Source organism: Rutilus rutilus (assembly GCF_951802725.1).
Source record: "Rutilus rutilus genome assembly, chromosome: 4".
NCBI lineage: Eukaryota > Metazoa > Chordata > Actinopteri > Cypriniformes > Leuciscidae > Rutilus > Rutilus rutilus.
The window spans coordinates 42443080-42504027 of NC_140212.1; the positions used below are offsets into that span (position 1 = coordinate 42443080).

The window sequence follows — 60948 nt, forward strand, 5'->3', positions numbered from 1 at the left end:
TTGGCCCTTAATCTGAGAAATGCCCATATATATTGTGGTGAGATCTGGTATTTATCTCATTTTCCTGATTAACCCCTATTATCAATGTGGCTAGGTAGTCTTTTGCTGTCAGGTCAGAATAGGAATTATTTCCTCACTAGCTTGTTTATATTTTATACCAGTAAATCTAGCTGTAGTCCCTACACTCTCGTGAAACAATAATAATCATTACCAATTAGACATATGGATCATATTCATGCTTACCTTCCAGCAAAATCGTTCCTGGAACCCTTGTTTTCTTTGGTCATGCAGGGATTAATATAATGCTCTGTCTATTGCTAATGGAACTGTCTTTGTAAGCTGAAGTGAAACTTAACAATGTTTGTCTTTAGAAATAAAAATGTATTTAAACAAAAGATAAAAATACTGAATACACAAAGATTAATGTTTGTAGCAAATCATCAAAAGTTACAGGTTATAAAACTTCAGCTTATTCAATCTCAACAGGGCAGTCCTGTATGAGTGAATATTACACAGGCTATTTACCTTGTAAGCAGTTCAAGCAATAGATGTAAAAAGTTAACTTGTTCTCCTCCGAGGTTTCTCAAGTTACAATAATACAGCAGAGCAATTCAAACAAAAAGATTTCAGTTAGAAAACTGAACTAGCAGAGAACTAAATTCTCCTTAGGGATGCAAAACGACATCAAAATCAAAAATGCAGCAAACCAACAGTCAAAAAGCAGTAATATTTATACGGAACTGGGTTACATTGTTCCTATGCAATTTCTTGGGTTTGTTCCAGAGGAAATAAGTCTTATGACATTAACCTTCTATTGCCTCAGGTTTTAGGTGACATCATTGTTTCCCATATATGGTTATTCTTGCGTCCTTTCCGTCCTCTGCACTTTGGGCTTCTATGTAAGTGTGTGCCTGCGTAAGTGTCTGGAAGTGTGTTTGTAGGTCCAAAATACCTATTAAAATTCACATATCCGCAGAGGTGTCAAAAGTATTCACATTCATTACTCAGGTAGAAGTATAGATACTAGGGTTTAAAAAGACTTCTGTAGAAGTTGAAGTATAAACTCAAGCTTTTTACTCAAGTAAAAGTATAAAAGTACTTGTTTCAAAACTACTTAAAGTATAAAAGTAAAAGTAATGTTAGGAAACTCTCTCTCTCTCTCTCTCTCTCTCTCTCTTTCCTTCGGAGGAGTTTTGGCGCTGCACACAACCAAATGTGACTACAGCCTCTCACAAGTTAGAAAGACACCACAACGCCAATCAGTTTAGCGATGTGTATTCAGGAGGCGGGACTCAGATCTAAACCGTTTGTGTAATTGGCCAATTATAATTTTTTTTTTACGATGACAAGCCGGAATGAAAACAAGCTATTTTTAAAATGTAAGGAGTAGAAAGTACAGATAATTGCGTGAAAATGTAAGGAGTAGAAGTAAAAAGTCGTCAGAAAAATAATTACTCCAGTAAAGTATAGATACCCCAAATTTCTACTTAAGTAAGGTAACGAAGTATTTGTACTTCGTTACTTGACACCTCTGCATATCCTGCTACATTATATATATATATTTTTATTTAAAATTTTTTACAGAACTGCTTTTGAAATTACGATTGGAATTATTATAGGCTATAAAGTGATTGTATAATATTTGTTCCTTAGTGTAAAATGGAAATGCATGGTAATTTTATTTTATTTTATAAATATAAGCAAAAAACTTTGGTGTAACAGAGTTTTAGAACTTGACAAATCTCTCTGCATCAATAATAGGCTATAAAATGAATTAATAGGCTAATATAAAAATTACAATAGCCTAGTCCAAGTTGGTTCGGGATTTGAACCCGTGTCATCTAAATGATCGAAACATAAGTTCTACTACTCGGCCATGACTTTACTCATAGCGAAATGCCCAAAGTTCCAATGTGCGTTCGCTCACACGAGCGAGAAGCGCTCTTCATTCGTCTCATTCCTCAATAGAATAGTACAAATAATCAACTTCATTGCACATAATTTACTTTTGTTTGTTATTTTTGGTATACATTTTTTTGTGTGTTTTTTTTAGGCCTAAAATAGGTTAGAGCTCAGTCTGACATTACTGTGAATTATTAGGAGCACACTTGATCTATTAACTAAGCAGACACATATATCTGATCATATTATGCTCCTTCCAACTCCGAACACACTTCCTATCATGTATGCCTTCGCTCGCTTTAGGATCCAGGGTTAACTATTTTTGGTATGAAAAGGCCTACTGAAGCTCTATGTAAATGCTGGAAACCAAAGTAAACCTGCCAACTCCAAATGCAACAGTCCTAAAAAACAGTTTCCTCTTTGTTTCCCACTTTGATAAGATCGCTCTTTTCCCAGCTCAATAATGCTAATGCGGTAAAAAAAAATTTGACTTCATTTTTCATACTGACATTTAATTACAGATATGTTTAGGCATGTAAACATTTGACTTTGACAATATTGAGATATAGACACTACAAACCCCAGTGAAGGCCATGCCGTTTCTGCAGAAGAACACGTGCGTTCCTTACACCCAACAGTAAACGGTCCGATTACTTCATTTCCGGAAGCTTTTTGACCAACAGATTTTTATTTTATTTGATCAAACCTACTCCTATATTCTATTCTAATTTATTCTAATATATAATGTGCATCTATAATACTGTACATCGTGTTATGTTACCTTGTAGTTGCATTACAAAAAATAAACTCAACGCTACTGTCAGTATTTGAAATCTTCCTTTCTTCTGACTACCGTAACCCATTTCTCTATATTTTTTGTTTGAAAACGCAGTAGCTGATTTTTCCCATTTGATATTGCAAAAAGGACGCACAAATTATGTGTTTTTTCTTTTTAAATTGATGCCAGTGTATCAAAATAAGAACAGAACAAAATATAAAATGTTCATATTTAAATAAAACGGTTACATTTTGGGGGGGAAAAGCCTTCATATTCTGTCAAGTTTCTGTCAAGTTCCTTTCTTATGTGTACTTAAATATTTTCTGGGAAAATATGTCTTATTGTTTGGAGACAAAGATTCCTTTAAAGATTCACGTTACCACAATTTTAAAATCTCTGCATTGGCTACCTGTGCATTTTAGAATGTTCTCATTTAAAATTCTGCTATATATTTTTAAATCTTTTTTGTCTGAGCTACTCAATCCCACATGAAATCTGAGGTCTGGTGATAAGAGACTGTAATCTGTCCCCAGATCGCGACTAAAGAATAGAGGAGACTGAGCCTAACCCGGCCAATGCTGTGGAACAGCCTTCCGGCGTATATCAGATCGGCCCGGCCTTAACTAGTTTTTAAAATCCATCTCTTAAAACCTGTTTCTTTTCCTTGGCTTTCGATTCACTGTGAGCTTCTGTCATAAATTTGTGTTTTGCCCTGTTTCTTCGCTTTTTTTTTTCTTTTCTTTTTTTCCTCAGCACTTTGGTCAGCTGTGCTTGCTGTTTTTAAATGTACTATATAAATAAAACAAACTTGAAACTTGAAAAAAAAAAATCTCATTAATGTAATGTTGATTCTGGTCAAATTTTTCATTCATAGATGCACATTTATGATGACGCAACATTTTTTTATTTTACTCAAGAGACTTTAATTGTAACTGTTTTCCATCATTGGAATATATGAAAATAAAAAACATCCATAAATTGTTTGGAATAATATTTTGATCTTGGTGTTCAATAAAAATAAAATATAAAAATCTCCGGAGTCTCTCCACGTGGACTGGTTACTGGGTACCGTAGAAGTTTAATGTGCTGTACCGTACCTAATAATGGCAGGTAGTACAGAACCACTTCAGACTGAATGGGTAAGTAATTATGAAAACGAAATATACATTGTACAGTTATCATGCTTCTATACCAGTGACAGAAATGAATTTCCATTATGGGGTTATGTTTGAAATATGCCTTTATCACAATTCGCGTGACATCACATCCTTAATAATAACCTTCTAAACGTACTGTGAGGGTCTGTTGGGAACGTTTGGCCGAATCTCCTGTCAGAGAGATCTTCAACTCCCACCTCCGGCAGAGCTTCGACCAGATCCCGAGGGAGTCTGGAGATATTGAGTCCGAGTGGACCATGTTCTCCACCTCCATTGTCAACGCGGCCACTCGGAGCTGTGGCCGTAAGGTCTCCGGTGCCTGTCGAGGCGGCAATCCCCGAACCTAAATCGGTTCCTTTAAATCCTATTTAAACTTATTATTATTAAGTTGGCTTGAGAAAGCCAACATATTGAAATCCTATTTAAACTTATTAAGTTGGCTTGAGAGAGCCAACATATTGAAATCCTATTTAAACTTATTATTATTATTATTATTATTATTATTATTCCGAGACTAAAATTTCTATATGAAACTCGTCCTAGAGCTTTAACTCTACATACTCCAAACTCGGCTCAGACACTCAAACTGTTCTGACTCGCGTTGCTTTATCTTTTCAGACTGATCGGACTTACGGTTTTCCTACAAATGACGATCAAAACTCGGAAAAACTCCCATTGACTTACAATGGGGAGTTCTAAAAAAATTCAAACTCACCAACCGACAAAAATTTAAATCTAAATCCCTTGAAAACTAATTCAAACTGCCATTCTATATATATTAGCCAATGAAACTCATTTAAACTAATAAACTCTAATCTCATACACTTATAAACTAATTAACTTAAATTTAATAGCTAATTAACTAATAAACTCATGAATTCATAGACTTATGAACTCTTAAACTCATAAATTAATAAACTCTGAACTCTAAACTCATTTAAACTTATAAACTCTAAACTCAAAAACTCGTACACTTATAAACTCTAAACTCATAAACTCTGAGTGTGTGTGTGTTTGTGTCTGAGTGAGTGTGTGAGCGAGGTAGTCTGAGTGTGTGTGTGTGTGTGTGTGTGTTTGTGTGTATCTATCTAACTTATTTATATATCTATCATAAACTTCAAACTACTTTAAACTACTTTAAACTTCAAACCACTTTAAACTTCTTTAGTTTAATGCTTCCAGCTCCCAAGCAACTCCATAGCAACCAAACTTGAGTACCCTAGCAACCGTTTTGCAAGACCTATATCTCTGTATCAGAACATCGTATAGAGATGAGTTTTGGCTCTTTTGACTCATGCTAGCAAACAGCACTTCCAACATGTTACACATGCTAGCAGTGAATAGCTACATGCTAATAGCAATTAGTTAAGTGTTGAATCATGCCAAGATCATGCTAAGAACTCTATAAAAACTCCATAGTAACCATCTGTGACAACTACCAACCAGCTAGTAACACCATATCAACCGCCCTGAATACCATAGCAACCACCCAGAACACCCTAGCAACCGCCTAGCAACCACCCAGAACACCCTAGCAACCACCCAAAATACCTTAGAACACCCTAGCAACACCATAGCAACCACTCAGAACACCCTAGCAACCACCCAAAATACCTTAGAACACCCTAGCAACACCATAGCAACCACTCAGAACACCCTAGCAACTGCCTAACAACCACCCAGAACACCCTAGCAACCACCCAAAATACCTTAGAACACCCTAGCAACACCATAGCAACCACCCAGAACACCCTAGCAACCACCCAAAATACCTTAGAACACCATAGCAACACCATAGCAACCACTAAGAACACCCTAGCAACCACCCAAGATACCTTAGGACACCCTAGCAACACCATAGCAACCACTCAGAACACCCTAGCAACTGCCTAACAACCACCCAGAACACCCTAGCAACCACCCAAAATACCTTAGAACACCCTAGCAACACCATAGCAACCACTCAGAACACCGTAGCAACTGCCTAACAACCACCCAGAACACCCTAGCAACCACTCAAAATACCTTAGAACACCCTAGCAACACCATAGCAACCACTCAGAACACCCTAGCAACCACCCAAAATACCTTAGAACACCCTAGCAACACCATAGCAACCACTCAGAACACCCTAGCAACTGCCTAACAACCACCCAGAACACCCTAGCAACCACCCAAAATACCTTAGAACACCCTAGCAACACCATAGCAACCACCCAGAACACCCTAGCAACCACCCAAAATACCTTAGAACACCATAGCAACACCATAGCAACCACTCAGAACACCCTAGCAACCACCCAAAATACCTTAGGACACCCTAGCAACACCATAGCAACCACTCAGAACACCCTAGCAACTGCCTAACAACCACCCAGAACACCCTAGCAACCACCCAAAATACCTTAGAACACCCTAGCAACACCATAGCAACCACTCAGAAAACCGTAGCAACTGCCTAACAACCACCCAGAACACCCTAGCAACCACCCAAAATACCTTAGGACACCCTAGCAACTCCATAGCAACCACTCAGAACACCGTAGCAACTGCCTAACAACCACCCAGAACACTCTAGCAACCACCCAAAATACCCTAGCAACCGCCTAGCAACCACCCAGAACACCCTAGCAACCACCCAAAATACCCTAGCAACCACCTAGCAACCACCCAAAAGACCCTAGCAACCACCCAAAATATCTTAGCAACCACCCAAAACACCCTAGCAACCACCCATAACACCCTAGCAACTGCCTAGCAACCACCCAGAACACCCTAGTAACCACCCAAAATACCCTAGCAACCGCCTAGCAACCACCCAAAAGACCCTAGCAACCACCCAAAAGACCCTAGCAACCGCCTAGCAACCACCCAAAAGACCCTAGCAACCACCAAAAATATCCTAGCAACCACCCAGAACACCCTAGCAACCACCTAGCAACCCCCTAGCAACCACACAAAAGACCCTAGCAACCGCCTAGCAACCACCCAAAACACCCTAGCAACCGCCTAGCAACCACCCAGAATACCTTAGCAACCACGTAGCAACACCATAGCGACCACCCATAACATCCTAACAACCGCCTAGCAAAAAACTTTCCGGTCCAAACTTTCTCAAGCCAACTTAAAGTTTGTCTCGACGAACTTTCGCATCTAGTTATTATTATTCTTCTGACCCTAAAAAAATCTATATCAAACTCGTCCTAGAGCTTTAACCCTACATACTCCAAACTCGGCTCAGACACTCAAACTGATCTGACTCGGTATGCTATATCTTTTCAGACTGATCGGACTTACGGTTTTCCTAAAAATGACGATCAAAACTCGAAAAAACTCATTCAAAAACTCCATTGACTTACATTGGGGAGTTCTAAAAAATTCAAACCGACAAAAATTTAAATCTAAACACCTTGAAGACTAAACCAAACTGCCGTTCTATATACTATATGAGCCATTGAGACTCATTTAAACTAATAAACTCTAAACTATAAACACTTATAAACTAATTAACTTATAAACTCATGAATTCATAAACTTATGAACTCTTAAACTCATAAATTAATAAACTCTGAACTCTTAATCTCATTTAAACTTATAAACTCTAAACTGATTTAAACTTATAAACTCAAAACTCAAGAACTCATACACTTATAAACTCATCAATTTATACACTTATAAACTCTAAACTCAGACACACACACTGAGTTTATGAGTGAGTGTGTGAGCGAGTTAGTGGGTGTGTGTGTGTGTGTGTGTTTGTGTGTTTGTTTGTGTGTGTGTGTGTGTGTGTGTGTGTCTATCTAACTTATTTATCTATCTGTCAAACTTCAAACTACTGTAAACTACTGTAAACTTCAAACCACTATAAACTTGTTAAGTTTAAATCTTCCAGCTCCCAAGCAACTCCATAGCAACCAAACTCGAGTACCCTAGCAACCGTTTTGTAAGACCTATATATCTGTATCAGAACATCGTATAGAGATGAGGTTTGGCTCTTTTGACTCATGCTAGCAAACATCACTTCCAACAAACTACACATGCTAGCAGTGAATAGCTACATGCTAATAGTGATTAGTTAAGTGTTAAATCATGCCAAGATCATGCTAAGAACTCTATAAAAACTCCATAGTAACCATCTCTGACAACTACCAGCCACCTAGTAACACCATATCAACCACCCTGAATACCTTAGCAACCGCCTAGCAACACCTAGCAACCACCCATAACACCCTAGCAACCACCTAGCAACCACCCAAAAGACCCTAGCAACCACCTAGCAACCACCCAAAATATCCTAGCAACCACCCAAAAGACCCTAGCAACCACTAAAAATATCCTAGCAACCACCCAAAATACCCTAGCAACCGCCTAGCAACCACCCAAAAGACCCTAGCAACCACCGAAAATATCCTAGCAACCACCCAAAAGACCCTAGCAACTACCCAAAATATCCTAGCAACCGCCTAGCAACTACCCAAAAGACCCTAGCAACCACCCAGAACACCCTACCAACCGCCTAGCAACCACCCAGAACACCCTAGCAACCACCCAAAAGACCCTAGCAACCACCCAAAATATCCTAGCAACCACCCAAAAGACCTAGCAACCGCCTAGCAACCACCCAAAAGACCCTAGCAACCGCCTAGCAACCACCCAAAAGACCCTAGCAACCACCCAAAATACCCTAGCAACCACCCAAAACACCCTAACAACCGCCTAGCAACCACCCAAAACACCCTAGCAACCACCCAAAATATCCTAGCAACCACCCAAAACACCCTAGCAATCGCCTACCAACCACCCAAAAGACCCTAGCAACCACCCAAAATATCCTAGCAACCACCCAAAACACCCTAGCAACCGCCTAGCAACCACCCAAAAGACCCTAGCAACCACCCAAAACATCCTAGCAACCACCCAAAACACCCTAGCAACCGCCTAGCAACCACCCAAAAGACCCTAGCAACCGCCTAGCAACCACCCAAAAGACCCTAGCAACCACCTAAAATATCCTAGCAACCACCCAAAAGACCCTAGCAACCGCCTAGCAACCACCCAAAAGACCCTAGCAACCACCTAAAATACCCTAGCAACCGCCTAGCAACCACCCAAAAGACCCTAGCAACCACCCAAAAAATCCTAGCAACCGCCTAGCAACCACCCAAAAGACCCTAGCAACCATCAGAAATATCCTAGCAACCACCCAGAAAACCCTAGCAACTGCCTAGCAACCACCTAAAATATCCTAGCAACCACCCAAAAGACCCTAGCAACCGCCTAGCAACCACCCAAAAGATCCTAGCAACCACCTAAAATACCCTAGCAACCGCCTAGCAACCACCCAAAAGACCCTAGCAACCACCCAAAAAATCCTAGCAACCGCCTAGCAACCACCCAAAAGACCCTAGCAACCATCAGAAATATCCTAGCAACCGCCTAGCAACCACCCAAAACAGCCTAGCAACCACCCAGAAAACCCTAGCAACTGCCTAGCAACCACCCAAAAGACCTTAGCAACCACCCAGGACACCCTAGCAACCACCTAGCAACCACCCAAAATATCCTAGCAACCACCTAAAATACCCTAGCAACCGCCTAGCAACCACCCAAAAGACCCTAGCAACCACCCAAAATATCCTAGCAACCGCCTAGCAACCACCTAGAACACCCTAGTAACCACCCAAAATACCCTAGCAACACCCTAGCAACCACCCAAAACATCCTAGTAACCACTCATAACACCCTAGCAACCGCCTAGCAACCACCCAGAACACCCTAGCAACCGCCCAAAATACCCTAGCAACACCATAGCATCCACCCATAACATCCTAGCAACCACCTAGCAAAAAAGTTTCTGCTCCAAACTTTCTCAAGCCAACTTAAAGTTTGTCTCGACGAACTTTCGCATCTAGTTAAGTTGGCTTGAGAAAGCCAACATATTGAAATCCTATTTAAACTTATTATTATTATTCTTCTGACCCTAAAAAAATCTATATCAAACTCCTCCTAGAGCTTTAACTCTACATACTCCAAACTCGGCTCAGACACTCAAACTGATCTGACTCGGTATGCTATATCTTTTCAGACTGATCGGACTTACGGTTTTCCTAAAAATGACGATCAAAACTCGAAAAAACTCATTCAAAAACTCCATTGACTTACATTGGGGAGTTCTAAAAAATTCAAACCGACAAAAATTTAAATCTAAACACCTTGAAGACTAAACCAAACTGCCGTTCTATATACTATATGAGCCATTGAGACTCATTTAAACTAATAAACTATAAACTATAAACACTTATAAACTAATTAACTTATAAACTTATGAATTCATAAACTTATGAACTCTTAAACTCATAAATTAATCAACTCTGAACTCTTAATCTCATTTAAACTTATAAACTCTAAACTGATTTAAACTTATAAACTCAAAACTCAAGAACTCATACACTTATAAACTCATCAATGTATACACTTATAAACTCTAAACTCAGACACACACACTGAGTTTATGAGTGAGTGTGTGAGCGAGTTAGTGGGTGTGTGTGTGTGTGTGTGTGTGTGTGTGTGTGTGTTTGTGTGTGTCTATCTAACTTATTTATCTATCTGTCAAACTTCAAACTACTGTAAACTACTGTAAACTTCAAACCACTATAAACTTGTTAAGTTTAAATCTTCCAGCTCCCAAGCAACTCCATAGCAACCAAACTCGAGTACCCTAGCAACCGTTTTGTAAGACCTATATCTCTGTATCAGAACATCGTATAGAGATGAGGTTTGGCTCTTTTGACTCATGCTAGCAAACATCACTTCCAACATACTACACATGCTAGCAGTGAATAGCTACATGCTAATAGTGATTAGTTAAGTGTTAAATCATGCCAAGATCATGCTAAGAACTCTATAAAAACTCCATAGTAACCATCTGTGACAACTACCAGCCACCTAGTAACACCATATCAACCACCCTGAATACCTTAGCAACTGCCTAGCAACACCTAGCAACCACCCATAACACCCTAGCAACCACCTAGCAACCACCCAAAAGACCCTAGCAACCACCTAGCAACCACCCAAAATATCCTAGCAACCACCCAAAACACCCTAGCAACCGCCTAGCAACCACCCAAAAGACCCTAGCAACCACCAAAAATATCCTAGCAACCACCCAAAATACCCTAGCAACCGCCTAGCAACCACCCAAAAGACCCCTAGCAACCACCCAAAAGACCCTAGCAACTACCCAAAATATCCTAGCAACCGCCTAGCAACTACCCAAAAGACCCTAGCAACCACCCAGAACACCCTACCAACCGCCTAGCAACCACCCAGAACACCCTAGCAACCACCCTAAATACCCTAGCAACCACCCAAAAGACCCTAGCAACCACCCAAAATATCCTAGCAACCACCCAAAAGACCTAGCAACCGCCTAGCAACCACCCAAAACACCCTAGCAACCACCCAAAACACCCTAGCAACCGCCTAGCAACCACCCAAAAGACCCTAGCAACCACCCAAAAGATCCTAGCAACCACCCAAAACACCCTAGCAACCGCCTAGCAACCACCCAAAAGACCCTAGCAACCACTCAAAATATCCTAGCAACCACCCAAAACACCCTAGCAACCGCCTAGCAACCACCCAAAAGACCCTAGCAACCACCCAAAACACCCTAGCAACCGCCTAGCAACCACCCAAAAGACCCTAGCAACCGCCTAGCAACCACCCAATAGACCCTAGCAACCACCTAAAATATCCTAGCAACCGCCTAGCAACCACCCAAAAGACCCTAGCAACCGCCTAGCAACCACCTAAAATATCCTAGCAACCACCCAAAAGACCCTAGCAACCACCTAGCAACCACCCAAAAGACCCTAGCAACCACCTAAAATATCCTATCAACCGCCTAGCAACCACCCAAAAGACCCTAGCAACCACCCAAAATATCCTAGCAACCGCCTAGCAACCACCCAAAAGACCCTAGCAACCATCAGAAATATCCTAGCAACCGCCTAGCAACCACCCAAAACAGCCTAGCAACCACCCAGAAAACCCTAGCAACTGCCTAGCAACCACCCAAAAGACCTTAGCAACCACCCAGGACACCCTAGCAACCACCTAGCAACCACCCAGAACACCCTAGCAACCGCCCAAAATACCCTAGCAACACCATAGCAACCACCCATAACATCCTAGCAACCGCCTAGCAAAAAACGTTCTGCTCCAAACTTTCTCAAGCCAACTTAAAGTTTGTCTCGACGAACTTTCGCATCTAGTTATTATTATTATTCTTCTTACTAAAAAATCTGACTCAAACTCCTCCTAGAGCTTTAACTCTACATACTCCAAAATCGGCTCAGACACTCAAACAGATCTGACTCGGTGTGCTCTATCTTTTCAGACTGATCGGACTTACGGTTTTCCTACAAATGACGATCAAAACTCGGAAAAACTCCCATTGACTTAACATTGGGCATTCTAAAAAAATTCAAACTCACCAACCGACAAAAATTTAAATCTAAATCCCTTGAAAACTAATTCAAACTGCCATTCTATATATATTAGCCAATGAAACTCATTTAAACTAATAAACTCTAATCTCATACACTTATAAACTAATTAACTTAAATTTAATAACTAATTAACTAATAAACTCATGAATTCATAGACTTATGAACTCTTAAACTCATAAATTAATAAATTCTGAACTCTAAACTCATTTAAACTTATAAACTCTAAACTCAAAAACTTGTACACTTATAAACTCTAAACTCATAAACTCTGAGTGTGTGTGTGTGTGTGTCTGAGTGAGTGTGTGAGCGAGGTAGTCTGTGTGTGTGTGTGTGTGTGTGTGTGTGTGTGTGTGTGTGTGTGTGTGTGTGTGTGTGTGTGTGTGTGTTTGTTTGTATCTATCTAACTTATTTATATATCTATCATAAACTTCAAACTACTTTAAACTACTTTAAACTTCAAACCAATTTAAACTTCTTAAGTTTAAAGCTCCCAGCTCCCAAGCAACTCCATAGCAACCAAACTTGAGTACCCTAGCAACCGTTTTGCAAGACCTATATCTCTGTATCAGAACATCGTATAGAGATGAGGTTTGGCTCTTTTGACTCATGCTAGCAAACAGCACTTCCAACATGCTACATATGCTAGCAGTGAATAGCTACATGCTAATAGCGATTAGTTAAGTGTTAAATCATGCCAAGATCATGCTAAGAACTCTATAAAAACTCCATAGTAACCATCTGTGATAACTACCAACCACCTAGTAACACCATATCAACCGCCCTGAATACCATAGCAACCCCCCAGAACACCCTAGCAACCGCCTAGCAACCACCCAAAAGACCCTAGCAACCACCCAGAACACCGTAGCAACCACCCAAAAGACCCTAGCAACCGCCTAGCAACCACCCAAAAGACCCTAGCAACCACCCAAAAGACCCTAGCAACCGCCTAGCAACCACCCAAAAGACCCTAGCAACCACCCAAAAGACCCTAGCAACCACCCAGAATACCCTAGCAACCACCCAAAACAGCCTAGCAACCACCCAGAACACCCTGGCCACCACCTAGCAACCACCCAGAATACCTTAGCAACGCCTAGCAACACCATAGCAACCACCCATAACACCCTAGCAACTGCCTAGCAACCACCCAGAACACCCTAGCAACCACCCAAAATACCCTAGCAACCGCCTAGCAACCACCCAAAACCACCTAGCAACCACCCAAAACACCCTAGCAACCGCCTAGCAACCACCCAAAATACCCTAGCAACCACCCAAAAGACCCTAGCAACCACCCAAAATATCCTAGCAACCACCCAGAACACCCTAGCAACCGCCTAGCAACCACACAAAAGACCCTGGCAACCGCCTAGCAACCACCCAAAACACCCTAGCAACCACCCAAAACACCCTAGCAACCACCCAAAATACCCTAGCAACCGCCTAGCAACCACCCAGAATACCGTAGCAACCGCCTAGCAACACCATAGCGACCACCCATAACATCCTAACAACCGCCTAGCAAAAAACGTTCCGGTCCAAACTTTCTCAAGCCAACTTAAAGTTTGTCTCGACGAACTTTCGCATCAATCCCCGAACCCGGTGGTGGACACCGGAAGTAAGGGATGCCGTCAAGCTGAAGAAGGAGTCCTATCGGGCCTGGCTGGCTTGTGGGACTCCTGAGGCAGCTGATGGGTACCGACGGGCCAAGCGGACTGCAGCCCGGGTGGTTGTGGAGGCAAAAACTCGGGCCTGGGAGGAGTTCGGTGAGGCCATGGAGAAGGACTATCGGTCGGCCTCGAAGAGATTCTGGCAAACCGTCCGGCGCCTCAGGAGGGGGAAGCAGTGCCCTACCAACGCTGTTTACAGTAGAGGTGGGCAGCTGTTGACCTCGACTGGGGATATCACCGGACGGTGGAAGGAATACTTCGAGGATCTCCTCAATCCCGCCGTCACGTCTTCCATTGAGGAAGCAGAGGCTGAGGGCTCGGAGGCGGACTCGTCCATCACCCAAGCTGAAGTCACCGAGGTAGTCAAGAAACTCCTCGGTGGCAAGGCACCGGGGGTGGATGAGATCCGCCCTGAGTACCTCAAGTCTCTGGATGTTGTGGGGCTGTCTTGGCTGACACGCCTCTGCAACATCGCGTGGCGGTTGGGGACAGTACCTTTGGACTGGCAGACCGGGGTGGTGGTCCCTCTTTTCAAGAAGGGGGATCGGAGGGTGTGCTCCAACTATAGGGGGATCACACTTCTCAGCCTCCCTGGGAAAGTCTATGCCAGGGTACTGGAGAGGAGAATCCGGCCGATAGTAGAACCTCGGATTCAGGAGGAACAGTGTGGTTTTCGTCCCGGTCGTGGAACACTGGACCAGCTCTATACCCTCTACAGGGTGCTGGAGGGTTCATGGGAGTTTGCCCAACCAATCTACATGTGCTTTGTGGATTTGGAGAAGGCATTCGACTGTGTCCCTCGCGGCGGCCTGTGGAGGGTGCTCCGGGAGTATGGGGTCCGGGGCCCTTTGCTAAGGGCTATCCGGTCCCTGTACGACCGGAGCAGGAGCTTGGTTCGTATTGCCAGCAGTAAGTCAGACTTGTTCCCGGTGCGTGTTGGACTCCGGCAGGGCTGCCCTTTGTCGCCGGTTCTGTTCATAATTTTTATGGACAGAATTTCTAGGCGCAGCCAGGGGCCGGAGGGGGTCGGGTTTGGGGACCACACGATTTCATCTCTGCTCTTTGCGGATGATGTTGTCGTGTTGGCCTCATCAGACCAGGACCTCCAGCATGCACTGGGACGGTTTGCAGCCGAGTGTGAAGCGGCTGGGATGAAAATCAGCACCTCCAAGTCCGAGGCCATGGTTCTCAGTCGGAAAAGGGTGGTTTGCCCGCTTCAGGTTGGTGGAAAGCTCCTGCCTCAAGTGGAGGAGTTCAAGTTTCTTGGGGTCTTGTTCACGAGTGAGGGAAGGATGGAACGGGAGATTGACAGGCGGATCGGTGCAGCTTCTGCAGTAATGCGGTCCCTGTACCGGTCTGTCGTGGTGAAGAAGGAGCTGAGCCGCAAGGCGAAGCTCTCGATTTACCAGTCAATCTACGTTCCTACTCTCACCTATGGTCATGAGCTGTGGGTCATGACCGAAAGGACAAGATCCCGGATACAAGCGGCCGAAATGAGCTTTCTCCGCAGGGTGGCTGGGCGATCCCTTAGAGATAGGGTGAGAAGCCCGGTCACTCGGGAGGAGCTCAGAGTAGAGCCGCTGCTCCTCCACATCGAGAGGGGTCAGTTGAGGTGGCTCGGGCATCTTTTCCGGATGCCTCCTGGACGCCTTCCCGGGAAGGTGTTCCGGGCATGTCCCACCGGGAGGAGACCCCGGGGAAGACCTAGGACACGCTGGAGAGACTATGTCTCCCGGCTGGCCTGGGAACGCCTCGGTGTCCCCCCGGAAGAGCTGGAGGAAGTGTCTAGGGAGAGGGAAGTCTGGGCATCCCTGCTTAGACTGCTGCCCCCGCGACCCGGCCCCGGATAAGCGGTAGAAGATGGATGGATGGATGGATGGAAACTTTCTGATAATTTACCTTCTGCACAATTTTTTTTATTATGATCCAAATGTCTTATCCCCTCATATGATAATTATAAATAGCTTATACTACAGAATAAAAAAGAGAAACATTAAACCCATTGTCCTACTTTACCAGTAGGCATTCACCCAGTTTCACCCAAACCTTTAATTTAATTCCCTCCAAAGTAGACTGTAGTTGTAATTAATATTTTTAGATTTGTCTAATTCTAATGCTCTTTAATGTGATCTGTTGTTTGTATTGTATTCTTGCAGTTCTGTAATAAAATAAGGTAATCAGACAAGAGTATTGTGCACACACATAGCAAATATGCGTCGGAATATAATGAAACCTTTTTCTTTGTTTTACACTACTAGATTAATGGTTGTAAACTGTTGTTAGTGTCTTTAGAAGAAGTGTGTGAGAGAGAGAGAGAGAGAGAGAGAGAGAGAGAGAGAGAGAGAGAGAGGGGTAAAAGGATTAAATACTGAATACATACTAATAATGCTTGAACCAGAGCATGTGAGCGGAGTGGAGCGGTGAGAATCTCCGCTCATCGCTCACTGAACTGTTCACCCCTCCGCTCCCCCGCTCATAGCTACATCAGGCCGCTCCGCTCATTTTCGCTCAGCGCTCAACGCAGTTTGCTTCGCGCTCCACTCAAATCACCCCCCGCTCGCTCCAAAAAAGGAAAAAAAATCTACATGTATATCACTTGTAGCGGTCCCCAACCTTTTTTGCGCCACGGACCGGTTTAAAATCAGACAATATCAGACACGGACCGGCCTTCAAGGTGTGTGGCGAATAAATACAACAAAAATGATTAAAATGATACGACTGGCGTAAAAACTGGGGTATTTTTTTTAATAGCCTATAATAATAAACGTGAATCCAATGTGTAGGCCTACTCGCAACTTTATTAACAGCGTCCTCTAACATCGCGCAGGCAAATGAGAAAGTCTGAAAACAAACAAAAAGTCCCCAAAAGAAAAAAAATCTCTATGTTTTCAGTGCTGATGCGTTCACGTAACATGTAAGGGCACCTAAAAGCTGTCACAACGAACCGGCAAAATGATTATGAATATGTAAAATATAGCAGAAGACATTTTAATTTTTTTTATGTCTGTCGGCTGGAAAGATGCTGACTCGTGATCTTCGCAGTAGTGAACGCGCCTGAGAGAAATGCACATTTCATACGGGAGAGCAGTCTGTTTTCTTTCGTTTTGAATTGTTCTGTTTAAAAGTAGACATTTCAAGCTTTATATATATATATGTCTCAGGTGTGTGAGGCAAGTAGGCTATACGCTGAGTTTCGGTTCATTCATGAGACAAACTCCAGGTTCACACCGGCGCCTTCGTATCGTGGTTATCTATTTTCTAATATATTTACTTCTTATTAAATCCAGACAATTGGTTGATGAAACCTTGATTAAAATTAAGATACAATTAATACAAAACGAAATTAAATTTAAAGACAGGCTTTGTGCTTTCTGTTTGAGGTCTGAGTGAAAGTTTTAAAGCAGTCTTAGTGCCGCTTTCAGAGCGCTCACGTCCGTAACGGAGAACTGTCCCGTCCATAACATTTTTTTTTTTTTTGTATAAATTTCTAAATAAATGTGACTTATAGTCCAGTGCGAGGCTAGGCCTATGTTTTTTCTTCTTCATGGCGGATTTTTTGACTGATGCGCCTTATAGGCTACTCCGGAGCGACTTATATTGATAGGCTACACCTGTATGAATTCTCATTTTACTTTTTGAACTCCATTATTGAGCCGAGTTTTGCCTGAAAATAGTCTACTGTTGATGACTGTGCAAGACAAATGGATTCAGGGTCAGGCTTGACTGAGCATGCTTCAGACTCGTGGTGTGAGCGGAGCGGAGCGAAATTGGAGCGGGAAATGCGACGCTCCGTCCTTTTGAAATTGCCGCTCTGCGCTCTGTCCAAGATCCGCCCGCTCGCGCTCCCCGCTCGCTCCCGCTCCACTCCGCTCACATGCTCTGGCTTGAACACATTTTCTTGTAGATATCGATATTCAAAATAAATACCTGACCCTACACCTACACCTAATAAATGTAAAACACTTGTTGTTTCCTATTTAATAGAGCAGATTTAATTTTTCCATACAGGAGTCGATCAGATTCATGATCCTGGATCGACTGCAAAATCGTCTGACCCGAGCTCTGAATCACCAACCTTTAGATTTAGATTACTTAATTTTGGTGTGTACCCAAGAGGTTGTTGTCATTAATGCCTTTACAAACAGTCTCCAGATTCCTCCAGAGATATTTGACTCTCTCACAGACCTGCTGAATCTGCTTGAATTGTGTTATTGCGATCAAAGCAGTTCATTATGTGAAGTAGCTTCAACTTCAACTGGACACCGCGCAAAAATCCAGCTTTCAGAGGAACGCGTCTGTCGCCTACTTGAGCTTGGATTCTGTACCAAAAATATCAAAGATAATGGGCGTCTCACGCGCTGCCATTTTTCAAAGAATGAAAGAGCTGAATTTGTCAGTCAAAGGCCTGTTTAGTCCTGTCACTGATCAAGAGTTTGACACTCTTGTATCTGAAATAAAAATGAGATCACCTTTCCACGGAGGAGGCAGCTGGGTATGGAGTGCAGTGGACCAGAGTGCGGTCCTCTATGCACCGTGTTGACTCAGCTGGAATCTTGTCAGGACTCGCAAGAATGGGCTGTGTGGTCCGCCGAACCTACCATGTTCCTTGCCCATTGTACATGGTACACATTGACACGTGCCACAAACTTATCAGGCATGTAATAAACTCCACGTCTTACACCCTTTTTTAAAAAGCTCAGCAGTAGGTCAAGTGCGACACTTCCAGTTAGCTTGGGAGGGGGCAGGTACGATACAATCAATCAAAAACTTTACATCCCTTTACGCGACTATACTGTATGTATGCAGGTAAAGTTGAATGTACTATATCTCAACTTTAAATATATCACTGGGCCATACAGTATATAAGGAATAAATCCACCATTAGAACATAAAGCAGCAGATAGTTAGAATACAATGTGTTAAACATTAGTCAAATAATGGAGAAACTAAAGATTACTCCGATAGCAGAAAGTGGATAACCATATTAATGTGTGGCCGCCATCACACATAATTAGAGGCTGATCTGATCGTATGTGGTGTTTCTATTTTGCATGTAACCAGTAAACACTCGGATCAGGGAGTTGAAAATGTGGATGACATACTATTTATTTTGTAGTTTTATAACACAATAGATGCTTTTCAGTTTTGTATCAGAATGTGACCAAATACCTTTTGTTTTTTATCAGCCCTACAAAACTATATGAACAATGCAAGGTGTTTACTGCTTAGTGCTTAATACACAGGAAGCTGTACTGTATCAACTAGAGGACTAAATGCTGCTAGAAGGAACAAACTGTAATTTGCACTGCTGTCTGTTCGAAATAGATGAAAAATAGAAAAATTAGCATTGGGGATTTGTTGCTTTTTCCTGTTGTATCGAACTGTGACCCCAAAACCGAGGCATGCGCCGAAACGTGATTTCTATGTACTGTTACACCCTATACACTGTATGTATAAACGCTGATTTATAGTGAACATTGAAAAACAGGACAGATTTGGCACACATGTACTCTGACTCACTGCTGGAGTTTCGGCCCTTCTTCAGTTTGGCCCTATTGACCTTTGTCAGTGGAGGCCTGGAGTGAATAATGAGGCTGGAATCACACAACAGTTCCTGAGCCTCATACACCCTCAGCAGAATGATGAAGGAGCCCTACAGCTCAGCACAGCCTCACTGAGAATCATCGTAACCGTCTCTCATGGCCTCCAGGTGTTGTGTGCCATGATATCGGCCCTTTTACACTTTCACTTTCGCTTGTCTGTCGGGCTGGTTCCTGAATGTTACGAACAGTGAACAATGGACTGTTGTTGTTGTGTTGTTTTTTTTGTTTCGTTTTTTTAATAAATTTGATTAGAAGGAAATAAACAGCTCAGGGATTGTGTGAGATAAAAGTACAGCTTTGACAAGCTGTATTAGAGTCACGCACAAATGAACACCTGCATTTTGGAAAAAGTAATAATAATAATTTCTTCTTTTATGCAGTTAAACATGATTCTCTTCATCAGGATCATCATCAGTCTGAACTCTCACAAAACTAAACACTGAAGTTTCACAGATGAAACAAACCAAGTAACAAACATTCTGATATAACTGATCTATGAAAAACATATAGTCAATAAAGACACAATACATCTCTGTAGGATTATAGCATTTAAAACAATTTTAAAACACATTTACCTTGACTGTTCACTGCTGGTGGAATGACCAGCCTAACTCAACCCGAGCTGCTGAGACTTTAGCCAGTTTCAAGGAATGGCTAAAGACGCATCTTTTTTTGTCAACACTTGACACATTAAAGGTGACATATTATGCCCCTTTTCACAAGATGTAATATAAATCTATGGTGTCCCCAGAATGTGTCCGTGAAATTTCAGCTCAAAATACCCCACAGATCACAGATTTTATAGCATGTTAAAATGGACACTTTTTGGGTGCGAGCAAAAACCCACTGTATTTGTGTGTGTCCCTTTAAATGCAAATGAGCTGCTGTTCCACTCCTCCGTTCAGAAGAGGGTTGATCCTTTACATGAGCTTCGGATAAACCGGCAATAACAAAACACGCAAATAATCTCACTCATCCAAAATCTCAGAAATAACCAGTATTTACAGACAGACTCAGGAAGAGGTTGAACTTTTGGACGCACCTGGACGTTTCTGAATGGTTAAACATGTACCGTCATGTTTAACTTTAATACAAGTTGACACAGTTCCCTGAGGTCTTTGTAAGACAGCTGTGGCATTATTTGGTCAAATAGTGTTCAGTGCTCGTCTGTGCAGCAACGACAGAGCAGTTTACATGCTTTGCTCCAACTTTTGCCAATGCGTTAGAACTGGTTACACTGGTGTCGCTTCCGAAAACCAAATGGCGGCGCCGTGGGTGTAAATGTGCAGATTAAGGGACGGTAATATAATAAGATCCCCTTCCTACATCAGAAGGGGAGTGAAATCTGATTGGCTTATTTTTTTACATGTTTGCAGAGAAAGGCTTACCTAAACAAAGGTACTGGGTTTCACTTTTCATGTTTTCTGGGTTGGATGATACACTGGGCACCCGATTATAGCACTTAAACACAGAAAAAGTCAGATTCTCATGATATGTCACCTTTAATACTAACACTTTCTATTCTATTTTTCTATAAAAAAAATAAATAAAAAAACCTTCCCTTGTGTACTGTGCAAATATGAACAGATTTGGCACACATGTACTCTGACATGTTATCTCAGAAACGCACTGCTGGAGCTGTTGAATTTGGTGTGTGTACCCGTGGGGCTGGTGTTCTTCAGTCTGGCCCTATTGACCTTTGCCCTTTGTCAGTGGAGTCCTGGAGTGAATATTGTGGCTAGAATCAATACAATCTCTCGAGGCAGTGTTTCCATTGCAGATTTTTTTTTCTAAATATCAATAAAAAACTGGTAAATGGAAACGCCGTCATTTCGCAACAATGTTATGTTTCCTCTCACGATAAGTCATTCCAAAAATCATGGCAACGGACATTGGAAGGTTTATTTATATATACTACTACTAATAATAATAATATATTTATTTTATATAGCGCCTTTTCACCATTCTTTTCATGGTGCCTAAAACCCAGGGTTGGCGCAAACTAAACTGAAACACACCTGGCTACCCGCCTAAACCGGCTTCATGGTACAGACCCCAGGTGTTGTGTGCCACGATATCGGGCCTTCTACACTTTCTCTTTCTCTACGGCTTTGTGTGGATGTTCATCGAAGCTGTGTTGCTCTTCATCTGCGGTCGCTCTGGTTGTGGTGGGTGTGTCTGTCAGGCTGGCTCCTGACTGCTATGGCTGTGAACAATGAGTCGTTGTTGTTTTTAAATGAATTTGATTAGAAGGAAATATAGCAGAAATGTCAAAAATCCCCAAGCTGTTTTGAGATAAAAATACAGCTTTGACACAAGCTGTTCAGAGTCACTCATATCTGTAACATCTCAAGAGTCAACACCTGTATTTTGGAAATGTTCATTCAGTTTTTATAATGCGTTTTGCTCTAAACAGTTACTGGATTAAAGGGAATAAAGGTTTTATCTGTAGTTTTCTGGGACCTGTGTGTGTTATACTAGCAGTAAGTTCTAGTTATAAACGTTCTTCACATTGGGCTGTTGAAGTCAGGAAAACCATTTCTGTCTTGATTCCTCAATAATAGGGTTAGGCCTTTTTTTCTATGCTAGTTGTCTCCAGAGACAGTACAAGAAAGAAAACCAACAGTAGCCTATTTACTTCCGAAAACTCTACTCTCTTAAACACCTTATTATCTGTTTATTACAAACAAATGCCATTTTGGTTCATGCATTTCAGAGGTTAAATTGATGTCATGAAGTCACTCAACTCCTCCCGTCTCATTCTTGTCCGTGTGCTTCAGATGACTTTGCTGTGGACTCAAACAACACTGAGGACTACAGCATCAGTGGAAAATGGTTGAAGTGCCATGATTATACAGTAAAAAAAAAACAAAAAAACTACAGCACAGTAAATGCTTTTAGCAATCTCTGAGGATTAATAAACCTCTGTAACTGAGTAATTGGCGTTTAGTATTCGACACGCGCTTTACATGGTAGTACAATCACAACAAACTGGGCCATCCGACCAATCAGAGCACAGTAGGCTAACGGAAAGGAGGCCCATGTGAAAAAAACCCTGCATGCTTCATATACAGCAACCACATATCTTCCTTGCTTAAATCGGCTAGAATTACCTTCTGTGTTTCATGTAAGCCCAATACATGTCCTATACAAAATCAGACCGATTATGGCCACTTTCATACTAAATGGCACACATACAACTTGTAGGGGATTTTTGCGTTATATATGAATACTGTTAAAAGTCTTATATGAGTTTTACATGACAAGAGTATGCAAATTTGTATGGTATTAGTAGAAAATAACTGATATTAATATACAAATCATTTAAAGTTCTTATATTGATCATATGCTAGTCAAATTAAAGTCATATAGAATTTATACACATTTTGTGTCATTTGTTTATATGTGTTTCATACAGATTTCATGTTTTGATGACCAACATCACTTATATGCAGTTGGCAAATATGGAAATTGTACAGTGCAGAAGCCGGTTCGAGGAAGTACTGTCAAAATATCGCTGACCTTTATGAGGACTGTTCATTTTCCTACAGGATTTGAAAGAGCAGTTATAAAGCATTGACATTGTAAGACTGTGTATTTACATAAATTGTGAACTGTCTGGGCCTGTTGTTTGTGAACAAATCATAACATATTATTGCAAATGAACAAATTTGAGTCAAATATGTTTCTAAAACAGTGATTAAAATGTAGAAAATTGGCTGGAATATATTTTTGTATATGTGACATGAACTGGTGGTGATATGCATAAGAATCACTTCGACATTTAGGAAAGTTTTATGTTTGTAAGTTAAGAATAGAACTGTTGTATAACCTAAGTACTGTGATAAAGTTGTACAAATGAAAATGAAATCTGGTGATGCAGGTTTTAAAATGAAAACTATTGATATGTGAAATATGCAACTGTATCTTGTAGAATACACTCTAATAAATCATTTTGTAATTAAAATGTGTGCTTGTGTGTGTAGCTTAAATGTGTTTCATCTAAGGCTGATTATACAGTATATAACCATGATTTACTGTAGGCAAAGGGCTCCACTTAGGAGAAGATAAGAGTGAAGTACAGCCTTATACTGATTGGTAAACTGCACTGTGTTTTATACACGTCCATGCTGGACATTCATATTAAATTAGCATTATTTTCCTATGTTTTTACATCATGAAATCTCTATGGCTTTAGTTGTATGTAGGACATATATGATTAAAAATACATTTATATTATGCAATTTATATATGTGTTTTTTGCATCATATATGTCCCTTACAATATTCTATTGGAACATATAAGAATCACAGGTGTTTTTAGCAAACTTTTTCCATATGGGGAGGGAGAGACCGAATCTTCAAACTGCTTCGAATGAATCATTTGAGAATCTTTAAGAAATGATGTGATATTAAATGCATATTATGAGAAAATGAAAGTGTTTTTTACCTTGGATGCATGTTAACCTGTTGTAGGAGACCTCCTAAACAAAATTAGGAACTATTAAAATAGCATAATTAGGGCACTTTAAATTCATTTGACATGCTAACTAGTAATAGCACATGTTGGTATTTTAAAGGGTACATAACATACACAGTTTCACCTACTCTCATGTTAATCTTGAGTACCTATAGAGTAGTAGTGCATCCTTCGTATCTCCAAAAAGTCTTTAGTTTTATCATATTTATAAAAGAAAAATACAGCTTTCCGATTCTCTCCAGAAAAAGCCGAGCTCCTGGAGGCGTGCCGTGGGCGGAGCTATAGAGTCAAGCATATCTTCAGTTGTAACAGGACTTTCACATAATCACCTACACCTAGACTACAATCAATAGACTAAATAATACTCATATTTCGTGTTTTTTCCATTTTCTATATATATATATATATATATATATATATTCACTTATGTGCTGATTTCCAGCAAAAGACAGAAATCTGATCCAGTTGTAACCTACATGAATGGGGTCTTTTATCACTGGGACCGCTCCACGTTTTAATAGCAAATGATAGACTTGTAGACAGACCAAGTCAAGACCAAGACCAAGTCGAGACCGGAGGGAAAAAAAACAGACTAGTGTTGAAGCTAAGCAATAACTTGTATGAATTCAAGAACAGCAGCATACTAGGGTTCAGCCGCAGTTTACATTCAATACATATTACTTCAACTACACAGGCAGAACAATACAGAGACAGACCATTGTCATGTGTGTGACTGTGAGCTCACTGTAAATGTTTTTGCAGGGTGAGATCAACTATGTGTAGCAATTGCATGACGGCTGTTACTGCACTATTAGAGGATTGAGACTCCCTTAACTTTTGTGTACTGTTGAGGACTGACATGACTGGTACTGACTGGTTCATCTGACAAAACATCAAACACCTCCAACACCATCTTGCTCCTCCAACAACTGTCTAAAGAATGAGAAATATGTAACCAATTGAAATTATACTTAATGTCTAGATGAAATCGTAACATCAAATTAAAGATACGCAATTATCAACTTGGATTAGGCCTAATGTTTAGTCAACACAACGGAGATATGCAGATGATATTTAAAAGACCATTTATTTAGTCTAACACCATCTTAAATACAATACTGTAATCAAACAACACACACACACACACAGAGAGATATCAAAGTCACAAATTCATCTAAGCAAATGCCTGCATGCCTATCTCTGCCAATTTCGGAGTCTCCAAATTAATCCATTCTGCAACTTTTAAATACATAATTAAATTTTTTTTAAACGAAATTATCTATAGGCTTAAGTGCAGGATCCAAAAGTTGGTCGTTTGGTCGCTATGGTTACACACACACACACACACACACACACACACACACTGTTGGCGGTGCGCTCAAAGTCATCTGTCAGTTGTGCAGTTGCCCAAAATCTCCTGAATGAAGTTAAAACCCATCATGTCACTGATATGTGTTTTTTTAAATCAAGTGATCAAAGTGCTCGTTGCCGCAGCGATCAGTGGCGCGGATCGTGTTTTCTCGTAGGCTATATTAGGCGCACACGCCACAGACCGGTCTCGAGACATACATCACTAGCAAATTATTTGCAAATCCAGCGTCGACCTGGGCCTTGTTAATAAAACATTCGTCACTGAAATGACCAGAACACACAACCGCACTTGCTACACTCTGTTGCTGCCCCGGAAAAACAAACTGCATCCACTGTTCCTGTAACGATGGGTTCTTTGGGAAGCTGAACACGGTAAGGAGACATTCTTGAACAAATCCTATGCAGCCGATGATTTCCTGTTGAAGCTCGTTGATGTGCGCGGTCTCGCTCTCCTCTGGTCGACGTGTGCGCGGGCGCGCTTTTCCGAGAGAAATGCTCATATAAGGAGTTCCACTCTCGTCTACGTCATTAGATCCACGATCGAAAAAAAAAAACAGCCGAAACTTGTACCAACCCCGAAGTAAGATTTTCGGCACAGAAATTCTGTTATTTACGGAAGCCCTGAACCGCAATGTAAAAAAAAAAAAAAAAAATTCTGAAAAAAAAAAAAAGCTATAATTTCGAGATTAAAGTCGAAACGTTTCGAGATTAAAGTCGAAACATTTCGAGATTAAAGTCGAACCGCAACGTAAAAAAAAAAAAAAAATTCTGTAAAAAAAAAAAAGCTATCATTTCGAGATTAAAGTCGAAAAGTTTCGAGCTTAAAGTCAAAATGTTTCGAGATTAAAGTCGAAACGTTTCGAGATTAAAGTCGAAATGTTTCGAGATTAAAGTCGAAACATTACGAGAATAAAGTCGTAATATTTTTAAAGGTGCTAATCTAACATGGCATTACCATTTGTTTTAGGACGTTACAAAATATACTGCGCCGGAATAGACTTTACAGGCGAAAACACTTTTCAGACTGGATGGAGGTAGCCAGCTTTATATCTGAGGAAATAACGGGATCCGGCCAAATGATTGGATACAGAATGATGCACCTAAAATGTATCCAGAACGGTGAAGAGGGAATCAGCACGGATACTGTTAAGTGTTCTCGACCCAGATAGTGTTGCCTATTATAGACGAGCACGAAAACACGTCAAAAACACTGCCACATAAAGTTGCGATCAGATTGTGAACCTACTCCGGCGGAGTCTGTGCTCGTCTATAGGCGACGCCATGATAATGCATGTTGGTAGATTGGCACCTCGAATTTTCTTTTTGTTGAAAGCCCAGATAAAAGTAAAAAGCTACTATTTTGTGTAGATCCATGTCCGAGGCAGTTCGACTTCACAAGTGCATTTATTTACACAGACACACACACACAAAATTCAGAATTGGAAACACGCCCTATGCACCAGTGGACGCGCGCCGTTATGAATGCACACACACGCAACTTCTATAGAAGACTGTATTCTCTAAACGTTTCGACTTTAACACAGTGTAACCACAGATGATGTCAGGAGGGTCCTTCAGAGAGTCAAACCACGGAAAGCTGCAGGCCCAGATAACATCCCAGGCAGGGTCCTGAAAGACTGTGCATATCAGCTCTCAGAGGTATTTACTGACATTTTTAATATCTCACTGTCAAAAGCAGTTGTACCATCGTGCTTCAAATCTGCAACTATTATTCCTGTCCCTAAGACTAACACAGTGTTATGTTTGAATGACTATCGCCCGATAGCACTCACCCCAATAGTGATGAAGTGCTTTGAGCGGCTGGTCATGACTCAAATCAGTGAGGAAATCGATGCCAGCACTGACCAGAATCAGTATGCTTATAGAAAGAACAGGTCCACTGCAGATGCTGTTTCATCAGTTGTACATCTGGCCCTCACCCACTTGGACAGCAAAGACACTTATGTGAGACTGCTTTTTATGGATTTTAGTTCGGCTTTTAATACAATTATTCCACAGACATTGATACACAAACTGGAAATTCTAGGATTGAGCTATTCACTGTGCAACTGGGTACTGGACTTTTTAACAAACAGAAAACAGTCTGTCAAAATCCATAACACATTTTCTTCCACCATTGCTCTCAACACCGGCTCGCCGCAGGGTTGTGTGCTGAGTCCAATGTTGTACACACTGCTGACATATGACTGTTCCGCCAGACATCCAAGTAATCATGTTGTCAAATTTGCAGACGACACGGTTGTGATGGGACTCATCTCTCAGAATGACGAGGCAGCCTATAGATCGGAGGTGGAACAAATGGTGGCCTGGTGCAAGGATAACAATCTTTGCATCAACGTGGAAAAAAACAAAAGAAATGATTGTGGACTTCAGGAAAACAAACAGGTACCACCCCCCACCCATCTTCATTGAGGGGGCTGAGGTGGAAGTTGTCTCCAGTTACAAATATCTAGGAGTACACATCAACGATGACTTCAAGTGGAAACCCAACTGTAGTAGCCTGGTAAAAAAGGCTCATCAAAGACTGTATTTTCTGAGGAAGCTCAAACAGGCTGGCTTAGGAACTACAGTTCTCACATCTTTTTATAGGTGTGTGGTGGAGAGCATCCTAACATCTTGTATCACAGTGTGGTATGGAAGCTGCACTGTTGCAGATAGGAAGGCCCTACAGCGTGTGGTTAAGACTGCTGAGAAAGTCATCGGGTGTAGTCTCCCGCTAATCGGAGACATACACAAAAACAGATGCAGGATTAGGGCTGTAAGTATCATGAAAGACTTCACCCACCCTGCCAATAGAATACTGGAACATCTCCCTTCAAGCAGGAGGCTGCGCAGTATCAGAACCAGAACATCAAGGTTCAAAAACAGCTTCTATCCAGAAGCCGTGAGACTTCTTAATAATGCCAACCCCAGAACTGGCAAACTGAACTTACTGCCCTAAAAACTACACTGCTATTTGTTTACCATGCTGCTAATTTTCTGGGTTTTAGTGTATATTTGGGTTTGCGTGATTTATTATTATCTGTATTTGTTTTTTTTATATATTATTGTATTTATTGATGTAAATAAATAAATAGTATTCTAGCTATTTATTGTGAGTGATTTTAACCGGACCTCAGTACCCAATTTCGTTTCAGATCATGTACCATGCTTTGGAATGACAATAAAAAATCCTTAATCCTTAATACATGAAACACCATTGTATACCCCCCCCCCCCCCCCCCCTTTAAAGAAAATTATTTCTATTGTGTTATACAAACCTATAGGATGAGCAAGCAAAATTACAATACAAATTACAAATTACAAATTAACACGGTTTTTGCTCACTGAGTGAAATAACAAATAACATCTGACTATTAACACCCACTTCCACAATGTTTGTATCCACTTCCGCCCACACACACAACATATCATATTGTAGTGTTCCTAATTTGATACTTCAACCATTCATCATCAAACTAAAATTATTTTTTGAATACCATTAAATTTAAAGGATTTGTTGAGGAATGAGGGGAAAATAGCCTATAGGCTAGTGTTTACAATGTTTGAAAATGTTTCGTTATATAATGGGTATATTTGTGGCAATAGCCAACAATACATTGTATGGGTCAAAATTATCCATTTTTCTTTTATGCCAAAAATCATAAGGCTATTAAGTAGATCATGTTCTATGAAGATATTTTGTAAATATATATATATAAAACATTTATGTGAGAACTAAAACTTTAAAGGTGATTTTTTTTGCACCCTCAGATTCAACATTTTTAAATAGTTGTATCTTGGCTGTATAATAGATGCATAAATCTCAATTTAAAAAAATGTACCCATGTGACTGGTTTTGTGGTCTAGGGTCACATATAACATCGCGACTACATGAAAATAAATTCGTGAACATTAGTGGAACTGAAGGTGTTCGAATAAACACAAAACACACGTGATCATAGCCATAATTTGCGGTGGGTGGGACATGTCCTCACCACTTTTTGCTAAGGTAGATATTGTCCCCACCACTTTTGAAACATCTCGCGGCACAAATGTACCAATACAAATAAATAAAACATCTCCAGTTAACTAGCAGAGTATTCATTTCGTTCGTTTGTTAAATAAGAGACGATCTAGCGCTGAAATGTGTTTTTGAAATCAAGTGCTCGTTGCCGCTGCGATCAGTTGTGTGGATACTGTGTTCTCTTGTGGCTCGCGCACAGTCTTCACTCCGACGAGTGCTTCAATGCACGCTCACTGGAAAGGCAAAATCCACTAAAATCTCACACACCAATGTGCATTGGCTCATTTTAATCAATACTCGAAGATGACAGGCTCCCTAAGCATGATCCCAATCAGTACAGTACGTCCGACTCATGTCGAACGTGACTGAACTGAAAGGGAACTGAACTGAGCTGGACGATGACATCCCGGTTTTCTCCAGAGTGGCTCTGTAGTTAAATTAACTAAATTAATAACTTTTTAAGAACAAAAATGAACTATCACTGAACTTATTTAAGCTGGACTATGACACTATTTTCTTCTAGGTCTGCTGTACAGCAGAAACAAACTTTGTTGCATTATTTTCCTGTTATCACTGTAAAGCTGCTTTGAAACAATCTGTATTGTAAAAAGCGCTATATAAATAAAGGTGACTTGACTTAATTTAACACCAGGGTTTTTAATGTGATGATGTCTTTCTCTAACCCAAGGTTCTTGCTTTCAAAACATGCTGTCAAATCATATCCCATCACATTAGAGTGGTGTTTTTTCCAAAAATGAAAATTCTGTCATTACTAAATCTCATGTCATTCCAAACCTGTATGATTAAACAAAATGTGCAGTTGTTTTTATCCACAAAATAAAAATCAACTGGGTTTTAATGTTTAAAAATCCCAACTAGCATAATCTGCACAGAAACAAACTAAGACAGATATAAATCCATGGTTTCTACATTGTCAAATGTTATGAATATTCTGTTCACACTGGACATGAATATTTGACCTGTTGAAGTCTGTAATAAAGAGCAGTTCAATAAGATTTTGTTCACTTTTCCTGGGTTTCTGGCACTGAAGATGGATGTGGTGCTGTTGTAGTCTTTGCACACCATACTTTTGAGTACAACATCCAAAACATGACAAATATGAAGATGAGAACATGGAATGTAAAAAAAAAAAAAAAAAAAAAATTATGTGTATAAATATATTTGAAATGTCATCTTTATTTTCTTTTGAAATGAAGTTATAAATGCGTCTTTGTGTGTAGATTTGAATATAAATTTGAATTTTAGCTGGAAGAGACATAAATATGTTAAATATGTTTCATCATCAGATTAACAGATAACTATCATATAAACTTCGGACACAAATATAGTCAGTCTAGTTGGGTGAAGATCACTTCATGTAAACTCGTTTCAGGTGAGTCCCTCCCTCTTTAAATGCTTTAGTGTTACTATCTATTAATCCATTTTTGCAGTTTTGTCTTCAATAGCTGTTTGTGATACTGTATATGTTTCATGCTATTTGAATAAACATTGAAATCCTTAATTAAACTTTCTAAACATGTTTCTATCATCTAAATCCCTGATATTCATCATGAGAATTAACTATTAGCCTTTTCAAAACAAATATACTTTCTCGTGTGTACTGAGGTGTGATTTATTTTAATGCCATTAAGAAAATCAAAGGGCTGTTCAATGTTGCAAGAGATAGTTGAAGGGTTTACAGAAAGAAGAGCGAGGTAAAATAGAACTGAATTAAATTTGTTACTAGCTATTTTTATCCAGAAATTTAGGCAAAAGCAAGTGTGTAAGAGGCAAATGTGTAAATCTTCCAATCAAGAGTTGGTTGGCACTGTTTTCAGTCTGTTGAATATCTCTGGTGGGTAACCCAATCATGGGTATGGTTGGCTCAGCAATTAAAGTGATTGTAATTATTATGCTGCTGGTTATAGATTATGATAGTAATTCCTCCTGTCATTTTGGTAAAACTCTCCTCATTACAGCAAATTTTTGTTTTGTCTCTTAATTTATTTCAGAAAATCAATGCCTTATCTGGTTTGCTAAAAAATATTAAACACAGTGGACTATGAGATTCCACAATGGTGGTCACTGGTTTTAAAAGTAAGTTTTTTTTCTTTTCCTGTTTTCAAGAATTCATGAATGATTTTCTTAACAGAAATTGATGAGTATTTTAATAGCTCAGCTCACATATTTTTTGTTAAAACTATATAAATATTTTTACAGTTTATTACAGTTGCATTTAAATGCCATGCACTATCACTACTCTATCATCCTCAGCAAGCCAAACATCATCTTTCTACATTCATTTATCAGTAACTTTTCAGTAGTTGTTTTCCAATGTTTTTTTCTGAAACTGTAACTGCAAAACAAAACTTTTTTTCTCTTTTAACAAGCAAAAGCAAGTAGGAAGTTATATGGGACCACCTGTGTCTCTAAACGGTAGACAGTAGCAAAAATGTTGCACTTTTGTTGCAGTCGTAGCTCTAAGAGTTTTATTCTAAATACATCTTATACTTATACTTCCTATGTTGATCCCCGAGGATAAATTAAGGTGCAACAGCAGCAACAGAAAAACAAGGCAAAAACAAAAGACAAAAATAGACAATACAGTCAATCAGTTATCACAATAATCTAAATATCAATTACAAAAATACCATACAAAGACCCAATTAACATAATAAACACAAAAACACCTCCATTCACTTGCCCCCATACACACTCAATACTCTCAAATTACATAGAATGTACATAGAATGTACATGACTGTACATAGAGATCGATTTAAGATTTAAAATCTCTTACTCAGTGTGAGTTTTTGTTTTTAATGTTGATCATATATTATACGAGCAAGAATGCAATGAATGCAACTGATTTTATACAACAGTTCAACAAACGAAAGGGTAATATTAAGTGATGTTCATTTTAAACACAGTATTGTCAGTATTTTTGCTCTATTTTGCAACAAAATAATAGTTCCAAATTCCAACAAAAGCCACAGCAGAACTGCAGCACACAGCAGTGTTAGTGAACGAATCTGCGGCTTTGAACGAATCGTGAGAGTCAATTATTCAATGACCCATTCATAAATACAGCCATGCTTTGTTACTGAATGAATGAATGACTTTGTTACGAACTGCACCGAGACACGAAGGTTGAGATCCAAATGCAGCTTTAATTAAGGGCAATCCAGAAACATAATCCAATATATAGGCAATAGGTCAAAACACAGGTAGGCCGTCCATACAAACAAACAAATAAACAAACAAACAAAACAGGCAGAGGTCAGAGGCAAAAGAGTAATCCACGGAACAGGCAAAACATCCAAAAACCAAGAGACATGAAACCAGGGAAAACGCTCAGAAATGCAGTGCAACAACATACAAAACTTCGCAGTGAGTGAATGAGTGAACATGGTATAAATAGGCTGAGACTAACAGGGTATGAGACACAGGTGAATGCAATCAGTGATGATGAGTCTGGGCAGTGAGTTATGGGAAATGTAGTTTGTGAGGGTGTGATAATAGTCTGGTGTGGAGTGCCCTCTGGTGGCTCTCAAGGGCACTCCAACTGGTGACCGTTACATAGCCCCCCCTCAAAGGAGCGGCTTCCAGACGCTCTAAAATTGTCCAGGAGGGAGGTGGAGCGGAGGCGGACCCGGGGGTGGGATGAAAGGCCAGGCCCATGGAGCAGAAGAGGACCTGGAGACTGCGGCAAGACAGGAGGCCAGGGCGGAGCAGGCAGTGCAGGCGGCCAGGGAGGAGACGACCCTTCAGGCGGCCAGGGAGGAGACGACCCTTCAGGCGGCCAGGGAGGAGCAGACGGTTCAGTGGGACCAGGCGGACCTGGCGGTTCAGGGCTAAAGGGCGGACCAGACAGTAAAGGAGACCATGGCGGCACGGCCATCTTTGCTGAGGGCTCAGGTGACGTGACGTCGGCCATCTTGTCCGGAGACACTGGCTCGGCGGTGGCCATCTTGTCCGGAGACACTGGCTCGGCGGCGGCCATCCTGTCCGGAGACACTGGCTCGGCGGTGGCGGCGGCCATCTTGTCCGGAGACACTGGCTCAGCGGCGGCCATCCTGTCCAGAGACACTGGCTCGGCGGTGGCCATCTTGTCCGGAGACACTGGCTCGGCGGCGGCCATCCTGTCCGGAGACACTGGCTCGGCGGCGGCCATCCTGTCCGGAGACACTGGCTCGGCGGCGACCCTCCTGTCTGGAGACATTGGCTCGGCGGCGACCCTCCTGTCCGGAGACACTGATTGGTCGTGGCGGCGGTGTTGCAACAATCTATAGAGATATTCTCAATGTTACTCAGAAAACAGGTTATAAGTTTATTTCGTTTGTTAAGCTCTTAGATGTTAGAAAAACATCCCTATTATCTCTAGCCTTGGCTACCGTATATAGACCGCCTGGGCCTTACGCTGAATTCCTAAAAGAGTTTGCAGATTTTCTCTCAGACCTATTAGTCAATGTCGATAATGCATTAATTGTTGGAGATTTTAACATACACGTAGATAATCCAAATGATGCGTTACCCCCAATTTCCACCGGCTGCGTTACGTCTGCGTTACGGCTCCGGCACGGCAGCGGAGTCAATAGGTTTCCATTAAAGTCAATGAGTGTATTTCCACTGAATGCGGTACAGCTGCGTTCCGACTCCGGCGATCCGCAGCCCTCCGGAGCAGATACGCAGAGCTTCTATTTTTGCCGGATGCCGGAGAGCTACGCAGCACTACAGGGCAGAATGCGCAGGACAGGAAGTCGAGCAAAAAAACAGAACAAACCAAAACAAAATAAAAGATCCGGTTAATTTTCTAAATAAAATACACCGTGATCATGGCGGATCATATTTCCCTACACTACACCTTGAAAACGTCATAATATGCCATTCCTCATAACGTTCTGTTTATAGAAACTATATATCGCGCGATCATACGTGAATTAGCGAGATCTCGTGGGTCCTCGTGACTTCAGCTGTCAGTCATGGACGCAGCCGTTCCGCAACAAATACGGACCTGGTGGGTATTGACGGACGACGGAACACGGAGCTGTCACGCAGCGGAGCCGTTACGCATCTGGTGGAAATTGGGGGTTAGGGGCTGCGTTTACAGATTTATTAAATTAATTTGGGGTCAAGCAAAACGTCACCGGACCAACTCATCGTCTTAATCATACACTCGATTTAATTATATCACATGGAACCGATCCAACCGATATAGATATCATTCCACAAAGTGATGATGTCACTGACCATTACATGGTAACTTGCATATTACGTACTGCTGTAATATGTCATGCGGCGCCGCGTTATCAACTAGGCAGAACAATCCTTCCATCCACCATAGATAATTTCTCAAATTGCTTATCTGAGCTGTCTCAGCTGCTTAGTGAACCAAAACAAACAGATGAACTAGAAGAACTAACTAGCACTATGAGCACCATTCTCTCTAGAACATTGGATGTTGTTGCACCCACTAAATTAAAAAAGTTCAGAAAAAAAAGTAAAGCACCGTGGTACAACAATACTACGCATGTTCTAAAGAGAGAAACCCGTATTTTAGAGCGTAAATGGAAACAAACTAATTAAGAGGTCTTTAGAATTGCGTGGAAAGACAGTATGTCACGTTATAAAAAGGCCCTAAAAGCGGCCAGGGCTGAGCACCTCCGCAAACTAATAGAAAATAACCAGAATAATCCAAGGTTTTTATTTAACACCGTGGCTAGACTAGCAAATAAACAGACATCACCCGAACAAAATATCCCGTTACAGTTCAGTAGTAATGATTTCATAAAGTTCTTTACTGAGAAAATAGAAAGCATCAGAACCACAATTGTAAACGTTCAATCCTCAATCGCACCTTATAATTCAGCCTCAATTATCGCCCCGCAAGAACAATTACAGTGCTTTACAACTATAGAACAAAAAGAGTTAAATAAACGTATCACTTCATCTAAAACAACAACATGTTTATTAGATCCTATACCAACTAAACTACTGAAAGAAGTGTTACCTGTAGTGGAAGAGCCTCTCCTTAATATTATTAACTCGTCTTTATCTTTAGGTCATGTTCCAAGAACATTTAAACTGGCAGTTATAAAACCACTCATTAAGAAACCACAATTAGATCATAATATCCTAGCAAATTATAGACCCATTTCAAATCTTCCATTTATGTCTAAAATATTAGAAAAAGTGGTGTCCGCTCAACTGGGCTCTTTCTTGCAAGAAAATGATATCTATGAGAAGTTTCAATCTGGATTCAGACCGCACCATAGCACTGAAACTGCGCTCGTTAAAATCACAAATGATTTACTTTTAGCTTCTGACCAAGGCTGTATCTCAATACTAGTTTTACTTGATCTTAGTGCTGCGTTCGATACTATAGATCACACAATACTCTTAGATCGACTACAAAATTATTCTGGTGTTCAAGGACAAGCATTAAGCTGGTTCAGATCATACCTATCTGACCGATACCATTTTGTCTATTTAAATGGAGAAAAATCGATCATAACTCCAGTAAACTATGGAGTGCTGCAGGGACCTGTGTTAGGCCCTCTGTTATTCTCAGTATATATGATGCCACTTGGAAATATTACATTTACATTTATTCATTTAGCTGACGCTTTTATCCAAAGCGACTTACAATTGCTATATATGTCAGAGGTCGCACGCCTCTGGAGCAACTAGGGGTTAAGTGTCTTGCTCAGGGACACATTGGTGTCTCACAGTGGATTCGAACCCGGGTCTCTCACACCAAAGGCATGTGTCTTATCCATTGCGCCACACCCCCATATTATAAGGAAACATGGAATTAGTTTCCATTTTTATGCTGATGACACTCAAATATATATTTCATCGCGGCCAGATGAAAACGCTAAATTATCCAAATTGACAGAGTGTGTTAAAGATATAAAAGATTGGATGACGCGTAATTTTCTTTTATTAAATCCAGACAAAACAGAGGTACTAATCATGGGTTCAACAAACCGCCCACAAAACCTCTCACAACACAACTATAACATCGTAGGATGTCCTGTTACTTTATCCTCTACAGTAAAAGACCTGGGTGTTACACTCGATTGCAACCTGTCTTTTGAAAATTATATTTCATATGTTACAAAAACAGCCTTTTTCCACCTTAGAAACATTGCTAAGCTACGTAATATGCTATCAGTTTCTGATGCAGAAAAGTTAGTTCATGCATTCATGACCTCGAGACTAGATTACTGTAATGCTTTATTAGCCGGTTGTCCTGCATCCTCAATAAACAAGCTACAGTTAGTCCAGAATGCCACCGCTAGAGTTCTTACTAGATCAAGAAAATATGATCATATAACACCGATTTTATCATCACTACATTGGTTACCTATAAAGTTCCGTATTAATTACAAGGTATTGCTACTGACTTATAAAGCCCTAAACGGCTTAGCTCCAGTCTATTTAACGGATCTTCTATCGCCCTATAATCCATCGCGCTCTTTAAGATCACTTAATTCAAGGCTTTTGGTCATACCTAGGATATCCAGAACCACCAAAGGAGGAAGAGCATTTTCACATTTAGCTCCAAAACTCTGGAATAGTCTTCCTGATACTGTTCGTTGCTCAGACTCGCTCTCCCAGTTTAAAACTAGATTAAAGTCGCATCTCTTCAGCCAGGCATTCATATAATATTTTCAATCTTACAGTTCAAACTACAATCCGGCCTCTACTTCATAAACACCAGAGGAGAACTGGCCCCCGACTGAGCCTGGGTTCTCCCAAGGTTTTTTTTTTCTCCATTGGGTCACCTGATGGAGTTTTAGGACACCATTAGGTCACTTGATGGAGTTTTTCGGTTCCTTGCCACTGTTGCCTTTGGCTTGCTCAGTTGGGGATATTTTGGGGATATTTAATTTGATTTTATCAATCAATAAATTCCACTAGAAACAAACCTTGTTGTATAATTTTAATTTAATACTGTGAAGCTGCTTTGATACAATCTGTATTGTGAAAAGCGCTATACAAATATACTTGACTTGACTTGACTTGACACTGGCTCGGAGGCGGCCATCCTGTCCGGAGACACTGGCTCGGCGGTGGCCATCTTGTCCAGAGACATTGGCTCGGCGGCCATCCTGTCCGGAGACACTGGCTTGGCGCCGACCCTCCTGTCCGCAGACACTGGCTCGGCGGCGACCCTCCTGTCCGCAGACACTGGCTCGGCGGCGACCCTCCTGTGCGGAGACACTGGTTCGGCGGACGTGACGTGAACAGTCTCTGGATCGGCAGACGTGAAGTAAACAGTCTCTAGATCAGCAGTCGTGACGGGACTAGACTCTGGAATGTTGGGTACAGCGTGTCTTCTGTGTTCCTCCTCGACATCCACAGTAAAAGCAGAGCCACTCAGTTGCAATGCAAGTTTGATGTATAAACTGAGGGACCAATTAGGGTTGTGCAATGGCATGACTGAACTTGGGCTCAGATAGCCCAAGAACCAAGAGACAATGAAATCAGGGAGAATGCTCAGAGATGCAGCACAACAACATACAAAACTTCACAGTGAGTGATGGAGTGAACCAGGCTTATATGGGGTGAACTAAACAAGATAATGAGACAGGTGAATGTGATAATGAGTGCTGATGAGTCCAGGCAGAGAATTATGGGAGATGTAGTTTGTGAGTTAAACATGATAGTCTGATGTGGAGTGCCCTCAGGTGGCTCTCAAGGGCACTCCAGCTGATGGGTTACAGTATCGGTAGCAACCACATCACATTACAAAATTTTAACTCGCATACTAAAACACTACTAAAACATACTAAGATACTAATGATTTGCGTAACTGTACAAAAAAAATGTATTTATTTCCCCCAAATAAACGATTGAGTTCCCTTTTGTCACTACCAAAACAATGATGACATGTTTCTGTTAGGGACAGCCACCTCCCAATTGAAAGTACCCAATAAATGATGATTTTATATATATTAAGCTTACTGATATTTTAAATATTATAGTGGGATTCAATAGATAATAGTAAACATCTAAGATTTGAATACTTAAATGCTTTTTAAATGTGTTTTTTGGTTGTGGGACAGCAGTTTACACCAATTCTGTAGAACGGCCATATAGGTCAAAATCCCCCCCCAAAAAAAGGAGGTCGCAGCTTAATGTCCATGGGAAAATGTGGGTCCAATGGCCTAACCAGTTGAGAACCACTGCATTAGAGCACAGACAAAGTTATTATTACTTATCCATATAGCAATATTTATTGTGGAAATATATTATAGTTGTCACAGGTCGGGATGGGCCAAGCCGGACTGCGCCCACCCCTGAACCAGGACCACCCTGAGGAGCGTGTCAGAGACGAGACGGAAACAGAATTCAAGGGAATAACAGTTCTTTTTATTAAAGTTAAAAGTAATTTGAATAACCTAAGCTAAAATCTTCCTTTCCTCTTCTTCCCCGGAATCGAGGCAATGCGGCAGTCTCCGGGGTCCACTCCCACGCCGATACAAGGTTCGCAATGGCCTGAGATGGATCGATGGATTTCCACGGGTGTGTATGCGGTCGGGGCTGTTCCTCTTCCCGCACTGATGCGGGGTCCGCAGGGACCTGCGACAGACAGGTGAGTTTCCACAGGTGAGCAGACAGTCGGGCTGTTCCTCTTCCCACACTGATGCAGGGTCCACAGGGACCTACGACGGACAGGTGAGTTTCCACAGGTGAGTAGACGGTCGGGCTGTTCCTCTTCCCACACTGATGCAGGGTTCACAGGGACCGACGACAGACAGGTGAGTTTCCACAGGTGAGTAGACGGTCGGGCTGTTCCTCTTCCCACACTGATGCAGGGTTCACAGGGACCGACGACAGACAGGTGAGTTTCCACAGGTGGGTAGACAGTCGGGGCCCTTCCTTTTCCCACACCGATGCAGGGTTCACAAGGACCGGTGACAGACAGGTGAATTTCCACAGGTGAGTAGACAGTTGGAACTCTAGGGCTACAGCAGACTCGAGTCCACAGGCTGGACGGAGCTTCTCTAGGGCAGACAGTTAGAACAGACAGAGTCAGCTTCAACAGCAGTATATAGGCCTCACGTGTGTTGCCGGGGACAGGTGACTCCACACCATGCAGATGGACTTGGGATTATAACAGACTCAAAGTCGCAGCTGAGCAGGGCTGCTCTAAGACAGACAAAATCAACTTCACCACAGTCTACAGTTCTTACGTGTGTTGCAGGGGACAGATAACTTCACACCATGCAGATGGACCGGGGGCTATAGCAGATTCAAGTCGCAGGCTGAGTGGAGCTTCTCTAGAACAGACAGAATCAACTTCAACAGCAGTATACAATTCTCACGTGTGTTGCAGGGGACAGATGACTTCGCACCATGCAGAATGGACTTGGGGTTGTAGCAGACTCAAGTCGCAGGCTGAGGTGAACTTCTCTAGGACAGACAGAATCAACTTCAACAGCAGTATACAGTTCTCACGTGTGTTGCAGGGGACAGATAACTTCACACCATGCAGATGGACTGGAGGCTATAGCAGATTCAAGTCGCAGGCTGAGTGGAGCTTCTCTAGAACAGACAGAATCAACTTCAACAGCAGTATACAATTCTCACGTGTGTTGCAGGGGACAGATGACTTCGCACCATGCAGAATGGACTTGGGGTTGTAGCAGACTCAAGTCGCAGGCTGAGGTGAACTTCTCTAGGACAGACAGAATCAACTTCAACAGCAGTATACAGTTCTCACGTGTGCTGCAGGGGACAGATAACTTCACACCATGCAGATGGACTGGGGGCTATAGCAGATTCAAGTCGCAGGCTGAGTGGAGCTTCTCTAGAACAGACAGAATCAACTTCAACAGCAGTATACAATTCTCACGTGTGTTGCAGGGGACAGATGACTTCGCACCATGCAGAATGGACTTGGGGTTGTAGCAGACTCAAGTCGCAGGCTGAGGTGAACTTCTCTAGGACAGACAGAATCAACTTCAACAGCAGTATACAGTTCTCACGTGTGCTGCAGGGGACAGATAACTTCACACCGTACAGGTGAGCTTTAGGGCTGCAGCAGACTCAAAGTCAACAGGCTGAGCGGAGCTCCTGCTAAGACAAACAAAATCACGATTGCAGATAGAGTGTGTAGTCTCACGTGTGTTGCAAGGGGGCAAACCTTCTCACCATACAGGTGGGTTGACAGGCAAGTAGCGAACTTGAGTCAACAGGCTGGACAGAGCTTCTTCTAAGACAGTCAGAATCACTACTTCAAAACAGAGAGGTTAGTTTGACTCACAGATGCTATTCCTTCTAGTCCTCAACAGATGGGGCCGATCGAATTATTAAGCTCCAATTACTGACAGTAGACCAGCATGGCACGTGGGGAGTGCACGGCAAAAGAGAATAAATCTTCCACACACACACGGCAATTTCACTCCAAACATGCAACGTGAGGGGGGAAACGTCAATTTAAGCACTGCAATCCACTTCAATAAGTGCAGATAAGGCCAGCACTCACCCAGGGGTCTCCGTGCCACAAACAACGAGCTCCAATGTTGGGAAGAAGATGTTTCAGGGTTTTCCTCCACAGACATAGACGGATTCACATCACCGTTCCAACACGGGGGAAGAGGGCAAGAGATCGAACATGAATCAGTATAATTCACTCAGTGACGTTTAGGTAGCACAATCAAAGCACTCCAATCCACCTCAAATTCAGTGTTGAAACATGCAGGTACGAGATACGATGGTCGATTACTTATCTCTCTCCCTTCCAGGCAAACGGTGTATTTTCACAACTCTTCCACACTCCTCACGTCCCCTCCAGCAGCACTTCCCTTTGCACCCCGCAATTCCTCTCTGCAACACTCAAATAGAACGACTTCTCACGGGAGAGAACCACACAACAGTCTCTCTTCACTGGCTTTTTATATCCTTCTCAATGCCCACATGGCTTTGTCATGGCTCCAAATTAATTGCTCACACCTGGTGTCAATTTCCTCATCCCGGTTGGCAGGGCAACAGATATACACTTACACGGGGGGGTAGTGTTTCCTTATTATTGTACCGGAGGGGACACAATTGCGGCGAACTTTAGTTCCGCCCTCATTTGTCACACCGTGACATAGTAATCAGTATTGTTACACAACAAATTGTGATGCAATAAAGAAGGTCTAATTTAACAATGTTTATCCTCCAAAACAGATAGAACAGAGAGAGTGTAGAATGGCAAAAAGGTTCCGGCAAAATACGTTAGATGTATTTCTTAAAAAAAACAACTAAATTTAAAGACCAGGAAGATGGATATGAGGACAAAAAGGAGAGCAACAGAGAGGAAGAGGATAGAGATCAGAAAGAGACAAATGAGATGTCAAAAAGAGAAAAAGAATGTCAAAAGAATGTCTGTCTATTTTAAAGTTTAGGTTATATGTAGTGTATATAATGAGTTGCATTTTTGAGTGTTATTATAGTACGATATTTAACACCTCACTAATTTTCAAACCGTGGTTACGGCCTTGCTTGAGACAGAGTCATAAATCCTCGCCAAAAAAGGAATTTACCCGCTTGGAAAAAAACACCGGTCAAGCAAACCCGGAGAGGTGGGACTTTTCTCAGGCTTTATTAGAGCCAAATTCACAGTGACCCTCCTCTTTTTCTTCTTCTGGCCTTCACTGCTGCTTCTTCGAGTTGATGTCTGTGGGGACCCCCACTGGGGCCCATGGGCCCCGGCAGGCCGTGACCACAGCCTGCTATGCCTTCACTCTCCCAACAGAGTCAGACTGTATTTTCTTCAATCCAACTCAGAAGAAAACTGCAACTTTACCATCACTGAATGGACAACCATCAACTCTTCTGACTCCCCCCCCCTTCTCCTGGTTGCTCTGTGTGACCTCCCAGGCCCAGGTCTCTCAGGGCCCGTCCACACGGAGACGCGTTTCGCTGTATACGTATACATTTTTTATCGTATTGGCGTTTCGTCCACACGGATCCGGCGTTTTGGGAGACTGAAACCGCTATTTTTTTAAACCGGGTCCCAAAGTGGATAAATCTGAAAACGACACCCTTGCGGTTTCGTGTGTACAGCCAATCCGTATATTTTGTGAAACGATGATGTCATCACATCACGTGTCGTCTGTGTCACGAGTAACAGCAACAACAATAAAGGCGGACTTGTATTCGTTGATGATTGTATTCGTGCTGCAGAAGCTACTAAGCCTACTAGCTTTATTACAGCAAAATCTATTGCTTCTCTGCAACTGTGGTGAGCAAAAAGCGATAATCTTTGTCTTCTTCTTCTTGGTTCGTATACAGCGCGCAAGGTTGCGTGTTTAAATTTATTTTATTTTTAGAACGAGGAAAAAAAAACATCGGATCGGGAACGCACCGGCTTCGTGTGGACGTGGCCTCAGGCCTCGCAAACATTTTAAATTAAAACTTAAAATTTACAAAGACAGCCGACTCTCATGCCTTTTCTTTTGCATTTAAATTTTAATATATAAAAATTTTGCATGTCACGAAGAACTTGTTTTTCCACCTCGACAAAAGAGATGAGTGTTGTTCATTATATGATGTTTTATAAACAAAGTTCGGGAGGAGCACGTTCAAATAATCAATCCAATCTACTCGTCATCAAACAATTATGTCTACCCTAATCAGCATGACAAGAAGTATATATATATCCACTCTGTCAACTCACCTAATATTCCTTGACAGTTTTCCAGCATCCCTCCACCACCCCGACTCCTCACTCTTGGCTCAATCTTTACAGCCAGGAATACGGGGGGAGTACTCTGGGTTCGGGCCAAATACCGAGCCCGGAGCCCTCTCCTCGGACAGCACGCCAAATACGCATTTATTCTATCTGACTTATTTGTAAGTGTGAACTAGTGAAGTCCTTATTGCGGTAAATTGTAGTTTTCCTTGCTTTACCCCGGTCTTAAAGTAAAAAGATGACTGTGAAAAAATAGTAGTATTTAATTAAATACATTTATGGTGAGATTACTACATTTTATTTAATTAAATACATTTATGGTGAGATTACTATATTTTCATGTCAATCTGTGTTCATTTTGACCATGAACCATTTGCAGCACAGCAGAAATAGACTGGGTGCGGAAACGATCGCTGCACTGCTGTATACGCACCTGATACACACGCTCTGACCTGTTAACATGGGTACGGAAAAAAATACGCACCGCATGCGCACTGCAAACGGAGTATGTGTGAAACAGGCGTAACTTCTGCTTTCTCATCTTACACATCACACTCCACTGTCATGGTGGCCATTTCAGTAGATTTACTCACTAACATTGTTGTGGAAACACAATAAGAATGGAAACTAAAATATGGTAGTATCCGTGCTACAACACACATTCTATCAGCTGCAGTTCTGGCGCCTCAGTCCCAATACTGTAAAACTTGACGTACATTCACATCACATGTTACCGCAGCGGTAGAGTTACACTCACAGGACACTGCACTTATTCACAATCACAAAACTTCATTATTTGCTCGTGCTTTAAAGCTTTTGCCAGGTAAACATTTCATTGGTGTTCTGTTCTGACATGATGCACTTTATCTGGGCGCGCACGCACTGTCAAACAAAGCCAAACTGGATTGTTGTTGGGTTAGACCCATCTGCTAGCGATGGGGGGCCGAGACCGAGAGAGCTACATGGAGCTACATGGAAAAATATGCACAAAACAAGCCACTTTGAAATTTTGCTCTTTATATGAATACAAAAGTGGGATGACTCTCACCCTAGACTAAAAAAAGTTGGATGACCCTCCCCTCAACAAAGAATAAAAAGACATGACCCTCCCCTATTTTCCTCCGGTGGTCCATTCCATAAATACCGAACGGTCCCTAACCATAATACTTGGCTGTTACGTAACTGCAACATAATTTGATGACCAAACTTTCGTTGTGGAAATGTAACCGGTTATATTGTCACAACCGGAAAAGTAATTTTCCTGGATTCCTTGCTACAACATAACTTTGTGATGTAGTCAGTGAGTAGTTGCAACATTGCCAATCAGTAGTTGTGTGTTAGGGTTGTAATCAGTTAGTAATATTTTTTTTTCTGTGAGCGGACATAAGCTTAATAAGCTTAACCTAAGTTATGTCCTCATTTGCCCAAACTAATTAGTATGGCTCCAGAAATTTACAAAACTGTTTGAACAGACATTGATTGTTTAAAACTTAAGTGTCTAACAGTCAGTGCTAAAGATCTCCTTTGAAAAACAATTCATATTTGTGTGTATTGTGAAAGAATTCAAAGTATAACAGTATATTTGTCTTGTTTTTTCATGCCAGGTGTTGAATGGTCACTGCTGACTTTCATCTCTTTAATCCTCTGTAAGTGTAAGCCAGTAGTGTTTTCTTTAAACAAATGTCTGTTGAAGGTAACCATATTACCTTTTTGTTTTTTTAAATAATTAGTTGCATTAATGTCTTTGTACTTGTTCATTGTAAAAGCTCTACTCCGTTGTCTATATAAGGATGCAATTTAACAGACTTGTTAATCTAATTTCAAAAATGCATTCCAAATTCATACTCCAAATGAAACATTTATTACATTTTAAAGAATAGATACTATGAATCAAAACAAATAAACAGTGCCTGAAGCACGTGTGAAAAATATGGCAATTTTATTGGCCGACAGAATGGTCAGGTGATGTAATGTAAGTGCATCACCGAGAGTATAAATAGACACCTGAAACAATTGTCACCAGATAAAAAACAAACAAACAAAAAAACAGTGTTTACTCAAAATGTGTTTCAAATTAAATTAAATGTGCTAAACATGTATGAAATTCACCTGTTTTGGTATTTGTGTTTACTTTGATCACATCTTTCTCATTCTCAGGTATAATATCCACCACTGCCGCTGAATCAAGAGCAGCAGTTAGTCCAGTTGTGGACTGTGATCTTGATAATGACAAGTACATCTGCACCGGTGCTCAGTACCGCATGCACTGCAACACAAGAATGCATCGTTTCTCCTACCATAGATACCAATACCAAAACCAATACCAGTGCATGAGTAATGACTGTATCTGTGTTGGTAATAATGACACCTGTGCATGCTACTATAATACTTCATCCTGCTTCTGTGAGAATATTAGCAATAACATCACTATCCCTACAGCAGTTCGTCCAGTCTACGACTGTGGGCTTTATAACAACACATACATCTGCACTGGTGCTCAGTACCACATGTACTGCGACACAAGTGTACATGATTTCCATTATAATAAATACCATTACCACTGTTATAGTGAGAACTGTAACTGCATTGGTGATCAGGACACCTGTATGTGCTACTATAATATGTCATCCTCCTGCTTCTGTACAAATAACAACAATAGCATCACTATTCCTGCAGCAGTTAGTCCAGTCTACAACTGTGGGCTTTATAACGACATGTACATCTGCACTGGGGCTCAGTACCGCATGTACTGCAACACAAGAATACATGGTTTCTTCTACCAGAGATATAGAGACACAAACCAATACCAGTACGAATGCTGGAGTAATAACTGTAACTGTGTTGGTAATAAGGACACCTGTACCTGCTACAGTAGCACTCTGTCCTCCTGCTTCTGTGAGACTTACAGCAATAACATCACTATCCCTACATCAGTTAGTCCAGTCACAGACCCTGACTGTGTGCTACAAAACAACACGTACATCTGCACTGGTTCTCAGTACCGCATGTACTGCAACACACAAATGCATGATTTCTCCTACCAAAAATATCAGAGTCAGTACCAGTACCAGTGCGTGAACAATGACTATGACTATGACTGTCACTGTGTTGGTAATAAGGACACCTGTATGTGCTCTAGTAGCACTCTGTCCTCCTGCTTCTGTGAGACTTATGGCAATTACATTGCTCTCACGACAACAGTTAAACCAGTCTATGACTGTTGGCTTTATAATGACACATACATCTGCACTGGTTCTCAGTACCGCATGTACTGCAACACACATATGCATGAATTCTCCTACCAAAAACATCAAAGTCAGTACCAGTACCAGTGTGCGAGCAATGACTATGACTATAACTATAACTATAACTATAACTATAACTGTCACTGTGTTGGTAATAAGGACACCTGTACCTGCTCTAGAAACACATTGTCCTCCTGCTTCTGTGAGACTTATGGCAATTACATTGCTCTCACGACAGCAGTTAAACCAGTCTATGACTGTGGTCTTTATAACGACACGTACATCTGCACTGGTGCTCAGCACCGCATGTACTGCAACACAAGTGTGCATTATTTCTCCTACTGGAGATATCAGTACCAAAACCAATACCAAGACCAATACCAATACCTGTGCATGGGTAATAACTGTTACTGTGTTGGTAATAAGGACACCTGTAACTGCTACAGTAGCACTCTGTCCTCCTGCTTCTGTACAAATAACAACAATAGCATCACTATCCCTGCAGCAGTTCGTCCAGTCTACAACTGTGGGCTTTATAACGACACGTACATCTGCACTGGTGCTCAGTACCGCATGTACTGCAACACAAGTGAACATGACTTCCATTACAGTATCAACCATTACCACTGTTATAACTATAATAGTGGTAACTGTAACTGTGTTGGTAATAAGGACACCTGTACCTGCTACAGTAGCACTCTGTCCTCCTGCTTCTGTGAGTCTAATATCTACACTCCAACCAGTCCAACTATTACAGGTAAGCATGTTTCTAGACTGAAATGTGATGTTTGATTTGACTGTATTCATTTTATTAATGATGAGTTCCCTCACCACAGGTCTGGATAACATGCTGGATCAATGCAGGGTAAGCTGAATATTTACATTTACATAGTGCACAGAGTCTTTGAGTTTAATTCATAAAGCTCAGTTGTGATTTCAGAGTCAGAACTCTACAGGATGTTTTCAAAATCTTTCTCTGACATGTTTTCTCAGAGCGATCCGGACCAGTTGACTTTGGTGTGTGTGACCGTGGGGCTGGTGTTCCTCAGTTTGGCCCTGTTGACCTTTGCCCTTTGTCGGTGGACTCGTATGTGTGATTGGATAGTGGGTCACTCTGGTGTCAGGCGGGTTCCTGAAGGCTATGTCAGGGAACTGTGAGTTGTTTTATTTTTTTATTATTTGTTTAAAAGGAGATTGAACAGCTCAGGTTTTTGTGACAATTCTGCTATCTGATAAAAATACAATGTCATGCTCAAGATTAAAAAGGTCAAACAGTCAACACCTGAAATACTATTTCAACACGGGCTCAGTTTGTGGTTCTTGGTTGCTCCTGGATTCTGGGTTTCTTCACTAATGGCAGTAAGGAGCTGGAGGTCTTCTTCAGTCACATACACACTGTAAAGTTTCAGGAAGTGACAACCGCATTTAAATGCGGGATTGAGTCCTGTTAATTATCATTCAATGTTTGTACGGGACACTCACTCTCGAAACTGTGATGATTGACACTGTGGTAACACTAGCAACGTTCTGGCATCTTCATGTGTTTAGTATCCACTATTCAGACAGTGACAAAAGACTCATTGTGTTCAGTTATTTTAACTAAAGCACAGTCGACGGAGGCATCGTGTTTTGTTTATGCTTAAGGCTGCTTCACAGAACGCGCTCTTGCAGTCTTGCCATGTCCACTTTACAGAAGTATTTTTGGGCTTGTTGTTTAAGCTCAAGTGGTGCTCACTGCAGAGTCAAATGACGTCCAGCTCCTCCTCTCTGCCCTAATGGGGTGGAGGGATAGAATTGTGGGTGTGGTTGGATATTCTAATTCCACCCATTAGGACCAAATTACATTCGCTCCTCCTCTCTGGACGTCTAGCAAGGGTAGCTAGACGTTATATCAATCCATTTAATAATATATATTCAACCTTTTTTCCATGATACCACAATTGTTTGATTAACATTAATGAAACATACAGCCTATATATTAAGACCTAATGTACCACACGGATCTAATATAAATGTTACAAATCAGATGTTTTTCCCCAAAGTTACCCAGATGTTTTCCCCACAGTTAACCAAACGTTCACATAAGTAGGGTTGCCAACCGTTCCATATAATACGGAATCGTCCCGTATTTAAGGCATCAATGAAGCATCCCGTATGAAAGCCATACGGAACGCAGTTTGTCCCGTATTTTCAGGCATACGATCTAAATTAAGAATTAACCATTTCTTTGAGACAAATCTTTGTTTGATTTGCCAACATAGCCTTTCACGGAAGGCTTTAAGACCCAGCAGAATACTCTCCCGGCTGTCGCTCCTGCTTCACAGCCATCGGGACTCGCGCTAATGGCAAATCCATTCTTTCACTGTCCGAGTTTTGATTCCGGCTAATCCGTTTGGGCGACTACAAACAACGCGATTATTGTTCATTAAACCAACATTCAGCAACGCAAGAAAACATGCAGTCTACGTCTACCTGAGGGAAGACGTTAACAAAAATCTTTCATTATTGTAAGTTAATGTTAAATAGAGAAAAACATTTTACATTAAAGTACTTAGTACCGTAGGCTACTTGGTTGGACCTTGTTATTGAAACACAAAATAACCAATAAAATCTCAAGCACCAAAAGCAGCCCATACTAATCATCTAAGTTCTCTTTATCTGGAGAGTATGCACTTTTCATTTATTAATACATGGTTGCAATCTATGTATCTTCCTGACCAAAAAAAAAACTTTTATGTTTACCATTTTGAAAAGAGGTTGATGATACAGTAATATTCGTTGGTATAGCTATACATTGAAAATGGGTCAAATTCAACAATTTGAACATGGAGCCACATCATTTCTATGGGACTGAACCATAGGGCCTTTAAAATGAAGAATACAAAATAAAAGTTTATTAAGAATGAGAATATAGAAGGATATTAAGATATCTTTATTACTTTTAGAGTTACAGGCACACAAACTTTGGAAAAATACTATTTAAGGCACTAAGTAATGTTCAATTGTGTTAAAAGATACGTTTCTAGTTTCAACATTATTTGTTCTTCAGAAAATGTGCGACCATTGAAAATGTAAACTAATTTACTCATGGAGCCACATTAACATCCCTATATTGGGACTTAAAATTAGCCATATGCGGCCTTAAAAATTAAGAAACCAAAAGAAAAGTTTGTTAAGAATTAGAATCTAAAAGGATATTAAGATATTTTTAACATAAGTTGCAGGCATGCAAACTTTGGGCAAAAAACAAAAGTAGTGCCTCACCATTTTTAAAATGTCACTGTTGGCATAGCTATAATGAAACAAAGATGGCTAAAGTTAACCAATAGACCTAACAATCTCTGTTTAAAAGTAAAATAATGATGCAGTTCTTAAGCCATTTTAACCCCCCTGTAATCTGACTCCAAATCTTAGGTGAAAATTGTCATTTTGACCCATTTTACAAAACTGTAAATTACTCAGTAAATAGACATCCATCACATGTAGCCTGATATTTTGGCTTTCTTCTTCATTTATGTTTGTCTTTCTTATATTTTAACAAAATCAAAAATTTGAGCCGGGAAAGTTTCTGAAATTTGGTAGATTTTTTCGAAATTACCCAATTGTGTTTGTCTGAGAACCTTTATACATCTATTGTACACATATTTAACTGCAGATTTTGAAATGATATGCACTGTGTGTTACAGTACAAATATTTTGAGTGTCCCTGTCCCTTATTTTCCTATAAAGAACCACGATTGTCCCTTATTTTCCTTTCCATAAGTTGGCAACCCTACACATACAGTAAGACATAACAGAATGTTTGCGTGAATGCTCGCCAAGACAGATATTTTGAAATACTGTGATTCTGTGTGTATCAGGATTCCGCTCTGTCTGGGGCGTCTTTGTACGCACATTTCAGATCTGTCAGATTGTTTTGTTGACATCAGCATGAGTTTTAAAATCATATTTCATTGGTTCAGACTCATACCACAGAGAATTCGCAATAAATTTTCACAAAGTTGGAATGCTGCACTTTAAAACGATACCAAACTTGTGCTGAGGGGAAGCACCAGTCGTTGAGAAGCGAGCAGAGAAAAACAGCCCTTTTCGGTAACCCTTTCTTTTACAGTCCCCTAATTACTAGGTATTTACCTGGTAAATATATGGTAAGTTATAGTTGGTTATTGGTAATTACCACAGGTAACAAGTATGTAAATGCAGAGAAACTACAAACTAATTACTAGGTATTTACCTGGTAAATATATGGTAAGTTTTAGTTGGTTATTGGTAATTACCACAGGTAACAAGTATGTAAATGCAGAGAAACTACTAAGTATTTACCTGGTAAGCATATGGTAAATTATAGTATTTTAGTGTGTAATTACTTAAGGTGATTAGTATGCAATTACAGAGAAACTACCAGGGAAAAAACACCACTGTTAAATATCAACTCAACAAAGTACTGTGTACTTGTTACCTGTTTAGGTTGGTAATAACTCCGATTTAATTGTGTACTTCCTCAGAATGTAGGCAGACTATTTTTAGAAACACCTCCAGTATTACCCATCAATTCAAGTTAGGTTTGTAGTTATCCTAGGGTTATGTTGGTAACAGTCCATGTTTATTTATTACTATCTTGAAATTAAGACGTAGTTTCCAATAAATGACCTTGTCTTACATAGTTGTTGTTCATTGTTACACCCATTTATAGAGGGTTTGTCAAATAATTTACCTTACACTTACCTGGTAACTACCCCGCAGGAACAGTTTTCCCTAATGTCATGGCACATCTTAAATACTGGGTATGTGCTTGCAGATGTTTTTACAATTTACTCAGTAAGTAAAGTGTAACTACTGTAAAATGAAGCCTTGTTTATTTCCATGGTATTATCGGAATTGTACCATGTAACTTGATCATTCCCTTTTCCATATAGTCACAATTTTTTACCTCATTTGTCCTGCAACGTTACCAAGGAAAACATGACAATTTACTCAGTAAGTAAAGTGCAACTGTACTGTAAAATGAAGCCTTGTTTATTTCCATGGTATTACCGGAATTGTACCATATAACTTGATCATTCCCTTTTCCATATAGTCACAATTTTTTACCTCATTTGTCCTGCAACGTTACCAAGGAAAACATGACAATTTACTCAGTAAGTAAAGTGCAACTGTACTGTAAAATGAAGCCTTGTTTATTTCCATGGTATTACCGGAATTGTACCATATAACTTGATCATTCCCTTTTCCATATAGTCACAACTTTTTACCTCATTTGTCCTGCAACGTTACCAAGGAAAACATGACAATTTACTCAGTAAGTAAAGTGAAACTGTACTGTAAAAGGAAGCCTTGTTTATTTCCATGGTATTACCAGACTCTTACCACATCCTTTGCTACTGCTTAAACATTTTTGAAATCACAAACTTTTACCGTGTGTTCTGCAACTTAACTAAAACATTCCAGCCTGGTCTCATTGTTAATACGTAGTATTAACACGTAATTTTCTAAGATAGAAAACTACATAGGCTACAGTTATGAAGAAAAACAACATACGTGTAATCACAATAATTTATTTATTGTGAAAATGTCAAAACCGGTACCAAAAGTCGTTCACATGACGATGTGTTGCAGTCACAGTCCTCTCTTTCAGTATATAATAGTTTTGAATGAGGTACAGAGCAGAATTTAAGTTATTAATCCATGAAAATGTTAATCCGGCTTCGCTCTGTGTGAAGGCGCGCGCGCTTCTCCATTTCAAATATAGTTTACCGACTGAAATATGGCATGTCGCAATCTGTGACGAACATAGACCAACAGGCGAGAGCCAATGAGCGTTTGATATCACTGCCGTAAAACATGTCGTAACGCTTCTTGAGGGCGCAATTTTTGAATTTGAATTCATCATCACGAGCGCGGGTCCGCGGCGGGATTTGACAGTTACAGACTGCGCTGTTGTTAAAGCCTGTGGAATGGAGATGAAGATCACTCACTGGATCAAGGGCTGAATTTGGATCTCTTTCTTGCAAACGTATGGATTCTAAAGATTTGGATTATATCAAGTAGGCTATAATAAAATTGATGTCTTTTGTGAATTTATGTTGGGTTTTGGTGTATTATTGTTCTATTGGAGAAAACGCATTTTGTGTCTCACTGTAAATAAACTAAATATTAAAATGGTTAAACGATTAAATAAGGTACTTTTAAGGTTTTAAAGTGTATTCTTGTTTAACTGCATGCTAATCCTCCGAAACGAGTTTGCAGCAGAAGGCACGAACAGAGCGAAATGTTATTAGTCTATTTCTTGAGTAAACTGCATAAATGCGACTGAAAACGTAATTGATAAGACATTTGAATGCAACAGAGTCAAAACATTAATGCCACGATTTTAATATGCATAAATAAGAATGCGTACAAATATGTACGTTGGTATAGAGTTGTTCATACGTAAATAATTTATGTTTTTGTGCTGTTATGCAAACATTTTACGTTTTAGTGCTGTAAATACTATACGTTTCTGTGTGTATAAAACGTAAGTAAATGTACGTATGGTAGAATTACACTTTACGTAAAAATACACACGTATTCTCATGAGATCACGTTGAACATTCTCAGTAAGTAAAGTGAAACTGGAACGTTACTGTAAAAGGAAACCTTTTTTTTTCCATGGAATTACTGGGATCTTACCCTATAATCTGTAATAGCTACAGTTACGTAGCTATAACAGATTATAGGGTAAGATCCCAGTAATTCCATGGAAATAAAAAGGCTTCCTTTTACAGTACAGTTTCACTTTACTTACTGAGTAAATTGTCATGTTTTCCTTGGTAACGTTGCAGGACATACGAGGTAAAAAAATTGTGACTATATGGAAAAGGGGAATGATCAGGTTATATGGTACAATTCTGGTAATACCATGGAAATAAACAAGGCTTCATTTTACAGTACAGTTACACTTTACTTACCAAGTAAATTGTCATGTTTTCCTTGGTAACGTTGCAGGACATACTAGGAAAACAAATAAATAAAAATGTGACTATGGAAAAGGGAATGATATGGTACAATTCCGGTAATACCATGGCAATAAACAAGGCTTCATTTTACAGTACAGTTTCACTTTACTTACTGAGTAAATTGTCATGTTTTCCTTGGTAACGTTGCAGGACATATGAGGTAAAAAATTGTGACTATATGGAAAAGGGAATGATCAAGTTATATGGTACAATTCCGGTAATACCATGGAAATAAACAAGGCTTCATTTTACAGTACAGTTTCACTTTACTTACTGAGTAAATTGTCATGTTTTCCTTGATAACGTTGCAGGACAAATGAGGTAAAAAATTGTGACTATATGGAAAAGGGAATGATCAAGTTATATGGTACAATTCCGGTAATACCATGGAAATAAACAAGGCTTCATTTCACAGTACAGTTGCACTTTACTTACTGAGTAAATTGTAAAAACATTTGCAAGAACATACCCAGTATTTAAGATGTGCCATGACATTAGGGAAAACTGTTCCTGCGGGGTAGTTACCAGGTAAGTGTAAGGTAAATTATTTGACAAACCCTCTATAAATGGGTGTAGCAATGAACAACAACTATGTAAGACAAGGTAATTTATTGGAAACTACCATCTTAATTTCAAGATAGTAATAAATAAACATGGACTGTTACCAACATAACCCTAGGATAACTACAAACCTAACTTGAATTGATGGGTAATACAGGAGGTGTTTCTAAAAATAGTCTGCCTACATTCTGAGGAAGTACACAATTAAATCGGAGTTATTACCAACCTAAACAGGTAACAAGTACACAGTACTTTGTTGAGTTGATATTTAACAGTGGTGTTTTTTTCCCTGGTAGTTTCTCTGTAATTGCATACTAATCACCTTAAGTAATTACACACTAAAATACTATAATTTACCATATGCTTACCAGGTAAATACTTAGTAGTTAGTTTGTAGTTTCTCTGCATTTACATACTTGTTACCTGTGGTAATTACCAATAACCAACTATAACTTACCATATATTTACCAGGTAAATACCTAGTAATTAGTTTGTAGTTTCTCTGCATTTACATACTTGTTACCTGTGGTAATTACCAATAACCAACTATAACTTACCATATATTTACCAGGTAAATACCTAGTAATTAGGGGACTGTAAAAGAAAGGGTTACCCACTTGGCATGGACAAGGGAAAGGAAAACCTCAAATTCAACCAAAATGTATATTTTTCACTTGTTTAGCCTGTAGCTTGTAAATAGCTTGTGCGCATTCCGACTCATTTTGCCAGCACAGGTCACACACATATTTTAAAGGTCCCATTTCATTAGGGTGACCATATTCCAGGTCATGTCCGGCCGGGATTTCGAGATCGCCCAAAATATCCGCGATTCGGCTTTTGCTTTCTCGTCGCCATTCATTTTGTTTACATGTACACCTTTTGATTCAGTAGTACTGAATTAATTCCGATTGGTTAATCTGAATGTAGTGTTTACATGAACGCTAAACAAGTGATCGGTTGATGTGCGTGTAAGCATTGCTAAGAAAATTCCTGTGTTTTCGTCTCGATCGGGATCCGTGTGAATCAGAATGCATGACCTGCAAAGCTGGCACGTACGTGTCAGTGTCAAATAACGTAATAATGTAAACATAATGAATGGTGACTGTAGAAAGCAAAAGACGAATCCCGGGCATTTTGGGCGATCTCGAAATCCTGGCCAGATATGTCCTGGTTAAACAGGACGTATGGTCACCCTACATTTCATGGATTATTTTATTATTTTAGAATGTTTCCTGCGGTGCCCTTATTATGTTAGTATGTTTTTTAGATCAAAAGTTGTTATAATTTAGAAATAAAAGGCCTCTGATTTTAGCCTCTATCACTTTTTAACGGACACCCTGCAGCCAATCAGAATCGAGTATTCACCCAGACCATGGTATAACAGTCTATAATATGTCCGAACACTGCAATAATTCATCAATGAAAATTAAAAACAGCTTTATTTAAAAAACATTTTTTAACAAATTAATAAAAGAGGCAAAGTGTACATCGCAGGTGGCTTGGAAGAAGTGGGTAATGGTTAATCCATTTTGCAACATGAACTGGAGGTAAGCAACAGTAATTTGTAGCTAGTTTGAACTACAGAACTTAAAGATCTCCCTTTTTTGGTTTTTTTTTTGCTGCAGATGAAACTTATGTTTTAGCGCAGGCGCAATGAGGGAAAAAACACTGAGTTTAGGGCGATCGGTTCGTGGCTCTGCTTCAACTGTGCGATATAGTCACGAGGAGCAACCAAAATTTCTAACATGCCAGAAATTCATCCGACCATCTGACTGCCGGTTGGGAGAGGTTAATCGCCTCTCGTTTCCCCCTGTACACTGCACGAACACTGCACGACAAACGACAAAGCTGAAAATTGGCCCGACCCGAAAAAGAGTCGCACGAGTCAGAATTCGGCTCAAAATCGGACGAAAAATCGCACAGTGTATGCCCGCCTTAAGTACAACAAATAACGGACCAAGACTGACTGAACTGAAGGAACTTAAAGGGATAGTTCACTTTTAGCTTACCTCAAGGGCATCCAAGATGTAGGTGTCTTTGTTTCCGCAGTAGTTTCAATTTTGATATTTTTAGGTCAAACCGTTCTTGTCTGTCAGTCATATAATGCAGGTCTATGGTCACTGTCTCAAAGAGCATGCACAGAGAAGTCCAAATTAAACAATTCCCCATCGTAAGTACACATTGATGGCCTAAGACACGAAACGAGCGGTTTGTGTGAGAAAACGAACAGTATTTATATCGTTTTTACCTCTTGTACACAACCACGTCCAAGTGATCTGAGGGACGTGTGCGTGCGTTCTGGCTTAGTCTGCGCAAGCGCCGAAAAGGTAAAACGATGGTAAACAGAGGTAAAAACGATAGAAATACTGTTCGTTTTCTTACACAAACCGCTCGTTTCGTGTCTTAGGCCATCAGTGTGTACTTACGATGGGGAATTGTTTAATTTGGACTCTGTGCTTGTGTTTTGAGACAGTGACCACAGACCTGCATTATCTGACTGACAGACAAGAACGGTTTGACCTAAAAATATCAAAATTGAAACTACTGCGGAAACAAAGACACCTACATCTTGGATGCCCTTGAGGTAAGCTAAAACATACCAAAATTTAATTTCAAAGTGAACTATCCCTTTAAATACTAACACAGATGAACACTGATTAACTGAACACAGGTGATGTAGATGATGATTAAATAGACACAGGTAATACAACTGAACTAATAATGACAGTGAAGAAGACACGTGACATGATGACAGGCAGACAAGTCCAATGAAAACAAACTAAACTGAACACAACTGTGACAACATATGTGACCCGTCACGGAAACCAGGGACACAAGTCGGCAGCACAACTTTCGAGCAAAATGAGAAAGAAGCGTTTTTTTTTTCAAAATTGGTGATTTTCGTTTTTTGCAGAATCTGTTAGTTGAGATCACGAAGAAGCCTCTCCATGTTTGAGATAGCAGTATTGGTATATTTAAAAGCGTACATTTTGAATTTGAAATCGGCTTGTTTTTCGGAGATTCTAGCACGCAGTAGGGGCGTGTCATTGTCGGTGTGTATTTCCATACTGAATAAGCCGGCGTGGCTACTTATTATGCAGCGCTCTGGCCGCTCTATCTGATTTCAAAATTCAATGAACATGGACGCCAATAACATTACGATGTCCAGCAATCGATTTAAATATTAGGTTACATGGGGTTTAATTTGTCGTTTAATGAGATGTAGCCTAATACATGTTGTCAGTGCCAATACATAGATCCACCTTTAAAATTCACGTATATGAATGGTACAGTGGTAGAGCTTTCGCCAGCCGTGTCAGAGGTTGAGCGTTCGATTCCGCCCTTTGTATGGATTTTTTTTTTTTTCTCGTATAGTTTTTTTTCTCTCATCAGAACGATTATGTTCATCAGTGGTTGTATATCAAGCAGGGACACGCAAACGTTTGAATAATTTTGTTATTTCAACAGAACGAATAGAGAGTATCCGACCGCAACGCAATGGATTGAGGCGCGCGTCGAGTGAAGACAATGCAGTTGTGTGCGCGAGCCACACGAGCAAACACTGTATCTGCCCACTGATCGCAGCGGCAACGAGCACTTTGATCACTTGATAAAAAAATAAAAAAACACATTTCAGCGCTAGTATCTTATTTAAAAAACGAACGAAATGAATGCTCTGCCAGTTAACTGGAAATGTTTTATTTAGAGAATTTGTAGAATTGGTACATTCAGGGGGGAGGGGGAGACGGGGGAGCTTTACAGGGGGTATGACTTATCTAAATGAGATGTAAATGAGCCCTATTGTCATTCCCAGAAGGGCGAGAACTTGCCAATCTTTAGAAGCAGATTTCTACCATTTCAGTTTTTTTTGAGTGCCTACCTTCAAATGGCCACAACTTCTCCAAATATTATCAGATTTACATGGGTTACACATCGTTGGAAAGCTTGAATACTACACTTTCAGAATATGTGAATAACTCAAAATGCCCCAGAACCGACTTGTGTCCCTACTTTCCGTGACTGGTCACATATGCTGATGTACTAGGGAATACCAATGTTACGACGCGGTGGCTTCACTTTTTATGATTTCATGAGAAATCCAGTTCTCTATATAGATCAGTGGTTCAGACATCACTCATTTTACCACAATATTCCATGAGAAGTCTGGATATGGAAGACTACTGTATTTATTTATTTATTTATTTTGGAAGAAGAAGAAGAGGTTCTAGAAGAGGTTCTGTTCTTATTTCAGCAATCTGTGTCTTTTAAAGAGAAATGTCAAAGGCAGTTGTTTAATCTGTTACTACTCTTGAACATTCTGTCACAGGAAAGAAATGGAAGAGAGCCAAAACTATTCAAACACCATCTGTCAAATATTCAAACAAACACAGAAAGTTTTTGATCTTCTGTTTGTCTTTCTGTCTGTCTGTCTTTCTGTCTGACTGCATAACAGTAGTCATCTTCAACTCTAAGCTTTAAAACTACTTTAAACTTTTAGGCCTGGCTTTCTCAAGGTAAAAGTTTAAAATCTTTTTTCTATTTTGTCCTCATTAATGATTTTAGCCATTTTTTAATACTGATCCATAGGAAAATCATTTCACTGTCTCCAGAGGCAGTATATGGAAGGAAAAAAAGCATTAGTATTTATCAGCATTTACTGAAATATACTCTTTTAAAACACTTTTCTTACCTGTTTATTGTAAACTAATTCCATTGTGGTTCATGAGTTTCAGAGGTTAAATTGATGCCATAAAGTCACTCAACTCCCCTCGTCTCATTCTTGTCCAGGTCAGGCAGCGGTACTGGAAGTGCTTATGACGTCTTTGCTGTGGACTCAAACCCAAAGACATCAAAAGTTACCCAAGAAAAACACTGCAACATCACATTAAACCTTGAACGCGTGAACCAAAATATCTACATGAATGCATAAAGGATGGTCAAAAGAAAAAAAAAGAAAAAAGAAGATTAATGATAAATATATAATCAAGCATGATATGTGTAGTATGATTGCAAACTTAATGTTCTACATGTGCTGCCATTTTAGCATTATCATTTGAGTTATAGAGTGCATTGTGTGATTACCGTTCACAAATCTTCTCCCATATGGATAGAAAAATGTTCATTGGATGTGAACTTCAAAATCTTGGCAGAAGCTGTAGGTCATACTTCTTTTCACCTACTATAGTAGTGAGATTCTTCAATTGGTGCCAACAGGGGTGACACACTGATCCAACTAAACTCCATGAAGTGTCTGTTGTCATCTGTTGGTTCAGTGTGAATTGGCCTACAGTCTCAGCTTCTTTCTGCAAATAATATTAAATCATTCAAGTTTCTTAATATTACAGCTGTCAATACTAGTGATGTAAATTAAATAACTCTAATTTAAGCACTTAAGATTTTTTTGGGTGGAAGGCAAAGGTATGTTTACAGACTGACTCTTAATAGTTTTTGTTTATTTGATATAAAAGCTGAATATGGAATAAATACTTGCAAAATACAATAACAAAAAAGTACTTCATGCCTACATGGTAAATGGAAATCTTAAATGACTTTACATTGTATAGTCTTATATTGCATGTTTCAGCTCAAATAATTAATGAAACTGTCAAACTTCAATTATATTTAACTGTAACTGTTATTCTTTTTATATTTATAGTTATATTACAGTTTTTTTTTTTTTTGTCAAGCTCAGAAAGCCTTTATTAGATATAATTCCTCTGTGAAAACATGTTATACGAGTGTCTTCTTTTATAGCTGTTAATACTATTGATGTAAAGCTCAAACAATTTTATTCAGTCTTTTTTCTTGATGGAGGGTGAAAGGCATATTTTGACTAATTCCTCTGAATAATCAAACTTAAATATTTGTAAATAAAAATAAAAGGCTAAAAACTATTTCATGTGTGCATGGTGGAGGGATATAAATGAATTTACATTGAATGGAATCATGGTTAATCTTGCACAATTATATTTTGTTTTTCGAGCATAGAAAGCGGTTTCTTCTGTAAGGACCCATTCTGCAGTATATGCCTCATACAAATTATGTAATTTTTGTAACAAAATATGTTAATAAAAAAAAACAATAGTATAAAAATTGTGTTTTAAACATGTTTTTTCAGGTTCCACAAAAGAACAAAGCTCCAGTGACTCGAGAGGAATACCCTAGAAATATGAAATACTAAATCAAGCATCATCTTCCACAGTATTTCTGTATTTAAAATGTAACATTAATAACCAGCTTGGTTTTATATATTTTTTTCTTCTTTTCTTTTTACAACAGAAGTCAATAATCAGCGTTTGTGGGATAGATGAGACTTGAATAGACAATAGTCATACTACTTGAATAGTCATACACAAATGAGAAGTAATTACTTGAGTTTACTCAGAAATCGTGTGGAAACAGATTGCCTTAAATTTCTCAAGCTTGTTTTACTCAAGTTGTAACCTGTTAGTACAAAAGACATAAAAAAGAGTGTTGGGACCGCATTAGACTGTGCATTTATTTGCCTTTATTAAAGGCAGGGTCGGCAGTTTTTTTCCAAAAATTTTTTTTCCAAATTTGTTTAAACTGTCTTTATATACCAATACATAATTAAAATGTAATTACTCTGAAAAAGAGAGTATAAAAATCGAGTGTCTGTAGTCTTCACCGGGCTGCAATAAACACAGCTACTTATTCCATTCGGAATGAATGAAATGATTGGCTGGGCGACTGTCACTCTCCCTCGCTACCATGGCTACCACCCCTGCCGCTACAGGAGCTGCCCACATGCGCGTACCCGTTTGACTCAAGGAGGGGAAGAGGCAATAACAAATACACTAGGAATAATCACAATTATGGCAGAGATAAATAATCAATAGGCCTAGCTCCAGTTGAGAGCTGTATTGTTGAATTTCGCCAAATCTAACTGTAGGTAACATAATGCAGGTGTAACAGCTAGTACACAGCG

General features: G+C 40.3%; 1 protein-coding gene across 1 annotated transcript; it reads left to right on the plus strand.

Moving 5' to 3' along the window:
* The first annotated feature begins 30857 nt into the window (after positions 1–30857).
* LOC311289273 (uncharacterized protein) lies at positions 30858–60066 on the plus strand. Its single transcript, XM_084407112.1, has 7 exons — positions 30858–30899; positions 31519–31603; positions 44803–44844; positions 45356–47200; positions 47280–47308; positions 47437–47597; positions 58788–60066. The coding sequence occupies exons 2-7, from the start codon at positions 31582–31584 to the stop codon at positions 58927–58929; spliced, it is 2241 nt and encodes a 746-aa protein (XP_084263238.1). The 5' UTR covers positions 30858–30899; positions 31519–31581; the 3' UTR covers positions 58930–60066.
* The last annotated feature ends 882 nt before the right edge of the window (positions 60067–60948 follow it).

Bases quoted from the DNA above. Each gene is read 5' to 3' on its own strand.
- LOC311289273 (XM_084407112.1), top strand. From the start codon at position 31,582: ATGGTGGTCACTGGTTTTAAAA. The intron at 44,845-45,355 runs GTAAGTGTAAGC...TCTCATTCTCAG, and splicing joins TTTCATCTCTTTAATCCTCT to GTATAATATCCACCACTGCC. The intron at 47,598-58,787 runs GTGAGTTGTTTT...ATTCTTGTCCAG, and splicing joins GAAGGCTATGTCAGGGAACT to GTCAGGCAGCGGTACTGGAA.